Below are 70967 nucleotides of genomic sequence, written 5' to 3'. Positions count from 1 at the left end.
AAGATCTCGGGCAAGAAAGTAATTGTATCTAAATTTTTAGTTTTAAAAAAATTATTAATTGTGACATGTCTCAAATCACTATATTAATTTATATTTATTATAAGGGTATAATAGTAATTAAAAATTAAAAATAAATTTACTGTTAAAACAAATGGTGTTTATTAACGGAAATGGGGTTATAAGTTCTTTTTCAAACGTTGAGGGGTTTTTTGTCCTTTTTCCTAAACGTTGGGGGGTTGAATGTCATTTTCCCTTAATTATATGATCTTGCAGTGCCTTTGTTTATTATTTTTCCAAATAACTGTATACATGGCAGAACGTTTGTTCAACTATATATATCTATATATACACAGCACAGATATTGCGTATATACGTTGAAGTCCTCTTAAGTTCTTCTTCAGTATTAATGACACTTTTGTCTGTCATGAATAAAAACCAGCAAATAGCAAAATATTTTGAAGTTCTCTATCTCCAATTGATTGACTCAAAATAAATATATAATTTCGTTCATTCAAGAAACTGTTCAATGTTGATTTCTTATTAGTGTAAGCTAGCCAGCTAAGGAAAAAGAAAGAATCGTTTCAGTAAAGACTAAAGAGCTAAAGAGCAATTACAAAGCAATTTCTTAATTAATATCTTGAGGAAAAACGATATAATGCTCAATAGAAGTCAAATTCAATGATTGATGACTACTTTAATGTACATTAATTTCTGGAGTAATGCTGAACTTTTCAATTAATTCTGTTTGAATGCCACATTGCTTAGTTGGGATGAAAAAAGCTTGAGTTATTTGTTAAAAATGTTACTCTAATTGTAAAGAATGTGTACTTTTTCACTTCAAGAAGTTTATCTTCAATATCTAATTACAGAAAAATAGGATATATATCACTCCAAAAAAAAAAAAAAAGACCATCTATCTATTCATCTTAGATTTTAAAGAATCTTGAACCATTTGTATATTAAACCTCTTCAATTCACATCTATGTATTTACTAAGACAAAATTTAAGATCATGAGTAGAAGATCTTGGTCTTAGTCATTCTCCTCTTAAGAACTTACCGCCAAACAATTAATAAGTTCTTCCATGTCTTCGTTATTAAATTTAGAGTAGGCTCCTTAAAAAAAATAATCTAATTGGTTCAAATATTACATAGTTTTTCATGTCAACAAGTTAACTAATTATGTTTATTAGTTACATGTGTAGGGTCGAAGTTTTTGACAGAACTCATGAACTTATCATGATCCTTAAAACTAAGAATATATGGTGTTGCTTCTATAAACTACAAAACCTGGAAAATAATTCATCATTGCCTTACTTTTATCATAAAAAATTATGGGTTAAATCATGTTAATCGATCGAGTAAAGGGGTTAAATGATTTAGCAAGTACTAAACAAGCTAAACGCCCGATCGTGTTGTAACATATTTATTCACATACAGACTTCAATTTCATAATCTGAAAACATGTTGGCGGCTATTGCCGGACAAAAATATTTGATGAGGGGATTATTGCAGATTGATTGTGATGGCAATCAAACGGGCAACAACATCATTCTGGCAAATTCTTCATAATTAATTTGACCATCACCATCCAAATCAGCTTCTCTAACCATCTGCTCCAGCTCTTCATCCGTCACTTTCTCTCCAATATTCATCATTACGTGCCTCAACTGCAAATCCATGATTGACCACTAAGTAAACAAATGTTGGAAAATTGTTCAGACTTTCTTTCGCTTTATTAATTATGCTTCTTTATCCAAGCAAATGTATAGAAGTTTCCACGAAGAACAAAAATTGATGGACATGGGAATTAATATGGGATCAAAACTTAAATTCAACCTCATTAGGTGATATGTAACCATCTTGATCCTTATCAAATACTTTGAAAGCTTCTTTCAGCTCCTCTTGAGCTTCATTTTCCTGCAACAGAAACAATTACCATTAATCTTCCCTGATCAATCTTCATCAAAGCTTGTGATTTTCATTTTCTCTAAGGAAAAATGCAAAACGGGTATTTCAGTTCATGGCGTTTTATACCTTCATTTTTCTTGCCATGAGATTCAAAAACTCCCCAAATTCGATGGTTCCATTTCCATTGACATCGACTTCACTGATCATGTTTCGGAGCTCTTCTTCTGTAGGATTCTGATCTAAGGATTTGATAGCTACGGCTAACTCTTCAATAGTTATGCAGCCTATATAATCAAACACCGTTAGTAAATAAATTGAATAATGAAAAAAAAAAGTACATATACAAAATGACTGTGGTACTAAAGTTTTTTTTTTTTTTTGGGGCGGGTGGGGGGGGGGTTTGCAAAGGTAAGGAAGATAGAATAAAAAAGAAATTAAAAAAGAGTACGAATCATGGGGAAAACTGAACCAAGCATCACAAAGGGTACACACAGACACCACCGTAACTCCACGGCTTCTAAGGTTGTCATCAGTAGGAAGTCTATCATGCAAAATACGCCAAAGCAAGCAGAGAATTTCTTGGAATGATATGCGGGCCCCAAAGTCTTTAAGTACACAACATGTTATAAGCTGAAGAAACAGTGAACGAACCATTCAGCTGGTACAAGTCCAAATCAACTTGTCATCCGTAGGAGAGCGAGGTAAAATTGTATTCTCAATTTGGGGAATAACAGGTGGGCCATATTCTGACGTAAAATATCTGGAATATTGCCAACGAGAGTCCTTAATGATATCAGAAACTAAACCTGGTAGAGAAGATGCGAAAGCATGATCTTTAGAACAAAGTGGCTGCACTAGCCACCTATCTAACCAAAAATTAACTTTAGAACCGCTCCCAATCAACCAGCGGCTGTGAGAAGAAATTAAAGGCATGGCTTCTCTGATGCCATTCCAAATTATGGAAGTTATACAAAAAGCATAATAACTATTATAGAAGTTAAGCATGAAAATCTCATCGATAAACTGGACAAGAAATTAAACATTATCAGATTGGTACCAAGAAATCATAGATGTTAAATATAATTATAGAAGCAGACGCAGTTTAATTATAAAATATGAATAGAAGCAATACAACATTACTGTGCAGTAAAACATAGCAATACAAATAAAGTTGATTGAGAAACTGTACCGTCTCCATCCCTATCGAGCATACAAAAGGCTTCCTGAAACTCAGCAATCTGATCTTCAGGCAACACATCTCCCATACTGTTCGAGTTAATATTTCTTCTGTTGAAATCGCAGAAGAGTAAAGTTCTCAGTGAGAGGAGAAAGAGAAATATAACACTTGGGAATGCTTGGAATAGCTTGATTTTCTTTCACAGCTACTTATATATATATGTATGTATGCAGATGCTTGCTAATGCTGGTAAACTTGCGCATTCTTCACGTTTCAAGGAGAAAAAGGGGAAGAAAAGGGGAAAAAAGAAGAAGGAAAAGTTACACGCATGCATTATCTTAGTCAAATATGCTGACAAAGAAAAGTTTAGTATGCATGCGTAATTTCGGTGACAAAGAAAAGTTTAGTATGCATGCGTAATTTCGGGAACCCATTAATTTGTATCAAAAAAATTTTCCATGGAAAATCTTGGAGGGGCCAAGAAGATAATTCAAACTATTTGAAATTTTATGTAGTTTATAATTATGGTCCATGGACAATGAACTATTTATTATTCCGTTATTTATATTTAAATTACCTATTTTTTTATTAATAATTACGTAATATACTGAAATACGCTTTTGCTTAATAATTATGTAATATGTAATATAATTAACGTAAAAACATTGGAGTATTCTTTTTTTTTTTTATTAAAAGGGGCTCAACATAACGAGCTAAATCGGAACAAAATGCGGCTGAGTAACCCCGAACATGTTTTGTAATATAATTGAATAAATACCCACAGGCGGGCTAATAATTATGCAACAATGACAGATATAGTTAATTAAATATATTACAAAAGGATTAAATTAATTTGTCGCCTAAAAGTGTATCTCAATGTTTTACATTATAATTTCAGAGAGGTTTTGATGAGTTTTAAAACATTAAGGAAAATTTCTGGTTGAGAAATGGCTAATTCTGCCAAAGAAGAGAAGAATTTTTGTCAATTTTCAATTATTACATATTTAAGATATTCTCCTCAATAGTAAAATCGGTTATTCAATCTAATCCAATCCAGATGTTATAAATTAACGAATGAATTAGATTGTCGATGAAGTGTTAAATTGGTTCAATTTTCTTGTATTATACCCTACTCATCATGTGTAGCCAGCTAAAGAAAGCGCTTAAAATTTATTTACGCCAGAAGAAGTTATGCTTCTTAGCTGGTTGAAAAGGGAGAAAATAATCAAAACTCTAATTGTGTGTTGAATTTCATCATTTTCTCCTCATGTTTCAAAACTCATCAATATCTCTCAGCCTTACAAAAAAATTCTGTTAACAACTTTCATTTTCTTTTATCTTTTATTATTTTACCTAAAACCACACTTATGATTGATCAGTTTATTGAAACGATAAAGCGTTTTGATATCAGCCAATGCGGCAGCATTGAACTTCTTTCATTAATAAACCATATGAAAAGAAAAATATAATTACCAATTGCACATATGGTAATTAATCAATTTTATTAAAAAAAATTAATCTTAATTTTCTCCCAAGTAATAAACGGAAATTTTCGTTTCCTATGTCTTTATTTGTCATACAAAATCAGTATACTATATTAGGACAAATCATTCAGCACATGATTAATTGCACGTATATATTTTTGTATTAAGTTAAGATTATAAGTTAATTATGTATGTCATCTTTGCAGGCCGGCTCGCCGGCCTAATATATTTTATATTTCTATATGTAAGACTTTTCTCTTTTTTTATTTTTTTCCCTAAATTTTTATTAAGGATGGTGAAAATTAATCTTTGAAATATATAAACCAATTTCTTTGGTCTAAAGTTATCATCATTAAGCAAAGTCTCAATCAATTCATCAGCTTTAAACTCAACGAAAAAGACAATTACTAGAATGTGCGAACAACAATTAAAATAAGAATAATTACCAATAGCATTTTGTAATAATTTAAATGCTAATTACTCAACATTTGAATAGAGTCGTAAGAAATTTCTGGGCACTATATTTGAATTAATTAATATCACAAATTACTTTTATGAAACTTAATTGAACGAGTCTTCTCTGCAAGGACAAATCGTATTCTTTCGTACGGAATTATTATGTACATACGGATACAATCGTCATGTATCGCACCTAAACTAAATGGGAAAAAATATTGTGTCGACCGATTAAACAACCAACCTGACTCTGAAAATTCATGGAGATTAGGTACTTTGACGAAGATATTTTGAGGTCTTGATCCATTTTTCGTTTTACGTACGCAGTGAAGAATTTTCCACACGACGGTTGGATTTTGATAATACCGACAAACATGGCCGGCCGAGTCACATTCACAAATTATGTAGTTCATATTTATATAATTATATTTTATTTTATTTAAAAGTTAGCAAGTAATTAATATATATAGAGAGAGAGAGAGAAAAAGAGACACACACACGAGGTCAAATTTTTAGCGAATTCATGGAAATAATTACAAAAATCTTCACGCCACGCATTATTGGCACGTGTTTCAAATTAGAATGCCTCATTATAGGGTTACAAGAGTGATATTATTTGTATGATCTAATTTACGAACCTAAATTTCAAATCAAACATATGGTTTCGTACTTCCGTTCTGTATAATTCTTTCAAGTATAACTTTAAGTATAAAAATATTTTGATTATTTAATTGTAAGTCGGTAAGTTAAAAAATGTTTACCAAACATTTTAACAGCGTTGGTTTGAAAATATGGCTACCGATTAACAGTTTTTAACCGGAACCTAAGTTTTGAGAAATCAAACAGCTAACAACATCATTCTGGCAAATTCTTCATAATTAACTTGACCATCACCATCCGAATCAGCCTCTAGAATCATCTGCTCAGCTCTTCATCCGTCAATTTCTCTCCGAGATTCATCATTACGTGCCTCAACTGAAAATTAATGCATGAACCAACAATTAAGATGAATAGAATTATTCAAGTAGTTTGCCAATACGTCGAGATGAATAAAATTGATGCATATATGGGGATGGGAAAATTCAAACTTCATTTTGGTGATATGTAACCAATCTTGGTCCTTATCAAACACTTTAAAAGCTTCTTTCAGTTCTTCTTGGGCTTCATTTTCCTGTTAAACATACAGTAATAATTAATTTTCCATCAAGATATGTTCATCAAAGTATAAATACATGTGATTAATTAACAAAATTGACCATACTGCATATTAGTTCAAGAACATCTTACCTTCATTTTTGTAGCCATGAGTTTCAAGAACTCCAGGAACTCGATAGTCCCATTTCCATCAAGGTCTACTTCATTGATCATATTTCGGATCTCCTCCTCCGTAGGATTTTGATCCAGTGATTTGATTGCAGAGGCCAGTTCTTCAAAAGTTATGCACCCTGCCAAATTATAAAACCATTTGGTTAATAAAAAAGATGCATTTTATAAAATATATATTGATTTTAGCAATAAGAAATTGTTTTACAGGAATCTACATAACGTTGCATTATAACCAGTGATAAAACTAAGTAAGAAACTGTACCGTCTCCATCTTTGTCGAGCAAACTAAAAGCTTCCTGAAACTCAGCAATTTGATCTTCAGGCAAGACATCTTCCGCATAAATATTATTGGACATTTTTTGTGAACTTGCAAAAATTTTAGACTTTCCAGAGAAAGCTGAGAGAAAAAATAGAAAGAGAGACAAACACAAACACTTGTTATTGGCTTATTGCTTAATTTTCACAGCTACTTATGCTCGCAATGATTGCTAAAAGTTGCTCGTCCGAAGTTCCAAAGGCAAAGCATTATTTAGTCAAAGATGCTGAATAGTATAATTTTCTGGAACCTGTTTGTTTCAAGTTTTAATTTTTTTTTTCCGTAGAAAATCTTCCACGGGCCAAGCAGAATTTCAAACTATTTGAAATATTAAATCTGGGTTGTGGTTCTTTTAGACTAATAAATTCAACAATTTGCGCTTCACATTAACTCTTTGTTTTTTTTTCTAATTAGTATATAATGTGGTGGACTTTGTGTCCATTTTCACATGCATGTGAGTGATATTGATACCAATGACATTCATAGACAAAAATTTTAATAATTTATTTTAATTTAAAGGTTGTGACTATAAATTTCTGACACAGTTTTTAAAGTGGTTTGATTTTAATTAGCATGGGGATTTTTAAATGCTAATGTTAATTATTTATTTTAATAATAATTAATAAACTTCCCATATTTGTAACTTGTCCTTTCTGCTTTGACTTTCAAAGTAATTGACTGAACACGTTCTTGATGACTTGATGGTGTAATCTTTCTTGGACCAATGGAATTAACAAATAAACAAGTCATACAAAAAAAGATCTTTATATATAAATTGTATAAATTCTTCACTTAATACAAAATATATAATGTTCGAATAAAATGATCTACTAAATCTAATGCATGCATGACCTAAAAGGGGGAGAGAGAAAAAAAAAAGAGAGAGAGAAAACACCCATAATGGCTGCACAAAACGAAAATTTCCTTTTTTATTACACAGCTGAGAAAACTAGAATTTTAGATTAATTAGCTAAACAAATTGTCCCCATCAAAAAAAAAAAAAAAAAGCAAATTGTCAATTAAATTTTGTTTTTTTTCATTTTTCAGACGGTTTAAAAATTAATGAAGGAAATTCAATTACGCGGCAAAAGTTGGCTGACTTTTCCAACTTGAGGCAAGAATATATTATATCAAATCAAATATCAATATCGATATATCAAAATGGAGCCACGTAATTAATTCGCTTTTGCTAATTTTTGGAACCTTTTAATTGTTTCAAACTCTTTTGTAGCATCAGTTTGGTGCATAAGATAAGTTTCTTTCACTTTCTAATATCGAACAGGTTCAACTAACAAGTGATTTTTAGTAACTTAATTGATCTCCTTCAACATTAACTAAAAAATTTGAAATTCAGTAAACATCCTTATCATGTTAATTCATCCTACATTAACTAAAAATATGATTTCTAATACTAATTAACCCGTTACTAATCAAAATGACGTGATCTACTTCGTCATATAGAATATAAACTTTAACAAATACAAATTTATGACGGGTACATAAGAGAAACGAACATTATAAAAAGGAGATTTTGACCACAAATAAATTTATAATGTTTATCTATGCATCTAAAACATTTTTATGAAATTGAAAAATATGATCGAAAGATAATCTAATGTGTGAATATTGATGATATCCCATCAAGACAACGTGAGTCCAGACTCCAGACCCAGCTAGCTAATGTTCAAATCAACATTCAATGAAAGTAGGTAAAGCAAAATTTTCAGTCATATTTATTAAGATTATCATGAGTATATAACAAGTCAAAGATTATCGTTCGTTCAAATTAATTCTAGCATGTGGTTGCAGCCAAATTGCCTTTAGAAAGAGCTATCAAATATGTGACTCGGATTGGGAAAATTAATTACCTTCAATTCACACTCAAAGAAAAATTATCAAGAGTCTACCTAACTTATCTTTATGCATTTTCCTAAAATCTAATTTATATATGTTATAAAACCATTTAGATCTACAATAATTAAAATAAATTGGATGACATTGCTAGTTAAGAATAATCTTAACTAATAATGGAACTTTATTAAGTTTTCTAATCATCACCAAAATTTCAATTGCCAAAAAAAGTTTAAGAACTCATTATGAACATGATTTTTTTTTAAAAAAAAGTAACTATAAATTAATTGGAAACGTAATTGATAATTATGAACAACTGTATTCTTGATAAAAGATTTATATTTCTATTATTTTCATGCCCTATAAGGAAATTTTATCACTATTAATGTTTCCAAGGAAATGAAGAAACTGAATAGAAAATATAAAGAGTTTTTAGTACTCACAAGCCAATAACTTGAACAGTCGCTGTTGTGAGGAGCAAAGCTTATAATCTCTCAAGCTTTGATATATCTCTCCAGGAATCCGCACAGCCGATTAATTATTTTCCCAATTAATTGTTACAATTGATCAGAATGTTTTTTCGCATTACTAGTATATATAATGATGGCATAAATTAACTTAAAATTTACAAATGCATGGTTATGAATTAGCTTAATTAACTAACAGAAAAAACTAAAGCTGAAGGAAAAAAGTTTTTTCTAAAACAAATAATCTACTAAAATAGTGAATTATAAACTACTAAGCAGTGTTTCTTCTGTTGGTTTGTTTCTCTTACTAGGGTTTTTCCCCATATTGCTCGGAAATAAAGTCAATTTAGTAAATGATCACGCACTATAGGTCACTCTCCTCCAATAATATTATAATATAGTCGTAAAAACATACTGATCAAACAATTAATTCACATGTATGCAAAATATCTACCATCTACCTTATAACAGTTGTAAGTTACAAATTAACTGTAGGTTTTTGTTACACCCCCAAGGACTTAATAATTGAGTTGTTTTTTTGTACAGTTTTATTTGATCGATCTCTTATGTTCGAGTCCTAAGGAGGTACATAGAGGTACATTTAAAAAATTAATTTGTATTTTGTGACTTTATCTACCTCTACCTTTAAAAAATAAATAAATACATAATGTAAAATTTTTTTTCCCTACATTTTCTAACTTATTCGTTACATTTTGTAAATTTTTCATTACTGATCACTCTAATTCAAGGCATAAGTTGAGATGGCAAAATTTCTTATATTGAAAATAAGAGGTCTAAGATTTAAACATTTATTACATGGGTAAGATTGGATTCCCATTATGCTAAATAATTTTTCCTTAAAAAGATAAATTTGTACATTTAGCATTAAGCTTGAAACTAATAACACAGAATTAGTAATCTTTGACCCAAAAAAAAAAAAGATTGTAATTATTAGAACATGCAACTTATACAAGGCAGCTTCGCAACAATACATAAAGAGTTCGAATGTCTTGCCCATTACAAAACTTCTTGTCCGAATAGCAAATGGAAGATCTCACAAATCTAATTAAGAAACCTCATTTGGAAAGATCTTCGCAGGCTATTGTTAGCAAGCCGGCATTCGGAGAAATTTAAAATACATGTGACACTCTATTGACTCTTTGGGGGAAAAGAAATTATAGCAAGGCGAGAAGCCAGACTGAGTTCAATTGAAGTAGAAGCATTTAATTAAAAATGATTGAGAACATTCCCTGTACTTATTTTTTACAATTCTATATGGCTAAAGGCTTCTTGTTTATTGGGATTTTGCCAAGTTAAATTACATATTCAATTGGCTAATCGCCCTCAATATCAGTGACTAAAGAAAAATTCAAACTGGTTAGCTATCTAGCTAACAAGTCCATGGCCGGCCTTATTATACACCGAATAGAATTTATACACATACTTTTCCAAGCAAAAAACATACAAAAAATTATATACCTTTTTGTCCCATATTTAACTTCCATCAACCGCTTACTTATAACCCTAAAGTGCTTTTCTTACAGTATCATTTTTCATTTGTTCAAAACCCTAAATTTAAAAAATGGACCAACTGCCCAAAAACCTTTTACCAGATGAAACAAGTCCAGAGTGGATGAACAAAGGTGACAATGCATGGCAACTCACGGCAGCCACGCTCGTCGGCCTCCAGAGCATTCCAGGCCTAGTCATCCTCTACGGCAGCTTGGTGCACAAGAAATGGGCAATCAACTCAGCCTTCATGGCATTTTACGCCTTCGCCATGGTTTTTGTATGCTGGGTGGGATGGGCTTACCGCATGTCGTTTGGCGAAAGGCTAGTGAATTTCCTCGGAAAACCTAACGTTGCCTTGGACGAGAAGTTTCTTCTAGGGCAAGCTTTCTTAGGGTACATTCCAACGGCGACAATGGTGTTTTTCCAGGGCGTTTTTGCTTGTATAACGTTGATCTTGATAGCTGGTGCTCTTATAGGGAGAATGAATTTCAGGGCATGGATGTTGTTTGTGCCACTATGGCTTACCTGTTCATATACAGTTGCTGCATTTAGCATATGGTGCCCTAATGGGTGGCTTGCAAAACTTGGAATTATTGATTTTGCCGGTGGATATGTGATTCATGTTTCAGCTGGTGTTGCTGGTTTCACTGCCTCTTATTGGGTAAGCTTCATCAATATGTTCTTGACCACATTTGATATTGAAAGAATTAATAAATAAAAATATGGGAATATTAAGTGCTTGATATTGGCACAAATTAAGTTTAAACTTTTACATTAAATATACTAAAGTAGGGCGAGATATTCAAATTCTACTCGTAATAATGATGATAATCGAGTGTAGTATGCTTTGCGGATTTGCACAATGGACGCTATCATATATGATAAAATCTGCAGAATCGTGGAATTCACTGTAAATATAATTAGTAGATGTGAAGTAGTTTAATTAGTGAAATCTTTTATAATTATATAAAACTAAAATTCACTCACATGAGCATTCATTCTTTTAATTATGAATAATAATAATAATAATAATAATAATAATAATAATAACAACAACAAAAATACAATACATCTTAGTTAAAATATACAAACTAAATCATTTATTAAAAAAATTGCAAATTCTTCAGCAAAGGGTAAAATATCGCATGATGTTGTTGATTAAAAAATATGTCAATTTATGATTTGTATAGAATTCTTGGAGATAGTTTCAATTTTGGAGGAAAGGGAGAGTTCATAAAGCATACAATTTGTTGTTTTCTATCGTGAACGGGAATAGTCTCTTTAACGACGACGTTTAAACTGCTAACCCGTTAGGTTGGTCCCAGATCGGATAAAGACAGAGAGAAGTTCCCTCCAAACAACATAATTCTGATGCTTGCAGGCGCAGGACTGCTTTGGATGGGCTGGAGTGGTTTCAACGGCGGAGGACCCTTCGCGATAAGCACGGACGCATCTCTGGCCATTCTTAATACCCACGTGTGCACTTCCACCAGCCTGCTGACGTGGCTCCTCCTCGACACTTCCTTCTATGGAAAGCCCTCTGTGATTGGCGCCGTACAAGGCATGATCACTGGTCTCGTTTGCATCACTCCTGCGGCAGGTCAGTTGACTTAATTACCCTTGGAACCTATACGAATTCCTTTTTCTTTCATAATATGATTGGTTCAATTAATTTCCCAATTAATATTTCCATAGATTTCATAATTCACACCAGTAAGGACTTGTCGTTCATTTAATATATATGGTGAACTTCCATAATTTATAAAATTACGACTAAAAGTGTATGTAAAGTCACACATCTTAATATGAGTGGCGGATCGAAGTTAGGATTCCTAACTTAAATGTCGGTCCACTTTATATCTATTTTTCCTCTTCAATTTGTAGTTTTTTTTTTTCATTTTGGCCCCTCAATGAAACAAAATCCTGTACATTCTACCCCTGCTCTTGTGCTCTTGAAATAGAATTCTTAGAATACTGGTTAGGATGTGTCGCATTATACTAACGATTAATTATATGCTCGTATAATCTATATATCTCCCATGCTTAATTTAAAGGATGAGAGTCCTCTCATTATTTGAGCTCTTTTAGGTTGTTAAGAATCATATACCATACATGTATCTTTTAGTTATGACGTATATATAAGATTTAATTTCTTTAATTTTTTAATTTTTTACTCACTAATCACCACTAAAATTTTTGCTCAATATAAGATTAGGATGATCCTAACTTAAAAAAGTAGATGTTGATATTTCTTTAGAAAGCACTTCGCATGAAAATGCTTGATTGCCAATTTTATGACCCTGACACACAGGAGTAGTGCAAGGCTGGGCAGCCCTATTTATGGGACTAATCTCAGGAAGTGTTCCATGGTACACAATGATGGTGCTACACAACAAGATCGGGCTTCTCCGGCTCGTCGACTATCCGATGGCCGTCTTCCACACCCATGCCGTTGCCGGAACCCTGGGCGGCATCCTCACCGGTTTCTTCGCCGTGCCGAAATTATGTAGACTCTTTTACATGGTGCCTGATTGGGAAAAATATATCGGTCTAGCATACGGGCTACAAAATGGTAGGACTTCAGCCGGGTTACGGCAAATGGGAGTTCAATTGTTAGGCATTTCGTTTGTAATATGTTTGAACATTGCTACAACAAGCATTATTTGTTGGTTAATTGGGTTGATAGTTCCATTAAGATTGTCTAAGGATGAATTGAATATAGGTGATGAAGCTGTGCATGGAGAAAAAGCTTTTGCCTTAGTTGATGATAGAGAGAGATTTGAAGTTAGTCCCAAACACAACTCTGTTAATGATATTGAAGAATTTTCTTATGTAGGTTCAAGGTCTGTAGGTGAAGTTCAGATGGTATGATTGGCTTTGAGATGTGAAAATTTAGAGTAAAATTCTGTACTATAATGAAATGACACTTTTTTATTACTATCTTTGACTTGGTTTATCATATATGGGTGAAAATATGAAAAATACCCACAAAAGTTCTTCTACTTTATTTAATTTCTTTTTTTTTTGAAAAAAAAAAATTGCGTGCAAGTTCATTGTTTTTTAATGATTTATTTATCGATACTTTTTTATTAATATGATTACTATTCAATTAAACTAAAAAAATGTCTTTGTAATATTATATCCTATGAATTTATTGGATGGTCAAGTTTTTTTCCAATTAAACATGAGCAGTTGAAAATTACTGGATTTATTTAAAAATGTTAGATTTCATAGGTCATAAAACTAAACACTAAATTATTATTACAAAATAGCTTCTTTTAGGTTTTTTGATCAATTTTTATGTTATAAAAGTGAAATAGTTAAATTAAACTCATCTTAATGTAACTTTAATAAAAAAAAAATGATTAAAAAAATAACAAAAAATAAAATTAAATATTAAATATGATAAAAAAATAAAAAACAAAAATAAAATTATGAATAATTTAATTGATTGATTTTACAAGCCTCTTATTTATCTGAATACTTCCAAAATAAAAATATATGTTATGATTGTATCAACGGCCCAATTAATGTTGTGACATACGGGCCCAGATTAAGAATCCAATTGAACTAAAACGACTTCGTTTTAATTTGTCTTGGCAGCCAAGGTAATTTCGTCATTATATACTATTTCGCTCCATATAAGGGGCTCACCCTTCAAAATTCCCTCTCACTTGCTCAGAACTTGCAGAAACACTCAAGACCCATGAATGATAAACCTGAGAGTGTAAAAATTTGTTGCGACGCTGCAGATAAAAAAGCATTAAAATGTACAATCTCATTACAGTAGATAAAAGCAAAACGAATCAGCTTCCTAATTCCACGTAAAAGGAGTATACATAAACTAAGAACAGTACTATATATCTACTTGAAAAAAATAGATTAGGGCTTTGTAAAATTGAAAGCACCATGGAAAATAGGTTTCAGTATTCTCCAGCCGAGGTCGCCAAGGTCCGCTTGGTGAAGTTCGGCATTCTTAGCCCTGATGAAATTGTAAAAGTCTCTTCTTTCTTTATTTATTATTATTATTATTATTATTATTATTTTTATTTTCTCCAACAGTTGGTGGAATAAATTGCCGTTTGGTGTGTTTCAGAGGCAAATGTCGGTGGCGCAGATCAGGCACGGGGAAACCACAGAGAAGGGGAAGCCGAAGGCGGGGGGTTTGAGCGATCCTAGGCTTGGTACAATTAATAGAGAGATGAAGTGTGAGACTTGTACTGCAAACATGGCAGAGTGCCCGGGGCATTTTGGGCATTTCGAGCTTGCTAAGCCTATGTTTCATGCTGGGTTTATGAAGACTGTGCTCACTATTATGCGGTGTGTTTGCTTCAATTGCTCGAAAATTCTTGCTGATGAGGTAACATTACTCTCTTTATTTTGTGTGTTTTAGTTTGGTTTGATTTGGTTTGGTTTGGTGGTGTTTTCTATCGACCCTGATAGTGCCCCTGGACCTTATGGTTTCTATAGTAGATTTTATTAGTCATGTTGGGATATAGTTAAGGCTGACTTGCAGATTACTGTTTTGGATTATTTCAATGGATCTGTTATGTCTCGAGGATTTCAGAGTACTTTGTTGATTCTTTTACCCAAGAAAGACTTTCCTGCTACTTGGGCAGATTTTCGACCTATCAGTCTTTATAATGTCAGTAATAAGGTGCTGACTAAGTTGTTGGTCGTGCGACTATCATCTCTTCTTCCTCGTATTATATCTCCATCCTAGAGTAGCTTTGTTCCGGCTCGGGTATTACATGATAATGTATTGTTGGTCTAGGAGCTTCTTCATGATATTAATCATCGCACTCGAGGTGGTAATGTAGTTAATTATTAAATAGGATATGACAAAAGCTTATGATAAAATGTCCTCGTCTTTTATTCTTCAAATGCTCCGGTGCTTTGGGTTTAGGGTTGGCAGAAAAGCCCGAGCCGGCCCAGGCCCGCGGGCTTTAAGCCCGGCCCGCAGCTTGAAATTAGGGATAAAGGCTCATAATTGACAAAGCCCATAACATATGGGCGCAGTCAAGGGCCTGAATGAAAAGCCCGGGCTTTATAATAAATAATATATATATATTTTTTTAAAAAAAACTGTATAATACATTAATACTATAATATATTAATATATCATAAAATTGAAATTAAAAAAAAAAACTAAAACAAAACAATTAAAAATCCCTCATTCCCGTGACCGTGAGTCTGTATTCTGTAAGTGTAATAGCAAAACAATTTATAATATTGAACTATGAGACAAAATCCCTAAATCGGTAAATCCCTCATTCCCTCACTTCTCACTCATCTCTCACTCTCAGTTCTCACTCACTGTCACGGCGTAACCGTGCCGGCGTCTCACTGTTCTCGTCGTCGGCAGCCAGCAGCAGCGAGCATCTCCAGATTCCAGCAGCGTCCAGCCAGCATCAGCCATCAGCGACCCACCGTCCAGCAGCAGCAGCAACAGATTCCAGCAACAGCAGCATCAGCAACAGATTCCAGCAGCAGCAGCATCAGCCACCGCCCAGCCACCCACCGTCCAGCCACCTAGCAAGGCAGCAACAACATCTCCCGCGTGTCCAGCAGCACCTCCCACCCACCAGCACAGCCGCGCGATTATCTAATTTTTACATAAAGCTCTTAAGGTTTTTGTGTTCTTATTTCAAATTTTTACGTCTTCAGATCTTGCTATGTATGAAAGAAGTTGTTCAATGTGGTTAAACTTTGATTTGTGTTTAAATCAGATATGTTTAGCGAAGCAATAACATGTGCACTAGTTTTCGGGGAAACAAAATAAATGAGCCATTACTTAATTAACTTAGCATATTCCTTTCTCAAGTCACCAGTGGAGAGTGGAGACTGGAGGCTGTATTGAATATATTACCTAATTTATAGTTTTATTTAAAATTTTTTTGAAAATTCGTAAAAGCCCAGGCCCGGCCCTAGGCTCGGCCCAGGCCCGTCAAAGTCCGGCCCGCCCAAAGCCCGCCCAATTTGGATGGGCTTTAAGAGGGCCTGGACTTTTTAAACATTATATGGGCCTGGTCCTGGGCTTGGCAAAGCCCGACCCAGGCCCTTAAATTGCCAACCCTATTTGGGTTCTTTGATCGTTGGATATTTTTATCAAACGGGCAATACATGGGTCGTGGTTTTCAGTGTTGATTAATGGAGTCAATCATGGTTTCTTTCAGTCGTAGAGTGGTCTTCAACAAGATGATCATTTGTCACCTGCCTATTTATCATTGTTGTTGAATTTTTGTCTTGAGGCTTGGATCAATTATATTCTAAGTACTCTTCGCTGAGATACACTATAGCCACTCCTATATATGTTTCCCATTTGAGCTTCGCTGATGATAGTATTATCTTTGTGAATGGGTGCCGATCTAGTTTTCATCGTCTTATGGATTTTTTACATCATTATGAGATTGAGTCTGGCCAGCTGGTCAATTAGTCGAAGAGCAGTTTTTATGTCAGAGGACAGGCTACGATCTCACGTAAGGTTATAGTTCAATCTATTACTGATTTTCAACCATGACAGCTTATGTTTACTTATCTTGGTTGTTCCGTGTATGTGGGAGGTGTGAGGATTCATCACTTTGATGATATGATCCGTAAGATCGGGGGAAGAATTTCTTGGTGGGTAAATCGGCTGTTCTCTTTTGGAGGTAAACTAGTACTCATTCGGCATGTGCTTTCATCTATGTTGCTTCATCTCTTTCATGTCCTTTGGCCGCATGCTATAGTCATTCAGATCCTTGAGAGGTTATTCACTAGATTCTTATGGAGTGATATAGATTTTCGGCGGAGCATTCATTGGTATAGATGGTCATTTGTCTGTTTTCAAGTGGCAAAGGGTGGTCTTAGAGGTCGTTTCTTTTGTAATTTGGCTTATGCTTTCAAGATGAAACTGTGGTGGTGATTTCGAGACCAATACTCGCTTTGGGCTTCGTCCATGAAATCTATATATTCTATAACTGAGCATCAAAGTATAGTTCAATTTCGTTATCCTGCCTCTCCTCTGTGGAGAAGATTATGCTCTATTCGTTGTATTGTTGAACCTCATATTTGTTGGCTGGTTAGATATGATGGTAGTAGTTTCCAGTATGATTAATGGCTTGAATCTATGCCTCTTTCCTATTTTAATCCTTCAGCAGCTTCTATGGCCCTAATATCTTCTTTTTGGTGTGGTATGGATTGGGATAGGGGAAAAATTTTATCAGTATTACCATCTTCAGTTGTTGAACAGATCTTATTAGTACCTATTTCTGGTGTTGGGCTAGATATACTTCGTTGGGCCTTATCTAAGGATGGGAATATTTCTCTAAAGAATAGTTGGGAATTTATTCGTGGGTCTCGTAGTTAAAATGAGGTTTTTTCTTTAATTTGGCAACGACATATTCCTTCGTGGGTCTCTTTTTTCTTGTGGCGCTTGTTGCATGGTTTCTTGGCCACAAATGATGCTTTGTGCATAAGGGGTTTCCATATGGTTTCTTGATGTCTTTGTAATCGGGATGTTCAGACTATCAAACACTTATTTTTTGATTGCCCAGTGGTTCAACAGGTTTAGTGGCGGTTTTATCTAATGATTGGTCGTCTGTATTTCTCTTTTTTGTCTCCTCATGCTTTGCTTAGTCACTGGCAGTGGTGTTGCCTTTCTTTAAAACATATTCGAGCCATTCTCCCATGCTTCATTCTATGGCATGTTTGGAAGGCTCAAAACACTCTCAGGTGTGATTCTGTCGCCTTTAATGCAAAAGCTGTTATTTTTAGAGTATTTCTGGATATTAGGCTAGTCAATGACGCGTTTGGTTTCAAGCCATCTCAGTTGAGTGGTATTTTGAATACTCAGATTGAAGATGGATTGCGGATTATCATGCCTCCCCGTAGGCCACCTCGATTGGTTTCTTAGATGAAACCGCTGCTGGGGATGGTGAAGTTGAGTGTAGATGGTTGTTCTAGGGGAAACCCAGGTATGGCTACTATTGGTGGTGTTTTGCGAGATCATCAAGGCATGGTATTAGCTGCCTTTAGTTCCTTTTTGGGGCACCAGTCTATTCTTTTTACTGAATTGATGGCTTTATTAGAGGGTTTAGATCTTGCTTCTCAACTTGGTTTTTTTTTATCTTGAGGTGGAATCTGATTCAGCCACTGTGGTTTCATGGTCTATTTCAAGTGGATTCGTGCGGTGAGATTTTGCTTAGCTCCTTGAGCGTGTTCGGGTATTGGCCCCAAGGTATGCAAATTATTGCATATTATTGTCATTATTACTATTTGTAGCCTTGAAAATAGTAATTCTTTGATGCATTCACATACATAAAATATGGTACAAAATTTGTTTTTGGGAAAAAATTTTGGATGCTTTCGCTAGTGTCTACACACACATACACACACACTTTTATCCGTTAGATTCTTGCCATATGTATTTCTAAACCAACACGTGCGGAAAGAATCTAAGAGATTATATATATAGAAATGTTCTAATCTGAAATTTTAAATTGTGGAAAAGTCTGGAAAACGCATAGACCATGTGGTTTAAGCGCTTTAAGTTTTAAACATCTTAAATCACATGTTTATAACTTTCTCAGACTTTTCCCACACTTTAAGATTCTAAACCAGAGAATTATTATATATACACACACACACGCACACACAGAGCATCTAAGATTTTCTCATGTTTTCCAACTAAATGGCAAATAAAATGTGACACTATTATGGAGTCCAATTAGAAGATAGTAATTATTTTCCTTATCACTAATATTTACACTCATTAATAAAGTGACATCATCTGCCACATAATTTGCAGTAGTATATGTACAAGAATTATTCATTATGTGTGTGTGTGTGTGTGTATGTTTTCTAAAGAAAGATTAATTATGAGCAGTCATATTAAATTTAAACTTACCATAAGTTAAACTTGTAACATGAACAGCCAGTCCTTAAACTCATATAATACCACTTGCCCATATATGTAAATTAGAGCATGAAATAGTACTTTTAATCCTATAAAATTTCCTATTTTTACACTCTTTGCAACGCCTGTAGGATCAAGTAAGAAAGGAGGAGAAAAGGAAGGCAAACGAAGCAAAGACATCAATTAGTGATAAGGACTCCAACAATCAAACTGTTTAGAGGAATTATTGATTTTAGTCAATTTTGTACCAAAGTTATGTCCCATTTGTGAGATGGGATTGAAATTAGCTTTTATGCTTTGTATTAGAACTATTTGCTTTTCAGCTATTTTGTCATTTTTATTATGCTTCTGACAATTTATTTTTTCAAGTTATAAGTTGATTTCTTGTGCTTGCGACAATGCTCGTATCCTACCTGTTATAAAGCACATATGTTGGCTCATTGTTTGAATTAGGTAAGGCTAATATTATTAATAAGTTCAGCAGGGACACAAACAAAAAGTCAAAAGCCCTCTCCCTTGCCAAAAGCTAGATCCAAACAGTTAAGGCACTTAGGCTCACCAAAATCACCCAATTTACAATCCCTGTCAAGTTTAGAATAAAACTATTGAAGTGCTTTCAAATAACTCAATGCAAAGGGATGTCCTCATTGATCTTCATAAACTATCAAACGACATTAGTCAACTTTCATTCACTTTTTTCAAAATGTTCTTTTCCCATCCAGAATTGTTAATCACACAATCTTCTCAACCCCTAATCACACAAGTAAGAATTCACCAACTAATTTTATGGGTAACATGTGTAGACATTCAATCATGGGACAATCATAGATGATCTTCTATATATTCACACGAAACCTTTAAAACTCCTATGGTAATCATTCATCACTACACACAACTGTAAGAACTTCTCCACCATACAAAAACCATCGGCAACTTCTTTAAGCTCAAACTTTTGTTGGTTGCTGACCAATGGAAAGCATGGGAATCTTTGGGCTCCGAAGAGCATGATTATCTTTGGGCTCCGAAGAGCATGATTTTCGGTCTTGTACTCTACCAATCAATAGGTTCACTGTTACACCAATCCAATGTCAATGAAGAAAAGAAAACTACAAGCAACTACATAAAAAAACGTCTCCCAAAAACATAAACTGGCGCTTTCTCATTAGGGTGGTATAACTTTAAATAACAAGAAAGCTTTTTCGAGTTTTTTAATGTTTACTCAACTTGTAAAAGCAAAGTTCATAGGGATTAACCTCGAATCAAAATAATTTCTCCTTTCTTTTCGGAGCTACGAGATTTCTTCTCTTCTCTTATGAGATTTCTAGTTTGATCGAGGGTTGTACACTTCTCCCCAAATGATAGGTCCAAAATATTAGTCACTTTCTAAAATCTCCTACCATTGTTAGATACTTTTATGTAATTTATGAAATATTACGACCTCGATGTTTGGACCATAAAGATGTCTAGCAATGAGTTTCACATTATTCTCAAAATTCCCCTAATTTTTTTAGGATTTTCTTATCAGAAATTTCGTACGAATTATTTTCATGCCCGAAATCGGCTCTCATTTTTTTTTCCTATGCGCTAGTTTCACGAATATCTACCTGCATGCAAAAAATCAATTAGAATTCCAAAATCACTTTTCATAGGCCAAAATCATTAGGTTTACTTAGCAACTTTTGTGCCATAAATTATCTAAGTGTCGCACTAATTTACTATGCACAATACTCATCCTGTGACAATAAAGAGACTCCCAATGAGTTTTACATCATTTCAAAAAGTCTCTTAATTTCTTCAGAATTTTCTTTGATTTTTCAAAAAAATTGGTACAAATTATTTTGGGGTTCGAAACCATCTCCCTTTTCCCTATGCTCCGGTTTCTACTACTATTTATGTGTTAACAAAAATGCAAGCTTAAAATTCTAGATTCACTCTTTAGAGGCCCAAAACTATGTGTTTTAGCTTTCAAATTTGGGCTTAAACTGTGCTTAGAAGAAACTGGGGTTATTCTTAAAAGCCCAGTTCGTTTTTCCTTCCACCAAGACCTTTGAGCCATAAAGAGGCCTCCAAATGTTTTCAAATCATTCCAAAATGTTGTAGCAATTTTTTTATTTTCTTCATTTTTCAAAAAACAAAAGACCGAAAATTTTGTAGAAATTTTTTCAGGGCCTGAAACTGGCTGCCATTTTTTCCTACGTTCCGATTTTACTAATATCTACATGCATGCAAAAATCAGCTCAAATCGCACCTCAAAGTCACAAAACCGTGCCAAAGCCTTTAGTTTTGGGTCCAATTAATGCATTCGATAAGAAAATTTGGGTTTTTCTTCAAAAATCAATTCAGTTTACTTTTTACAAAACCCGGTTTGGGCCATAAAGAGGTCCACTCCATAAGTTTCACATCATTCCAAAAAGTCTCCTAATTTTCTGAGATTTTCTTTGGATTTTTGAAAAAAAAGATGAAAAGTTCCATAAAATTATTTCTGGACTTAAAACAGACTCCCTTTTTTTCTATGATCATAAAACATAAGTCTAAATTTTAAATCACCCGTTAAAGGCCCAAGCCGGGGGCTATAGCTTTCGGTTTTGGGCTGAAAATGGGTTTTAGAACAAAAGATTATGTTTTTCTTAAAAAAACCAATTTGGTTTTCCTAAGAGTTTCGCATCATTCTCCCAATTTTTTGTATTTGCTTTAATTTTTTTAAAAAGAAAAATCCATAGAAATTAATCTGGGACTTGAAACCAACTCTCGTGTTCCCTATGTTCTAGTTTTCAAAAAATGAACTCAAAATTCTGAAATTGTCCTTTAAAAGCCCAAAACTTGTGCTATAACTTTCAGTTTTGGGCCCAAAATTGACTTGAGAAAAAAGTTGATTTTTTTTTTCCCAAAACTAATTTGCTTTTCTTCTGTAACAGTCCTTCTTAGACCATACAGAGGACTTTCAAAGAATTTCGCATTATTCCAAAATATTTTTCCAATCCTTTTGGATTTTCTTTGATTTTTTTTTTTAAAAGACCAAAAATTTCGAGGAAATTATATCACAGCTCGAAACCAACTCTCATTTTTTTTTTCTTGTGCTCCAGTTTCAACAATATTTACATGATGGCAAAAATATGTTCTCAAAATTCTAATTTTAGAGGCCTAATTAGTTTCACATTATTTCAAAAAGTGTCATGTTTTTGGGATTTTCGTTTTTTTTTTGGAAAAAAAAAGATTAAAAATTGTGTAGAAACTATTTTGGGGCTTGAAACTAACTCCTGTCTTTTTAAATGCTTTATTTTCAATAATATTTATGCATGTACAAAAAATCAGCTAATCATTAGGAGTTTCTTATTTAAAAGCCCAAAATTGTGTTTTATCGCCTTTGATTTTGGACACAAAATGGGCTTGGAAAGAGAGTTCATTTTTTTTCTTCAAATCACCAAAAAGAGGATTCTAAGGTGGTGTTTGGTTCTAAGAAAAGGGAGGGGAGGAGAGGAAAAATGAGAGGAAGGGAGAGGTGATGAGAGGAAAAGAGTGCAAAAATTAATTGTTATTATTTGGTTTCACAAAAAAAATTGAAAGAAAAAGAAATTACATATTTTTTATTTGGACAAATATACCCACTATCTTTAATGTTAATATTGTTAATAAATTAAAACATAATAAAACTATAAATTAATTTAATCTAAAAATTACTTAATTAAATAAAAATATTTTAAAAAAAAATTACAGCATTTGGCCATGGACAGTTGCCACGTTGACTTCCGTTGACCGCCATTGACCGGCGCCATTGACCATCGTTGACCGTTATTTTTCATCGCGTAAAATGCATAATAATGATAAGAAATCGACGGTTTACTCATTGGAAATGTTAATTTTGAAGAAAATACACTATATGGTCAGAAATATGAAAGTTAAAAACTTCCCAAGCATTTAAACAAGATTTGAGGTAAATAACAATGTATATTAGCATTTCTAATCCCATAGAGTTGTAGATCGGCTCATGAGGATTCCATTGGTGCCGGTTTTGATGGTAAAACGTGTCTCCGACGAAACTCTAGCGAAACTGCGGTGACTTCCAGCGAGTCACTTTACTGTTTTTTTCTTTTATCAAATAAGTTTATCTTATTAATTTAATAAAATAAATATAAATTATTTGTACTTTCATTTATTTAAAATTGATTTTTTTAGAGGATAATATTAGAATTTTTGTGTTTAAATAGATAAGGAATACAAATTCTTCAAATTGATGGAAATTCAATTTCAATGGAAATTCAATTCCATTAAACTTACTCCAACCAGACAATGGAAAGTATAAAAGAAATTAAATTCTTTTCCTCTCCTCACTTCTCTACCCCCAAGCAAACATGGCATCACATAATTATGACAAGTCCTCCTAATTTTTTTGGAATTTTCTTTAATTTTTGAGAAAAGACCGAAAATTCCATGCAAATTATCTTGGGGCATGATATCGACTCCCATTTTTTTTTTTTCTATGCCCTAGTTTCAACATTATTTATATGCATTAAAAAAGTCAGCTCCAAGTTGGAAAATCACCCTTTAGAGGCGCAAGACCATTTGCTAGCCTTTGGTTTTTGCCCCAAACTGTGTATGGGAAGAAAAGTTATTTTTCTTCGAAAACGAATTTAGTTTTCTTCCAACAAAACCTTCTTTAGACCATAAAGGTGCCTCCCAATGAGTTTCACAGCATCTCGAGCAACTATTCTCATAGAATACATAAGGATTCTCTACAAAAAAAAAAAAAAAGGACTCTTGAATAAGTCATAATTGAATAACCTATCTCTGTTCTGTGAGAAAGACCTCCTTAAGAAGACGAAGTCAGACCACACAAGAAGAAATCATCGAATGAAAGTTTAGTTAATTTTTTGGGATTTCTTCAAATTTTCAGATAAAAAAATCTAAAATTGGGTAGAAATTATTCCGTGGCTCTCGCATTCTTTCAAAAATATTTACATTTAGGTAAAAAATCAACTTGGGAATTTGATTTCACCTTTGGAGACCCAAAACAGTGTGTATGGCTTTCAGTTTTAGGCCCAAAATGATTTCGGAAAAGAAAAATAGGGTATAGGGTTTTCTTTAAAAATCAGTTCGGTTTTCTTCCACCAAAACCCTCTTTAGGCCACAAAGAGGTCTCTCTAATAGTTTCATATCATTCCAAATAGGTTCTCATATTTTCTCAGGATTTTTTTTTTGATTTTTCAACAAAAAGACCTAAAATTCCTTAGAAATTATTTTGGGGTTTGAAGTTGACTCCCCTTTTTTGTATAATCTAGTTTCATAAGTAGTTACATTCGCGTAAAAAATTGGTTCAAAATTTTGAAATCACCCTTCAGAGGCCTATATGTATGTATATGTATGTATATGTATGTATATATATATATATATATGTTTTCCACATACTTTAACTCTTATGTGAAAAAAGTTGCCTATATTTGATACAAAATTTTTAATTAGTTCATAGCTGCTTTACCAATTATCATGATGTTTATTTTAATTTAACATCTAAAAATTGGTGATAATAACTAATTCTTTAATTTTTTATTCTGAAAAATGCTTTTCAAGCTTATACGCATTTGAGCTTTAGTCTGTGCGGTTTAAAACAGAAATGGTAACAACATAGTTACTATGTATTTGTTGCTTATGAAGTAAGTAGTTAATGAAAGTATTATGAGATGGTTGAGATAAAAATTATATTTTGAATGCTATTTAAAGCACTCTTTTGATAATTAACTACAATAAAATAATAACAGTAATAAAATTACTCTTTTGAACTATTTCAAAAATTATTCCAAATCATTTTCAAGCTCACTCGAGCTTGACCGTGTGACCGTTTCTAAAAGTAATTATAACAACATAGTTACCCTATATTTGCTCCTTTTTAAAGTATGTAGTTAATTCAAAAATATTATGATAAGGTTGTGGTAAAATGTTAAAAGATATTCAAAATCATTTGCTTTTAGCTAATAATCATAACAGTACAGTTGCCATACTTGCGTTGCTTTTATAGTAAGTAATTAATAAGAAGTATCATGATAAGGTTGCGCGGTTGCGGTTAATTTTTTAGACAGTAATATTTAATAAATGAGCTCTTTAAAATTTTAAAAAAGAAAAAACTCTAAAATTAAATAATTAAAAATACACTACATTATGCGAAATCATTTTTCTAACTTGTGTGAGCTCGAGCATTATGAGAGGGCTGCATCAAAATTTTAATAAACAAAATAAAAAAAAATTTTGAGCTGTTTTATAATTTAAAAAATCAAATTATCACAAAATAAAATTATTCAGGAAGTTTATTCGGAGCCATGATAGACTATATATGTATTTCATACACCAATAATTACGATCATCTTTTTCTATATTAGATATAATTTAAAATTTACAAGACATTAATATCAAACGTTCTTATACAATATGTGAACATACAAAAAATTGTCCTTGTATTTGATACTTTCTTTCTCGTTAATTTGTTTTCTATCAATTTGAATCGATTGGGAGATGATGCTCTGTGTTCAGTGTTGTTGATCATTTTTTTTCGCAGTTCATTGAATGTCCAAGTTTGATCAAGGGTTTATGATTTTTTTTTATTTTTTTTTTGTGGATGAACTTCGTAACACAATTAAATCTTTGTAAAAGAATTGGGTCCTATCGGATTCAAGACCAGTAGGTTAAGGGTTTAAATAAATGAAGTTTTTTGAAAAATTTCTGCTTGTCCGATTCGAACCAGCATGTATATATCCTTCCAAGTTTTTTTTTTTTAATTTATGTAAAATTTTCCTTTTAGATCTTTGATGAACAAAAGCTTAATAATGTTTACGTTGTTCATGTTTATATGATTAGATTGCTGGTCATTCATGTCCAAATTAATCAGATCTATAGTTAGATCATACATCTCAATGGAAATTGAACTTAGATAATTGATATATGAATTAAGAATATTATTATAATATCTGTCTAAATTTTCTCATCTAATGATGATTTTTGTAATCTTATCACATAACAAGTGCGTCCATTTGTAATATATAAATATTTTTGTAATCTCATTCCTAATTCAATTATCACAAAAGAAGAATCTTATATTGTGATTACGCAAAAGAAGAATCTAAAAGTGGCTGAGGCAAGTACAATTTAATCAATCATTTTATTATATTATAATTATTGTTGACTGATATAGTTTAATGGTACACGGTAACTACAGTATTGAGATTATAATTTTAATTACGACATCATAAAATTTTCTCAAAAATAATCAAATTACTATCATTAATTAATAATTCATGTTGACATCTCCATCTAAAATAAAATATATCCTCACCGGCGATAAAAAAGTGAGTAAAAAAAAAAAAAATCTCAAATCCTACGTAAAATTTGTTGAAGGACTACAGATTCTTCCGGAAATAATATATATCGAGTAATCGTTTGCAATATTTTCAAATGAGTCAATAATACATCTCTGGTAAAGAAGGATAATTTACAGTCCGCCAATATCATTGGTTAGATTTGTTGACGTTGATTTATTGACAGAAATCCAGGAGCATGTTAGGTTACAGATTCAGTAATTTACAGCCCAACCATCCTAACGAGTGCTGGCCGCTATTTACAAGGTTTTGGTCCCACTTATAATACATATACTTGCACAATCTATTCAGTTTGTGTTGGGACAGTAGCTTCTCTCGAACCCCAGAACATAATCTTCGCAAAGAACATCACACCATTTTGAAAAAAGACTCGCTGGGACGATGGGTTCGCAAGAAAAAGGGTCTAAGTCATGCCTACACTCTAATCCAGGGCATTCGATTTTGGCTGTGTTGTCGTCTTGGACCTTCACTTGTATGTATTTGGCTATGCAATCTTGACTGAAAGGGTGTGTGCAAAGATTCTTGTTCTTGAATTTCTTGCTTGCTGCCATTGGCTCTATGCAAATCTCACAAGTGAAGCTGCTTCCACTGCTTTCTTCTTCTTCTTCTTCTTCTTTCGCTAGGTTTTCTTTTGGTGTCTGCAGTGTATTTCCCATGACTTTTTTGCAGCTCTCAATTCTCTCATTCATTTTGTTTTAGAGTCCATTTTATAAGGTATTAATGGAAAAGCAAACGAAAACTCTCGGAAACATTTGTTAGATTTCTGGTTGTGGTAAGCACGTTGTGTTCTTAACCGAGCCATTTTGTCCCCCCCACCCCCCCTCTTCTTTTTTGACTGAGAATATAACAGGCAACAATTTCGCACCGTTTTCCTGGATAGGGGATAGTTCTTTCAACTTTCTGCTCTTGCGCTTGCTTGGGGGTTGGGCGTGAGGGGAGAGCTTACACGGAAATAACCATTTTTTACATTATAATTTAAAGTCCTTGTATTTCATTTTATTTAAAAATCATATTATTGTTATTAACTTTACGAAATAAAGTCTAAGGTCGTTCTTTTACCTTTTTTTTTTTTTTCTGAATAAGCCAACTAAATTTTAATGTAAAAAATTTTCATGCTTTATTTTTATTTTTCATATCTATTCCCGGAATCTACATAAGTATGTCCAATTAATAAAAACTCATCTTTCTTTTCCTACTCACATTCCTTTCCATTTTGCTGAGTTATTTCATTCATTAAGTTCTTGAATTTTCCATGCATATCATCATAATTATTATTCTTAAGCTTTTTATGTAGCTATTTATATAGTCTGTATTTATAGAATTTTTTTTTGTTACTGAATTGGATTTTAATTCTTACTTTAAGATATGAGTCGTATGACTTTGGGTCTAGACCTTTAGGGTTAGAAAGTGTTCTATTATTCTCCAATTTATATTGCCCATCCTTATAGATTTTAACATGTAAACTTAGAAAGGGTGCAATGTAAAAAATATCGATTTTTATTTTTTTAAAGATATAAAATAATAAACAAACTAATATTTATTAAAAGAGATTCAAATAAAAAAATAAATATATAATTTAAAATCAGACATTCAAATCTATTTATAATTCAAATTAATTTAATTATATTTAAATTTTAGATAAAAAAATATCACATAAATATATTTTCTCTGTTACAAAAAGGACCACCATCTGGTTCAATCCGATTTGAGACCAAACGGAACCCATCGATTTTTTCCCACCCCTATTTGTGAGTGATTGATTCACAATTATTTTAATTAATTAATTATTTTTTTGCCCTTCAATCATATTACTCAGAACCGATCACTCGCTTTTATATTTCAAACCATTGTTCCCGGTATGCCCACTAATTGCTGAAACATTGTTTGACCCATTTATAAGTTTCGTATGTTATTTCCCGTCCATTCGATTTCAGACCCTCAAATCTAACAATTCATATTGGCTGGCTGTAAGTTACGGATATTGCAACTCAGCCGTTGCCACATATACACGCACAATAGTCAGTTACTGTTGTTATTGTGGTAGTTGGGCCGATTAGTGTTCAGTCTTGACAGCCGAGCAACTCCAAAGGGTAATTTGGTCTTATTACGCTGTTTTGCCCTGCATTTCTAGCTGACACTTCAAGCTTGCCACTCTGCTGCTACTCAAAGCTTGGAGAGCTCGCCATGGAAAATAGCTTTACGTACTCTCCAGGCGAGGTCGCCAAGGTCCGGTTGGTCCAGTTCAGCATTCTCAGCCCTGACGAAATTGTAATTTTCCTTTGGCCTTAGCGTTTCTCTCTTGTAATTTATTGGTAGTCTGGTTGGTTGCTGATGAAGGAGGAAAAAAAAATGAAAAGAAATTTTGAAAGAGTACTAACCTGATACGGCTATAAGTTGTAAATTGTATTCTTTACTAGCATCAGGGAATCATTGGTTATTCGTGCATGTATTGTTAATGTCATGTATTTTATAAAGTATAGATGTAGTCAATTTTGTTTATCTCCATTTTCCCATTGAGAAATAGGATTTGGATACGAATTCTGCTTTCATGATAGATGCCTTGTAGGTTTTTTATATGCATTTTGAAGTAGGCTTTCCATGTTACTTGGTTATCTGAACTGTTTTTTTTTTATCCTCCCTTTCTTGTTCTATTTGGTTTCCAATAGGGTAGATGAGATGAAGTTGTTTCTTTTATAGTTTGATTGTTCGTCCATCCTTAAAATTTCTAGTAGATTATTGTCTGCTTCATGCGTTATTGCTTATTTTTCAAGCAGGAAGATGACAAGTTTAAGCTAGCTTTGAAAATAAGGAACCCCAAGAGCAGGCTTGAACAGATTTTGTGTGCATGTAAAACCAAAAACAAATGTGAAGGCGATGATGAGATTGATGTCCTCAGTCTCCTTGGTCATGATGGTGAAGAACCTCTTAGAAAGAGAAAGAGTGGCTGTGGTGCTCTGCAACCAACGCTGACAATTGACGGCATGAATATGATTGCAGAGTACAAGGCTCAAAGAAAATATAATGATGATCAGGGACAACTTCCTGAACCTGTTGAAAGAAAGCAGACACTTACTGCAGAAAGGGTAACTTATTCTGAAGGCAACACATTCGTGGTTTCATTTTCACCTGCTTGTTTCATGATGCTAACTTTGTTAACCATATTTCAGGTACTTGAAGTTCTGGCAAGAATAACTGATGAGGACTGCCAACTCCTGGGATTGAATCCTCAGTATACCTGTCCTTCGTACTCGTATCATGAATAATGAAGCTCCAATAGGAGGACTGAATGATGAATCAGCTGAAGATGATGTTTTCGTGGCAAAGATTGAGAATGACATGCTGCTGGAAATGGCTCTCCAAGGTATCCCCCATATCAACAAGGTGTTCATTAAAAAGGTTAAATCAACCAAGTACGATGATAATGAACGATTTAAGTCGGAAAAGGAATTTATGCTGGACGCTGAAGGTGTGAATCTTTTAGCTGTTATGTGTCATGAAGAAGTTGATGCGAGAAGGACAACAAGCAATCACTTGGTTGAAATTATTGAAGTGCTGGAGATTGAGGCAGTTCATAGGGTGCTGCTGCATGAATTGCGAGCAGTCATATCTTTTGATGGCTCTTATGTGAATTATCGGCATCTGGCTATCCTTTGTGATACCATGACCTATCTAGGCCACTTGATGGCCATCACTCGTCATGGCATCAGAAGGATTGATACTGGACCCTTGATGAGATGTTCATTTGAAGAAACTGTTGACATTCTTCTTGATGCTGCAGCTTATGCTGAAACAGATTATTTGCAGGGGTCACTGAGAATATTGTGTTAGTTCAGCTCGCACCTATTGGAACTGGATACTGTCCTTTGTATGTCAATGATGAGATGCCGAAGAATACCATCGAACTTCAGCTTCCAAGTTATATGGAAGTTCTGGATTTAGGGATGACACCCACTCGATCTCCACTCTCTGGTACTCCTTATCATGAGGGCATGATGTCTCCAAGTTGCTTATTAAGCCCAAATCTCTGTCAATCCCCCAACACAGATGCCCGGTTTTCCTTTTCTCCTTATGTTGGTGCATTGGCCTTCTCTCCTACTACACCTTGAGGATACAGCCCATCATCACCAGGCTACAATCCATCATCTCCTGGACAAAATCCCACGTCACCTGGATACAGTCCCACCTCCCCTGGTTATAGCTCTAACTCACCAATTCTTCGTTCTAGTCCAACCAGTCCTGCCTATTCTCCTACAAGTCCATCTTAATCGCCTTCTTCCCTAGGCTACGGCCATACCTCCCCGAACTACAACCCAAACTCTCCAAGTTACAGCACCCACCTGCATATACAATCCTGCTACACCATCTTACAGTCCAACCTCTCCTTTGTACAGCACAAGTCCAACCTCTCCTTTGTACAGCACAACATCGCCTTTGTACGGGCTTACCTCACCATCCTACAACCCTATATCGCCATCATTCAGCCACCACTTTGCCAGCCTATAGCCCCACTTCTCCTCGTTACAGCCGAACTTCACCAAGAACTGCACCAGCCTACAGCCCTACATCCCAAAGTTATAATCCTCAGTCAGCCACATACAGACGATCGCTGGCCTACTCACCAAGTAGTGCAAGAATGTCACCTGCCAGTCCATAAGTCCAACGTACAGGTAAGCCATAATGCAAATCTATAGGTCAAGTCTAATATTTGTGTTTAGGGTCATATCTGGTTTATTAGGCCTTGCTTTTGATAGAATTCTACTCACATGAAATATCTTTGTGGCTATGCTAGCTTTCTTGTTCCTGTAGGTTGGTATTGGACAGGTGGTTAAATTTTTTTTGTCCGATGAATTATGGTTATGTAATCCGAAATTATCTTTTTCTTTGTGTGCAGTCCGACATCAACTTCGTATTCACCACCATCTCCCTCATATTCTCGATCAAGTCCAACATACAGGCCTACATCATCCCATAACGAAGGATAAAATCCTATGTGAACTGTGAATGCTGAAATGACTTTGATAGTTATTGTCTGTTATGTTTTTTTCTTTTTTCCCTAAATGATAATTTTGCGCCTGTTTCAATTATATAAAGACAAATATAGGTTCCTACACAATTGCGTTGTTACCCGTTTAATGATGTCAAATATATAGATGGAAGTTGCGACGTTGCTATGTATATGATGAAAGAATGAAGAGGGATTAAACATATTTGTTGTCATGTGATAAAGGAAGTGATCAGAGAATTAAAATACCATTTCAAAGTCCAATTGAACAAAATGAATATGAAAACCAAATAACTCAAAGTCAAAGTACAATTGAACAAAATGAAAATGAAAACCCAATAACTCAAAGTAGTAGCTTAATTAAAAGCATCATATTAATTAACCTATATAAGACCTATAAAAGAGCCAACGATCATCAGCTTTTAATCTCTCATAGGGATCATCATCATCATCAACTGAGTCCGGAATCTTGGCTAAAACTCTCTCCCTAATCTCGCGAATCTCCTCTTGTACTTTATGGCTAGACATCTCTTCATCCGTCATGGTAGGAATGCTCTCAGGCTTCACTTCTCCAAGAAGAATCTTTCTTCTAAAGTCAGGATTTGTTGAATCCCTAACACTGAACAAGATGGTTCTATACTGGGGTCTGTTTGACCCACTGATAGGACCCAACGTTTTGAACAGCGCTGATTCTACTGATGCAGCAACTCCAACTAGGTCACAAACTCCTAATTGCTCCTTCATCATCTCTTCATTATTCTCTTCATAAACTTTAGACAATCCCTCTACAAGACGCTCACGAAATTGGTTACGTGTAGCATCGACATCAGAACACTTGAACTCTTCATTTTTAGAAACTGTAGCAGGAGGTTTCTTGGAACAAGTAAAAGCCGCATGCTCCTCTTCTTCAAATTTTCTCTTCTTTTTTATATCCGATGGCAACTTGGATTTCATGGATTCAGCATATTCCCTGCTCCAACTGTTTCTTGGCAAACCCATGATCATTGAACGCAAAAGGGATCGACGCTTAATGCTCTGATTTCTTAGAGTAATTTCAAAATCAATGTTTTTTGATAAACCCATGACAATTAGACTCAAAAGGGATCGATGCTTAATGCTCTGATTTCTTAGATTAATATTAAAATCAAAAGAGATCGATGAGAAAGAGAATTGGGTGAGATCAGATGAACGATTGAGGGTACTGAATGAATAAAAATCGCAGAGAGAAATTAGAGAACTGCTTATGAAAGAATTAAGAGAAGAAGGTCTCACAAACTCACTTGATTTATATATTCCTAGTTTCATTGCGACAAAGGGATTCCTATACTCAATAGGAAATCCTTGTGGGCGATGATTATCGGCAACCCTCGATTCTCCTCATAAAACTCCTTTTCAATTATTTTTATTTTATTTTAAAAAAATATCTTTTTTATTTTAAAATATTTCATCTAGTTTTTATTTTTTTAATTATTAAAATTCAAAGTACGATTTTGTTATTTTTCTTTTCTTTAATAATCTTGTCATCACCCTACACATAAATTTTGAAATTTTATAAATGATGAATTTTTGAATGTCAACCATTAACTTAAAGTGCACTTATTTTAAATTATAATTTTAAAAAATTTATGTATAAAAATATTTAATTAATTAAAAATAAAAAAATATATATATTATTTGAAATTTCTACAACTTATTTTAGTTTGATAAATTGAAGTGAGAGGTAAAAAAAAAAATTTAATAATAAATGTAAGTAATTTGTTCAAAAAAAATTAAATGTGTGTTATTGTTATTTTGTCTTTAAATGTAAATTTATCCGAAATGGAGTTTTATAAGAAAAATATACGGTGCGAAATTCTCAAACCCGGACATTTCCAGTCCCGGTTCCGGTCTCAGCCCCAAAAACCCAGAATCCGGACCCGGTATATTAAAAAAAAAAATTTAAATACAAAAATCAAAACCCAATTGCCCAAATCGCCCAAATCCAAATCCCTAATACAGTAAGCATAAGTAGCAGATTGCATTCCCTTCTGAAAAGCATAAGCAGCCGCGCTGCCACGGTGCCACCGCCACCGGCTGCCTTGAAATCCCTAATCGCCAAATCCCTTGAAAAGCATAAGCAACAACGCTGCGGCTGCCGCGCCTCCAACACTCGAAGCCAGCAGCAGCCACCACCCTCCGCCGGCATCATCTCGTCTCGGTTGCTGACTCGCTAGCCTTGGCACGCAGCTTTGCTCGGTTCGATTGCTCCATCTCTACTGCCACTGTCAGTCTGTCACAACCTATAGAGTTGTTCGTGCATCCCCCTCTGCCGCCGTCACCATCGAGTGCAAGAAAATACTAAATTTCTTAGTTTTGATTGAGAAAGAAGAGAGTAATATGTGTTGAATTTTGGAAAAGTGTAATGTTAGGGACCTTATCATTTGAGTCCCAAATAATGTGACCCTCATTAATTATTGTTTAAAAAAAAAAGTGAGTTTTGATTTACCAAAACATGAGTAGTTGAGGAAAATAAAAAAGGGATAGTTTCTAATCTTTTTCAAATCAATTCAAATTTGAAGATTTGAAAATAACCAAATAACTTAAATAAGGCAAAAATAATGTTTATAAAAAAATAAAAAACTAACTAATTCAAATCATTATAACGATTTACAGAATATGCGGGTGTAACATTACTTGAGATTTTACACGATCAATGGTAAATAGGATGAACTAACTTGGCAAATGGAAGATATGGGTGTTGTCAAACATGAAGATGAATTTGACAAAAAAGAATCATAATAGCAATTAGTAAATGATAAATGGGGAGCTCACAATCGGTTGTGGTTTCTCCTGAATTTAATTGTTTGAATTGAGGCGAGAATTCTTTCATATTGTAAGACTCGTATGCTCTTCTTTCAATTGCTATAATTTTTTTGTGGATCCAGCTATCTTGCGTCATAAGTTTGGTACCCCAGTCCTTTATCTCATAGCGAATGAGTCGTTAGATTGTGAAGAAATGTATCTAACAACTAAGATTTAACATTTGAAAAACGGATAACCGGCTGAAAGCGTAGCACTTGTAAATTAAAAAATAAAAAATAAAAAAACAAAAAAGTTTGTACGTGTAACATCATCTGCGATCTTTCCGACGGATGAAGTTTATAGGTGATGGTTCTCGACATTATTGTCTTGATACTGTTTTCTGAAAGGTATGATGAAGTATTGAATCTTCTTAATTTAGGTTTTGTTTGAGAAAAACAAGGTTTTCACTTACAAGGTTAGCGTGACAAGAACTTTTCACTCATAATCACCCATAACACCATACCATTGCCTATATTCAAGCGACAATACTAGTTGCAACCTTCTTAGATATTCATTCAAGTAAAATAATAGCAAAATTAAGGCTAAACAACAAATTGTATTCTTTGAGGCATTTTAGCAAACATTTGTATTGCCGTATTTAACAAACTTATTTCCATAAGTATTTTATCAATTTTCATTCCCAATTCAAGCCTAATGTTAAAAAACTAATCGCTCAACAAGATCTAACCTATAATCATCAACAATTAGTACTAAAACAATAAATTCATTATCCATTTAAGAATTCGGACATAAACTCAGCGAACTAACTCAAATTAAAGAGGCTGCTGTTGCCGGAAGTAGCCATTGTTGTTGTCGCATCGATTAGCCGCTGTTGTTGCTATTAATTTATTTGCTTGATAAAAAATTACAGGTTTCTTAGATTTTTGTCGGAAGTAGCCAATTTACAAATCCAATTATACATGGACAAATCAACATTTTCATAGCACAATGCATTTTTTTTTTTTTAAGTTCGAAGCTTTCCGATTATGGATGGTGATAAGGTAGAGAAGAGAGAAGAAAAACTACGACTAAAGATATAAATTAATGTTTGAAAGAGAAAACTAATTAAACCCATTTTTTAAATTAATTAATGCTTGCAATTTATTTATGGGTGGTGATATTTTCCTTCAATTTTTATAAATGCATTTTAAAAAATATATATTTATGAAAAAATCAAATTATTTTTCAAAGGTAACTAACAAAATAGATTTGAGATGAGTGTAATTAGGATAGCGTCACGTATAAGAGAGCGAGAAAAATGCTCATAGCCGTTCTTTGGCGAATGCAGTAATCTCTTTTAATTTTTGTAGTTTTTGAGTTTAAAATAAAAGAAACAATTTTAAATAAAATGGTAAATATAATAGATCCTCTATAAATTAGTACTTAATAAACTAATAATCACAACTAGATATAACTTTTATTCGTTTCGATTTAGTCTGGTGCATAATTTCTTTTTTTTTTTTAAATCACTAAAAGAGTGTGTTTTCGTGTGTATATCTCTATTGGTGGCATATGTATCAAGTCTTCTCTCTCTCAATGGTCAATAAGAGCTTCAGTTTCATATATGCAGTTTCATGCATGAACAGATTAATTGACTTCATTTCTCTCTCTTTCTCTCTATCTAGCTTGTTCATTTTGGGACTGTAACAAGTTGTTTTTGTTCTCGGAAAACAAAGAAATTGATCATTGATCATGGATTCTCAGTGGCTCAATCAAGAAGCAGCAACCAAAATGAATGGCTACGATCAGAACAATGATGATGGAAAGACGATTGATCTGACATTGAAGTTAGGGTTACCTAATAGTGATAATGACAGTCAGCATCTTAATTCTCATGAGGTAATTCTTTGTGTTAGACATTCCTTACTTATGTGCCTAAATAATGTGATCTATTATTAAATTGAATTTGAAAATGAAAATCTGAACATAATCTTCAGGAATGATATACAATTTAATATTAGTCTTCATTTTTTTAAAATTATGATTTCTTGATTAAATCAATCAAAAAACTAATAGAGAAATAATATTTTTCTTTTGCAATTTTGTTAAGAAATGAAGATTAATTAATGTTTGATCAATCAATATGCAGAAAAGAAGCTCCACTTCATATACTTGATAATTTATATCTCTTAGGTTGCACCATCTAATTATGATCTCTTTATTTATTTGATTTTTACGAAGTAGTAATTATCAAATCTGTTTAGATCCATTATTTTGGTAATCTTCTTGTAAAATCTTGGATATACATGGACTGATGGTATGTATAGAATTGTCATCTTTCTTGAATTTTTCTCCTTTTTTATTATCATTTTTTGGCTGCATAATTGGTGTTAACAGATTAGATTGACTGCTCCATATATATATATGCCTTGTTTTAAATCATGATTTTAAATTACAACAACTGGAATCCAATAATAGTTATTGGGAATAATTTGTAATTACGGAGACTTGAACCTATTAGCTAATAATGGTTCTATTAATAACATAAACACGGAGAAACAAAAATTTTGGTACAATGCGAGCTAGTTATAACAGAGAAATTATAAACGAGAGCAGGTTAATATTGTTTGTAATTTATAGCTTAAAAATTATAAATGTAGGAAATGTTCCAATTCTAAATTTTAAAATGTAAGAAAGTCCGACAAAATACATAACCATGCAACTTAAACGCTTTAAATTTTAAGCCCCTATGATTTTAAAGTTTTCGGGCACTTTAAAATTCCATATCAAAAAACCAATATATATATATATACACAGTGCTTATTAGATCTAAGATTAAAATTTACAATTAAGATCTACGACGAATTTATGGTGTCGTAAATCTGTCCTGAACTTTAATCCCAACTTTAATTTCAGATTGAAAATTTTTCTCATATATATTATTATTTAATGAGTCAATAGTTTCTCTAACATTTTGATTGTTTATATACAGGGAATAACCAACTATGAAATGGTGAATGAAGGAATGAACAATAACACTAACATTGGACAAAAGTTTAATCCCAACTAAATTGTGTGGCCACAATCAAACTTGAGGAACCAACATAGACAAGCACAATATATGCACCCAAATAATGGCTATGGCTTTAGCACATTTCCTGCAGGCTCTTTCTGTAATGGGATCACAACTTCCTAACTCTCCTCTTCACTACAACAACTTAAGCATTAACCCTAGTAATAATATTCAGCCTACTGCGGCAGCATCAGCGCAAGCATCGATGAAAAGTTACACACTCATCAACGTTCCAGCGTCGAGAAACCAGCAGATGGGCAGTCCTAACTCATCAACGGCAGCTTCACCTCGAAGGACAGCAGGCATTCCAAGGCCGCATAGGTATCCTTATAAAAGATGCAGTAATTATAATTGCAATACTAATGATACTCCTATGTGCCGTAGAGGTCATCTTGGCCCGAAGATATGTAAATTGTTGCATATTATTGTCATTATTACTATTTGTAGACTTGAAAACAGTAATTCTTTGATGCATCCACATGCATAAAAGAAGGTACAAATTTTGTTTTTGGGGAAAAATTTTGGATGCTTTCGCTAGTGTCTATACACACATACTTTTATCCGTTAGATTCTTGCCATGTGTATTTCTGAACCAACACTTGCGGAAAGAATCTAAGAGATTTTATATATATATATATATAGAGAGAGAGAGAGAGAGAGAGAGAGAGAGAGAGAAATTTCGAATCCAGATTTTTAAAGTGTGAAAAAGTCTGAAAAACGCATAGACAATGTGGTTTAAGTCTTTTAAGTTTTAAGCATCTTAAACTCCATAGTTTTTAAAATTTTATCGAACTTTTCTCACACTTTAAGATTCCAAACTAGAGAACTACTATATATATACATAGAGAGAGAGAGAGAGAGGGAGCATCTAAGATTTTCTCATGTTTTCCAACTATATGGCAAATAAAATGTGACACTATTATGGAGTCCAATTAGAATATAGTAATTATTTTCCTTATCACCAATATTTACACTCATTAATAAAGTGACGTCATTTGCCACATCATTTGTAATAGTATATGTACAAGAATTGTTCATTATGTGTGAGTATACACACACATATATGTTTTCTAAAGAAAGATTAATTATGAACAGTCGTATTAAATTTAAACTTGTAACATGAACAAATAGTCCTTAAACTCATATAATACCACTTGCCCACATATGTAAATTAAAGCTTGAAATAGTACTTTTAATCCTATAAATTTTTCTAGTTTTACACTCTCTGCAACGCCTATGGGATTAAGTACAGAAAGAAGGAGGAGAAAAGGAAAGCAAAAGAAACAGACATCAAATAGTGATCAGGACTCCAACAACCAAACTGCTTAGAGGAATTATTGATGTTAGTCAATTTTGTACCAAAGTTATGCCCCATCTGTGAGATGGGATCAAAATTAGCTTTTATGCTTTGTATTAGAACTATTTACTTTTCAGCTATTTTGTCGGTTTTATAAGCTTATGACAATTTATTTTTTCAAGTTATAAATTGATTTCTTGTGCTTGCGACAATGCTTGTATCCTACCTGTTGGGGGTGGGCACTATTTAATTTGGTTCGGTTCAGTTCGGTTTGGTTTGATTGTATCATATATATTCATTATTCAATAAAAAATATAATATAATAATACACTATTAATACAAAAATAATCTTGAATCTATAAATTAACAAACAATAAACAACATAATAAAATCTAACAATAGTAAATTAACATAATAAATTCCAAAAAAATAATCTAGAAATCCATAAATAATAAACAATATAATAAAATCTAACAATAATAAATTAAAATAATAAAGTTCAACAATAAAATAAAGTGTATGCTATGACATATATAATAGCATGTATTAACTAACAAATGCTATGACATATATAATAGCATGTATTAACTAACAAATAGAAATAAAAAAAAAAGATAAATTATGACCTTTTTAATTTTAATTTTAATTTTTTCTTGAACCATGTGGTTCGGTTCAAATAAAAAACTAAACCAAACCAAATTGCCATAATACGGTTCGGTTCAGACTGAACTGAACCAAATGCCCTCTGAACCGAACCAAATGCCCACCCCTACTACCTGTTATAAACCACATTTGTTGGCTCATTGTTTGAATTGGGTAAGGCTAATATTATTAATAATTTCAACAAGGACACAAACAAAAAGTCAAAAGCCCTCTCCCTTGCCAAAAGCTAAATCCAAACAATTAAGGCACTTATTAGGCTCACCAAAATCGTCCAATTTACAGTCCCTGTCAAGTTTAGAATAAAACTATTGAAGTGTGTTCAAATAACTCAATGCAAAGGGATGCCCTCATTGATATATATTCATAAAATATCCAACGACATTAGTCAACTTTCATTCACTTTTTTCAAAATGTTCTTTTCCCATCCAGAATTGTTATTCACACAATCTTCGCAACCCCTAATCACACAAGTAAGAATTCACCAACCGATTTTATGGGTAACATGTGTAGACATTCAATCATGGGACAATCACAGGTGATCTTCTATATATTCACTCGAAACCTTTAAAACTCATATGGTAATCATTCATCACTACACACACCTGTAAGAACTTCTCCACCATACGAAAACTATTAGCACCTTCGTCAAGCTCAAATTTTTGTTGGTTGCTAACCAACGGAAAGCATGGGAATCTCTGGGCTCCAAAGAGCATGATTTTCGGTCTTGTACTCTACCAATTGATAGGTTCACTATCACGCCAACCCAATTTTAATGAAGAAAAGAAAACTACAAACAACTACATAAAAAAAGGTCTCCCAAAAACGTGAACGGGCTCATTATACTGGTATAATCTTAAATAACAACAAAGCTTTTTTCAAAATTTTTAATATTTACTCAACTTGTAAAGGCAAAGTTGATCAGGATTCACCTCGAATCAAAACGATTTCTCCTTTCTTTTCGGAGGTACAAGATTTCTTCTATTATGAGATTTCTAGTTTGATCAAGAGTTATACACTTCTCCCCAAATGATAGGTCCAAAATATTAGTCACTTTCTAAAATCTCCTACCATTGTTAGATACTTTTATGTAGGGTTGGCAAATCGCGGGCTTAGACCAAGCTTTTTCAAGCCCAAGTCCAAGCTCGTGTAATTGGCAAGAAGCCCAAGCCCTCTAAAGCCTGTCCAAACTTGAGATGGTTGGGCCGGGGCCAGGCTTGCGCGGGCCTAGGCTGAGCCTGGACAGGGCTTGGACTTTTAATAATTTAATAAAATTTTATTTTTATTTCTTTTTGATTGATTGTTCCTACAGCGTATCAATTATCCACCAAATCTCATAGAAAAATAATAATGTATATATAAGTGAAAATTTTGCTTAATTTTGATGACAAATTAGAGAAAGTGTCGATCAAATAAAAATATGCAAATTACAAGAGATAAAATACGATAAACTAGGTAAATGTTAAATACCCTTTAATAATTTTTAAAAGAATTTGTGGTTGAAACTGAAATACAATGCTTCTTCTTCGTTATCCACTTGCTATGACAACAATGAAACATCCTTCTTCTTCTTCTTTACTCTCTCTCTCTCGATTCTTCCACAAATCTACTCTCCATTACAACATCAACAATGGCTTCAGTAATCTCAAAATTTCTAAAATAATTAAAAAAATCAAAGGTTACTTGGGATGGAGTTGGTGATGGTTTGCAGTTGGTTCGCGTGCGTTGCTGGTGCTGCTGGTTTTGGGTCGCGTTGGAGCTGAGATTGCTGCTGCCGCATCGCGTGCGTTCGATTGGCTGTAGCTACATCGCGCTGGTGGTGCTGGTGGGTGTGGGTCGCTGTTGCGTCGCCTGTTTGGTGCTGGACTGCTGCTGGGTTGCTGGATCTGCTGCGTCGCGCGTGGATGGTGTAAATGGGTTGAAGATGAAATAGTAATTTGGTGTGAAAAAAGTATATTTTTGGTGTTGGTGTTACACCAAAATGGTGTTATGCATTAGAGATGACCTAAAAGAATTTCACATAATTATGACAAGTTCTCCTAATTTTTTTTGAGATTTTCTTTAATTTTTGAAAAAAGACCGAAAACTCCGTGCAAATTATTTTGGGGCATGATATCGACTCCCTTTTTTTTTTTTTTTTTTTTTTTTCTATGCCCTAGTTTCAACAATATTTATATGCATTAAAAAAATCCGCTCCGAGTTCAAAAATCACCCTTTAGAGGCGCAAGACCATTTGCTATTGCCTTGGTTTTTGGCCCAAACTGGGGATGAGAAGAAAAGTTATTTTTCTTCGTAAACCAATTAGTTTTCTTCCAACAAAACCATCTTTAGACCATAAAGGTGCTTCCTAATGAGTTTCACAGCATCTCAAGCAACTATTCTCATAGAATATACAAGGATTCTCTACGAAAAAAAAAAAAGGACTCTTGAATAAGTCATAATTGCATAACTTATCTCTGTCCTATGAGAAAGACCTCCTTAAAAAGATGAGGTCATACCACATAAGAAGAAATAATAGAAGGAAAGTTTAGCCAATTTTTTGGGATTTCTTCAATTTTTCATATAAAAAATCTAAAATTGGGTAGAAATTATTTCGCGGCTCTCACATTCTTTCATATACTCTAATTTCAAAAATATTTACATTCAGGCAAAAAATCAACTTGGGATTTTGATTTCACCTTTGGAGACCCAAAATAGTGTGTATAACTTTCGATTTTAGGTACAAAATGATTTCGAAAAAAAATAAGGTTTTCTTTAAAAATCAGTTTGGTTTTCTTCCACCAAAACCCTCTTTCTCTAATACTTTCATATCATTCCGAAAAGTTTCTCATATTTTCTCAGGTTTTTTTTTTTTTTTTAAGAAAAAAGACCTAAAATTCCTTAGAAATTATTTTGGGGTTTGAAGTTGACTCTCTTTTTTGTATAATCTAGTTTCATAACTACTTACATTAGCGTAAAAATTTGGTTCAAAATTTTGAAATCACCCTTTAGAGGCCCAAATATATATATGTGTGTGTGTGTGTGTGTGTCTATATATCTATATATATATATGAATGTATGTATGTTTACCACATACTTTTAACTTTTATGTAAAATAAATTTGCCTATATTTGATACAAAATTTTTATTTAGTTCATAACTGCTTTTCCAATTACCATGATGTTTATTTTAATTTAACATCTAAAAATTGGTGGTAATAACTAATTCTTTTATTTTTTATTATTCTGAAAACCTTTTTTTTCAAGCTCATACTCATTTGAGCTTTAGTCCGTGTGGTTTAAAACAGAAATGGCAATGAAAGGATTATGAGATGGTTGAGATAAAAATTATATTTTGAATGTTATTTAAAGCACTCTTTTGATAATTAACTACAATCAAATAATAACGGTAATAAAATTACTCTTTTGAACTATTTCAAAAATTATTCCAAATCATTTTCAAGCTCACTCGAGCTTGACTGCGTGACTGTTTCTAAAAGTAATTATAACAACACAGTTACCCTATATTTGCTCCTTTTTAAAGTATATAGTTAATTCAAAAATATTATGATAAGGTTGTGGTAAAATGTTAAAAGATATTCAAAATCATTTTTTAACCTCACTTGAGCTTGAGCGAAAAATAATTGAATTGCGCGCACGGTGATAAAGTGAAGAGCTAAGGCCATATCAGATTATTGTTATGAAATAATCATAACAATACAGTTGCCATACTTGCGTTGCTTTTGTAGTAAGTAATTAATAAGAAGTATCATGATAAGGTTGCGCGGTTGCGGTTAATTTTTTAGACGGTAATATTTAATAAATGAGCTTTTTAAAATTTTAAAAAAGAAAAAAACTTTAAAATTAAATAATTAAAAATACACTACATTATGCGAAATCATTTTTCTAGCTTGTGTGAGCTCGAGCATTATGAGAGGGCTGCATCAAAATTTTAATAAACAAAAAAAAAAAAAAGCTGTTTTATAATTTAAAAAATCAAATTATCACAAAATAAAATTATTCAGGAAGTTTATTCGGAGCCATGATAGACTATATATGTATTTCTTACACCAATACTTGCGATCATCATTAAATCGTGGAGTAAATATATTTTCGATCCATTAATCTTAAAAATCTTATATAGATTTTATATATTTCTTAAGAACTAATGCGCCTGAAATATTAAGCTTCAATGTTCTTATATTATTGGACGATCACTCACTAAGGCCCTATTTATTATCGAGGTTGGGCAGCACTAAAATATTTAATAAATATTAATTGCTATAACTTGAAAGTTAAGTTGTTTTGATTTATCACTTGTAAGATGAAAAACCTGTAAGGTTTTTATTAATTTTTGTCAAAATTATTATTAAAAGCCATATTTAGTTACTATTAATGTTTATTTCATAAATACTGCTCTTTTTCTATAGTAGCTATAATTTAAAATTTACAAGACATTAATATCAAACGCTCTTATACAATATGTGAACATACGAAAAATTATCCTTGGATTTGATACTTTCTTTCTCGTTAATTTGTTTTCTATCCATTTGAATCGATTGGGAGATGATGCTCTGTGTTCAGTGTTGTTGATCATTTTTTTTTTTCGCAGTTCATTGAATGTCCAAGTTTGGTCAAGGGTTTATGATTTTTTTTTTTTTTTGTGGATGAACTTCGTAACACAATTAAACCTTTGTAAAAGAATTGGGTCCTATCGGATTCAAGACCAGTAGGTTAAGGGTTTAAATAAATAAAGTTTTTTGAAAAATTTCAGCTTGTCCTATTCGAACCAGCATGTATATATCCTTCCAAGTTTTTTTTTTTAATTTATGTAAAATTTTCCTTTTAGATCTTTGATGAACAAAAGCTTAATAATGTTTACGTTGTTCATGTTTATATGATTAGATTGCTGGTCATTCATGTCCAAATTAATCAGATCTATAGTTAGATCATACATCTCAATGGAAATTGAACTTAGATAATTGATATATGAATTAAGAATATTATTATAATATCTGTCTAAATTTTCTCATCTAATGATGATTTTTGTAATCTTATCACATAACAAGTGCGTCCATTTGTAATATATATTTCAGTCTTATAGGTCGTTTTGTTTTATCTATTGAGTGCTTGACCAGTTTCCTACATTTCATGCATGACCAAATCATTAATTAACTTCATTTCTCTCTCATTCTCTTCCGTTTGCTAGCTATTAACCTATCGATCTTCTTCTCTCAATATTTAAACTGATTTTCCAAGTTGTTTTTGGTTGACGGTAGACATAGAAATTGATCATTTCGCCTACCATGGATTCTCGGTGGTTCAATCAAGCAGCAGCAACAAACATGAACGGCTATGATCTCCAAGATGCTGATAACAAAATTGATCTGAACCTGAAGTTAGGGTTACCTGATAGTAGTGATCGTGACAATCGACGTCTTCGTCATTTTGATGAAATTAACTGACCCCCGTTCACGACAACTTGAACATCGATGCTCTTAATTCTCGTGAGGCACTTCTTTGTCCTACTATTTCAAATTAAACTTGTTTAGAATAATGAGATTTCTTAGAAAAATTAAAAAGAAAAACAAAATAATAGGTAATTAATTTCTTGATTAGATTAATCTCGATATAGTGCTGTCATAATTTTTAATTACATGCATAAATTTAGTTTGCATAGGCATTAGTGGAAAATTGAACATAAGCCGAATATTTCATGTTGATTCCTCGTAGTTAATCGATAAACCAATGAACAATCTTATTGTTGCCATTTAGCTGAGAAATGAAGTTTTATTAATTGTTATTCTTTGATCCTGTCATGCATAGTTATCTAAATATTCATCTTGTTCAGCAACCTAATGAGGTGCTGTAGCGGATGAAACTCAAATGAAGAACAGAGGAATTAAAGAAAATGAATAGCAAGACAAACAATTATAAATGACTGAGTTTGAACTTTGAATTTTACCGAAATTATGTCATTAAATTAATTTAGCAAATCAATAATATCCCCTCTAATTTTTTCATCTAAGCAAATTTTATGATATTAAATATTTCATTAAACAAAGACTGGCTCATTTTACAGTCTATTGCAAACTTCCAAATGATGATGACTTACTTTGCCTAAACTAATTTAAAGGAGAGGGAACCTGCTGTGAGCAATCATCTGTTTATCAGATAACAATTTGATTAAATCATCTACATGCAAAAACTCGCTCGCAATAATTCGATGACCAATCTGGTACTTCGATAACCAATACAATTAGCCAGGTTACTTGTGCTAAAACTGAAAGTTTTCATCTTTCACCCTCAATTTTCTCGGAACAAAACAAATCACAACCAAAAGAGACGCACATGATCTAAAACTTACAAAAACCAAAAAGAAAAGCTAAAAAAAGTCTTACATGCAAAACCTCAAGCTGGTTTTCTAAATTATCAAAAGCGGTCCGAATAGCATTCAAAACTCTTACCCTCTCCAATCGCCGACGCCGAATTGCATCTTGTATCTAGAAAGAAGATTCTTGCCATCGTGCTCAGTTACTCAATAAGGTCATATTGTGATTACGCAAAAGAAGAATCTAAAAGTGGCAGAGGCAAGTACAATTCAAACTCAGCCTCTTGAATCGCCCACCCAAATCGCACTCCAGCTAGTCTCTATTACTTTTTGTTTTCTTTTTATAATTTTTTCTTTTATTAAAAGACAAATCTTTTTTTTTTTAAATATATTTAGAACCGGTTAAATTTCACTTCTAAAAAAATTTAATTAGCTTGTAATCGGTTAAATATAATTTAATCAATCATTTTATTATATTATAGTTATTGTTTTATTCCCACCCCTATTTGTGAGTGATTGATTCACAATTATTTTAATTAATTAATTATTTTTTTGCCCTTCAATCATATTACTCAGAACCGATCACTCGCTTTTATATTTCAAACCATTGTTCCCGGTATGCCCACTAATTGCTGAAAAATTCTTTGACCCATTTATAAGTTTCGTATGTTATTTCCCGTCCATTCGATTTCAGACCCTCAAATCTAACGATTCATATTGGCTGGCTGTAAGTTACGGATATTGCAACTCAGCCGTTGCCACATATACACGCACAATAGTCAGTTACTGTTGTTATTGCGGTAGTTGGGCCGATTAGTGTTCAGTCTTGACAGCCGAGCAACTCCAAAGGGTAATTTGGTCTTATTACGCTGTTTTGCCCTGCATTTCTAGCTGACACTTCAAGCTTGCCACTCTGCTGCTACTCAAAGCTTGGAGAGCTCGCCATGGAAAATAGCTTTACGTACTCTCCAGGCGAGGTCGCCAAGGTCCGGTTGGTCCAGTTCAGCATTCTCAGCCCTGACGAAATTGTAATTTTCCTTTGGCCTTAGCGTTTCTCTCTTGTAATTTATTGGTAGTCTGGTTGGTTGCTGATGAAGGAGGAAAAAAAAATGAAAAGAAATTTTGAAAGAGTACTAACCTGATACGGCTATAAGTTGTAAATTGTATTCTTTACTAGCATCAGGGAATCATTGGTTATTCGTGCATGTATTGTTAATGTCATGTATTTTATAAAGTATAGATGTAGTCAATTTTGTTTATCTCCATTTTCCCATTGAGAAATAGGATTTGGATACGAATTCTGCTTTCATGATAGATGCCTTGTAGGTTTTTTATATGCATTTTGAAGTAGGCTTTCCATGGTACTTGGTTATCTGAACTGTTTTTTTTTTATCCTCCCTTTCTTGTTCTATTTGGTTCCCAATAGTGTAGATGAGATGAAGTTGTTTCTTTCATAGTTTGATTGTTCGTCCATCCTTAAAATTTCTAGTAGATTATTGTCTGCTTCATGCGTGATTGCTTATTTTTCAAGCAGGAAGATGACAAGTTTAAGCTAGCTTTGAAAATAAGGAACCCCAAGAGCAGGCTTGAACAGATTTTGTGTGCATGTAAAACCAAAAACAAATGGGAAGGCGATGATGAGATTGATGTCCTCAGTCTCCTTGGTCATGATGGTGAAGAACCTCTTAGAAAGAGAAAGAGTGGCTGTGGTGCTCTGCAACCAACGCTGACAATTGACGGCATGAATATGATTGCAGAGTACAAGGCTCAAAGAAAAAAGAATGATGATCAAGGACAACTTCCTGAACCTGTTGAAAGAAAGCAGACACTTACTGCAGAAAGGGTAACTTATTCTGAAGGCAACACATTCGTGGTTTCATTTTCACCTGCTTGTTTCATGATGCTAACTTTGTTAACCATATTTCAGGTACTTGAAGTTCTGGCAAGAATAACTGATGAGGACTGCCAACTCCTGGGATTGAATCCTCAGTATACCCGTCCTTCGTACTCGTATCATGAATAATGAAGCTCCAATAGGAGGACTGAATGATGAATCAGCTGAAGATGATGTTTTCTTGGAAAAGATTGAGAATAACATGCTGCTGGAAATGGCTCTCCAAGGTATCCCCCATATCAACAAGGTGTTCATTAAAAAGGTTAAATCAACCAAGTACGATGATAATGAACGATTTAAGTCGGAAAAGGAATTTATGCTGGACGCTGAAGGTGTGAATCTTTTAGCTGTTATGTGTCATGAAGAAGTTGATGCGAGAAGGACAACAAGCAATCACTTGGTTGAAATGATTGAAGTGCTGGAGATTGAGGCAGTTCGTAGGGTGCTGCTGCATGAATTGCGAGCAGTCATATCTTTTGATGGCTCTTATGTGAATTATCGGCATCTGGCTATCCTTTGTGATACCATGACCTATCTAGGCCACTTGATGGCCATCACTCGTCATGGCATCAACAGGATTGATACTGGACCCTTGATGAGATGTTCATTTGAAGAAACTGTTGACATTCTTCTTGATGCTGCAGCTTATGCTGAAACAGATTATTTGCGGGGGTCACTGAGAATATTGTGTTAGGTCAGCTCGCACCTATTGGAACTGGATACTGTCCTTTGTATGTCAATGATGAGATGCCAAAGAATACCATCGAACTTCAGCTTCCAAGTTATATGGAAGTTCTGGATTTAGGGATGACACCCACTCGATCTCCACTCTCTGGTACTGCTTATCATGATGGCATGATCAAGTCCAACATACAGGCCTGCATCACCCCATAACGAAGGATAAAAGATATCCTATTTGAACTGTGAATGCTGAAATGACTTTGATAGTTATTGTCTGTTATTTTTTTTTTTCTTTTTTTCCATAAATGACAATTTTGCGCCTGTTTCAATTATATAAAGACAAATATAGGTTCCTACACGATTGCGTTGTTACCCGTTTAATGATGTCAAATATATAGATGGAAGTTGCGACGTTGCCATGTATATGATGAAAGAATGAAGAGAGATTAAGGCAGCGTTTACTTTTTGGAGTGAGAGTGTGGAGTGTGGATTTCTCCCACTCCAGTGTTTATTTACCTTAAAAAAAAGGGGAGTGGGAGTGGGAATCCGTGGGTCTCACCTAATTTTGGAGTGGGGAGTAGGATTCTCACTCCCATGGGGGGAGGTGGGAGTGAGAATCCACTCCCTCCTCTTCCCATTTTATCCTTATAATTAAAATTAAAATAAATAAATAATATTTAATAAAATAAATAATATCATATTTATTAAAAATAATAATTATATCATATTTATTTTATTAAATTTAATAAAATAAAAATAAATAAATATTATATTTAAATTAATAATATTAAACATTAATTTTAATAAATATTAATTATTTATTTAATTAATAATAATAAATATTTTATTCTAAAAAAATTTTAATTTTGTACTATATTATCAATAATAATATTTCATTTGTGTTGCTATTATTAATAATTTTTATTCACATAATTTAAATTTAAATTAATAAAAAAATTATGATTTACATAATTAAGAATATTAGTAATTATTATTAATTTATAAATATAATAAAATATTTATTTTATTTTCTAAATATATTTTTTAATTAATTTTTTAATTACAAATTATAATTCTGTACATAAGGATAAAATTATAATTTAAAATAATTTACTCACAATCTAAGATAAAATAAATAAATAATTAGGATTTTGATTGACAATCCATACTTTCATTTAATTTAAGTAAACACCCTACTCACACTCCCACTTCACACTCCTAATCCAAAGATTCCCACTCCTCAAGATTCTCACTTCAATCCAAAAAATAAACGCAGCATAAACATATTTGTTGTCATGTGATAAAGGAAGTGATCAGAGAATTAAAATACCATGTCAAAGTCCAATTGAACAAAATGAATATGAAAACCAAATAACTCAAAGTCAAAGTACAATTGAACAAAATGAATATGAAAACCCAATAACTCAAAAGTAGTAGCTTAATTAAAAGCATCATATTAATTAACCTATATACGACCTATAAAAGAGCCAATGATCATCAGCTTTTAATCTCTCATAGGGATCATCATCATCATCAACTGAGTCCGGAATCTTGGCTAAAACTCTCTCCCTAATCTCGCGAATCTTCTCTTGTAATTTATCGCTAGCCATCTCTTCATCGGTCATGGTAGGAAGGCTCTCAGGCTTCACTTCTCCAAGAAGAATCTTTCTTCTAAAGTCAGGATTTCTTGAATTCCTAACACTGAACAAGATGGTTCTATACTGGGGTTTGTTTGACCCACTGATAGGACCCAACGTTTTAAACAGCGCTGATTCTACTGATGCAGCAACTCCAACTGGGTCACAAGCTCTTAATTGCTCCTTCATCATCTCTTCATTATTCTCTTCATAAACTTTAGACAATCCCTCTACAAGACGCTCACGAAATTGGTTACGTGTAGCATCAACATCAGAACACTTGAATTCTTCATTTTTAGAAACTGTAGCAGGAGGTTTCTTGGAACAAGTAAAAGCCGCATGCTCCTCTTCTTCAAGTTTTCTCTTCTTTTTGATATCCGATGGCAACTTGGATTTCATGGATTCAGCATATTCCCTGCTCCTCCTGTTTCTTGACAAACCCATGACCATTGAACGCAAAAGGGATCGACGCTTCATGCTCTGATTTCTAAGATTAATTTTAAAATCAACGTTTCTTGACAAACCCATGACAATTAAACTCAAAAGGGATCGACGCTTAATGCTCTGATTTCGTAGATTAATATTAAAATCAAAAGAGATCGATGAGAAAGGGAATTGAGTGAGATCAGATGAACGATCGAGGGGACTGAATGAACAAAAATCGCAGAGAGAAATTAGAGAACTGCTTATGAAAGAATTAACAGAAGAAGATTTCACAAACTCACTTGATATATATATTCACGGTTTCATTGCGACGAAGGGATTCCTATACTCAATAGGAAATCCTCGTGGGCGGTATTCCTATTCTCCTCATAAAACTCCTTTTCAAATTATTTTTATTTTATTCCAAAAAATATCTTTTTTATTTTAAAATATTTCATCTAGCTTTTATTGTTTTTTTAATTATTAAACCTCAACTAGTATTTTGTTTTTGTTTTTGTAATCTTGTTGTCGCCCCTACGCATAAATTAAGAAATTTTATAGATGACGAATTTTTTAATGTCAACCATTGATTTAAATTACACTTATTTTAAATTATAATTTAAAAAAAAATTTAAGTATAAAATATTTAATTAATTAAAAATAAGAAAAGAATAATATATTATTTGAAATTTGTATAGCTTATTTTAGTTTGATAGATTGAAGTGAGAGATTAAAAAAAAATTAATAATGAATGCAAGTAATTTATTGAAAAAAATTTAAGTGTGTAATTATTATTTTGTCTTTAAATTTAAATTTATCCGAAATGGAGTTGTATAAGAAAAATGGAACGGTGCGAATAGCTTCAGTTTTTCGATATCAGCATTGATGATGATGCAGTACTGGCGGCTGAGTGGTGATTCGCGGGACTTCTGATGATGTGGTGCAATCTTTGTTGTTGCTGGCTTGGTAATGACGCGTCATTTAAAAAGCAGGTGCCACAAGTAGGGCCCATACGCTTGCACACTACAGAATTGGATCCATCAATTCCCATCCTAAGAGAAAATCAACTCCGTATTTGTTGTAAACGTGATAAATCTATTTAACGGGTCCCCCTAGACTTAACCCCATTGGCCCCGCCAAATCCCCCGTCTCCACGTCCAAATCTATTGGAAAATGCTAGTAACTTGAGTCAAGCCCCGGATCAAATCTCGAAAGCAATACACAACATCGTTTCAATCCTTTTTTTTCCCTAACCAAGCCCGAAAACGACGTTGTTTTGACAAAATTGTTACAGCCGAAATTAGTTTTTCTGTATTCGTCTCACAACCCCTTTCTCCTTCTATTTCTCTGTTTCTCTTCCCCTTCGTTTCAGCTTCGTCAAGGCAAAATCAACAACATCCCTAAATTGCTCTCTTTCTCCTAACTGAAATCAACAGCTTCGTGCCATTTGTTCTTGACTGAAATATGTAATTTATTACCCGACTGAAATGTGATAACTTGTGTTATAACAACACATTTGAGCTTTGCGAAATGCAGTTATTTTGGGCATATTTTTAGTTGTGGAAATGATTGTATAAGTTTGCGAATTGGAGTTATTTTGGGCAGATTTTTGGTTCATTATTAACTGTTGTGGAAGTGATTGTATAGCTTTGCGAATTGCAGTTTTTGGGCATATTTTTGGTTCATTATTAACTGCTGTGGAAGTGATTGTATAGTTTTGCGAATTGGGGTTATTTTGGGGCTGTTGTGAGACAAATAGAAAACGAAGAGAAAGAGAGTTGGGACTGATATTGATTTTGTCTCAACCAAGATGAAACGAAGGGGAAATGGGTTGTGAGACAGACCGGGAAACCAATTTCGGCTGTAACAATTTTTCCAAAACGACGTTGTTTAGCTTAAATGAGAGGAAAAAAAAAAAGAGATTGAAATGGCGTCGTTTGTTTATTGATTTCGGGGTTAACCCGGGGTAAATAGCAGAATTCAAATCTTTTTAGCTCACTTTTACTTTTTGCCCTTGTATATTATAATTTAATAAAATATAATTTTTTTTTCGGTCTTAATGGTTCCTTATCGACTCTAATCATTTTTCTATGTCTACAAAAATTATTCTATATTTCAAGCGTTGAATCGATTATTTAATCTTCAACTCTCAAAATACCCATTGCATAGATATCTAATGTAAAGATTTATCATCAATTTTTGTATAGTGCATGCTTGGGTGATTTAGCCGGGAAAAGATTTGAAGATTGTATCCGTAAAAAATTAATAATAAAAATGAATTGGCAGGAAAAATAAAAAAAAATAGATGCTATAAACATGAGTCACTGACTCACTGGAAACTATTTGTTGTCTAATGAATTTGTCTTGTACTCTGACCACCAAGCCTTCAAGTACCTTTAGTCTCAAAAAAGGCTAACTGATATATGGGTCGAGTTTCTTCAGACCTTTACATTCGTACTTAGGCATTGCCCAGGTGAGGATAACAAAGTTGCTGATGCTCTTAGCCACGTGGCTAACCTTTTGCATACTTTTGAGCATCCCAGTATTAGGCTTTGATAGGACCAAATCTGTCTACTTCTCTTGTCCGGAGTTTGGGATAATTTATTAGGATATTTTATTCACAATGGATATTTTTAGAGGAGTTCACCTATGCATTCCCCATGCCTCATTTCAAGACTTGCTTGTTTGGGAAATGCATGCCGGAGGATCTACTGGTCACTTAGGTAGAGATAAGACAATAGATTTAGTTGAAGATAGATTCTATTGGCCTTCATTAAGAAAAGATGTCGCCAAGATTGTGTCTCAGTGTAGAACTCGTCAACTAGCTAAAGCTAAGAAACGTAGTTGAGGGTTGTACACCCCACTTCCTGTACCTTACACTCCTTGGCGTGGCTTAAGCATGGATTTTGTCTTAGGATTGCCAAAAACTGCTCGTAGTCATGATTCTGGTTTTTTTGTGGTAGATCAATATTCTTAGATGGCCTGGCCCATTTTATTCATTGTGCTAGGACTGCTGATGCTTCGCATGTTGGGAAGTTATTCTCTAAGGAGATTGTTAAATTGCATGGTCTGCTTGTTACCATAGTGTCTGATAGGGATGTTAAATTTGTTAGCTATTTTTGGAAAACACTTTGGAACATCGTAAAATTTTCATATGCTTTTCACCTACAAACTGATGGTCAAACTGGGGTTGTTAACCATAGTTTGGGATACTTTTACGTTCTTTAGTAGGTGGTAACTGGTAAGCCTGGTAATTGGGATCTTGTTCTTCCTATGCCTGAATTTGCATATAATAATGCTGTCCACAGGATCACTGGAAAAAGCCCTTTTATGACTGTTCATGGCATGCCACCATGTCAGCCTGTTGACCTTGTCTCTATACCACATGATTCTCGCCCTTCTGAATTTGCTTCTGATTTTGCTACACACATGCGAGAATTACATACTGAAGTTAGACAAAATATTGCCCTTTGTAATGAAAATTATAAACTGGCATATGTCCTGAACATTTTACCAAACACTTCTCAAAGAAATTACATGCACGAACCACTGGACCTTTTGGCATTCTTAAAAAGCTTGGAAGTAATGCTTACTTATTAGACTTGCCTCCGCACTTGACTATTAGCCCAGCATTGATGCAGCAGACTCGTTTCCTTACCAGGCCACTTTCGAGCCTCCAGTTCTTTTTTTTTTTTTTTTCCCTGACCTGTGTACAGATTCATCATCTGCTCCGGCACCTCATTTACCTCCATTTTTACCTGGATCTTCTGATGATATAGCAGATATCTTAATGATCAATTTGTGACTTCACCTAATGGAAGTTATTGCCGATTCTTGGTCCGATGGAAGAATCGCCTTGACATAGATGATGCAGGGCTTACTAAGGACAAGCTTTACCGTCTTGATCCCATGTTACTGGACTCTAATTTGCAGCGCTATTCCTCGGAGTCGAGTTCTTTCCAACAGGGGGGATTGATGTAGGACATCCTAAAGATATACCTGTGTATTCAAAACGTAGGCGGGGAACTTAGTATTTAGTTAGATTTCTTTGCTGGTCATATTAGAATCTATTGGAACAGTATTATTGTAATAATATATCATTATGAGATATTTTTATTACTATAAATATCACTTATGGTTTAATAGTATAATAATCCATTTCCTTTTAGGTTAAGGATTTTTGTAATAACATTACTTTTGATTTTATATCTTTTCCCTATAAAGAGGGCACAGGGCTTATTCTAATGGATGATATGAATGAATTAATATTGGGAAACTTTCGTTCTTATGAATTTTCTCGCTTTCCTCTGATTTATTCTCTTCTACTTTCAGCTATGTTCATCCCATTTCTTTATAAAGTTATTTTATTTCTGATATGTTGATAAATCTAACATTATCTACAGCCTTTTGTTTTGCAATTCTTTTCATGACCTTCTTGTATATGCACTGATTTCGGTATGTTTCTGATTTCAGGTATCAAAGATGCTTTCAACCAAGATGAAAGCTCAACTGCAGTGCAGAGAGCAGCTGTTTAAGATGAGGATATCTGGGATATGGTCTATCTGCTGACCAAATCAGACTATGATATTATGTCCGAGGTTCAGACTATTGGACGTGACCTTTTACTATCAGTGGAAGAAGAGGCGTACCAGCCCTCGGAACCTGCGGCATTTGATCACTGGACCACCTCCAAAGAGAAAGAGCTTCTTTAGAAGGATTGTTTTGTGTGGTAGTTTCATTTTTACTTGGGATCGTTTTGGCTGTACTACCTAATATCACATTTCCATCTTGTCATTCACTTACTGTTTCTCATATTAATGACTTCCTCCTCAAGTTCTTTTTTCTGTTTAATCTTGAATATAGTTCAACTATCTTGCTTTTGCTCCTTGTTTAGTAATCTCTACACTATACCCTGCAAAAATAAAGATATTATGCAAATGATACATTTCACCAGTTAAATAGAGACATTATAACAAAAACCAATGCGTTGTACAAATATAATCCTTTTTCTCATTTTCAAGTGTGACAAGATGGTTTTGGACATAGAGTGGATGAATTTTTTCTACGGTATATTTCCAACAGCGTTTCAAGAAAAGTGCTAAGCTAGTTTTCGGAAGCATATTTATGCTTTGACACAACATATTTCTGAAAGCGACGTATTTGTGCTTTAATACAAAAATTTCTGAAAGAAATAGGATCAAAACACAATAGAAATCAACCACTAGAAGTCTCGACCATAAGTCACCAGAGGATGGTAATGCTTTGAGGCATGCAATTCACACAGAAAGATAAGTCGATGCATTTATGGATAGGATTACATCACTAAAGTTCACTGAATTTTTTTTTAGAAGAAAATGTTGAGGTATCAAAATAACTAGAACACTTACCAAGCTGCAATGCAATGGGGTATAAATTCCATAACGCATACATATGTTGAGAGAAATAGTGAATCGAAATAGAGCAACATACCATTAGGGTGTTGTGTGTGTGAGATTTTTAGATCATATTGAGTAATGAATTGTAACTGTTTTTATTCAAAGCATCAATCTACAGATCAGCTGGTATTTATATCTCAGTAGCTTTGAGTCCAGCTCACTTATTTCATTATACAAAAATGACAAACACAAGTAAGACATGTAAACAAAAGATTCAATCACAACCGTTAATTCATAACTAATTTTCTACATCACATAACAGCTGTGGAATCTCTGTATAGCTGTTCTGCCACCTGGAATATTCTTCCACTGCACGTGTGGACTGCATCACTTCATTTGTGTGAACACCTTCCTTGGTTAACAAGTAAATTCCAGCTGGTATTCCCACGTGAGTTGATCCAGGTTTAGCTTCATTCTCCAACTTAACATCCCTTCTCAAACTTAAGTCTCTAGAAGAGACTTTAAGTTTGTTTCGGAAGAAGCTGAACTTGGAGTAAATGAGTGGCTTGGTCAGTACATCTGTTGTTTGATCACTACTGGATACAAAAGTAATTTCAATTTCTTTCTTTTCAACCTTATCTCTGACAAAATGAATGTCTATCTCAATGTGCTTAGTTTTAGAGTGAAGAACTGGGTTTGTAGCAATTGCAGCTGCACTTGTACTGTCAGTTAACAGCAGAGGAGTGCAGTTTGGTCTTACACCCAACTCTTTGAGTAGAGAACATATCCATGTTATTTCTGCACTAGCTAATGCCATAGCTCTGTATTCTGATTCAGCTGAGGATTTTGATACTACAGTTTGCTTCTTTGAACTCCAGCTAATCAAATTGTCACCCAAGTATATACAATAACCACTAGTAGATTTTCTGTCATCAGGATCACTTCCCCAATTAGCATCTGAGTAAGCTATTAGATCAAGGCAATCAAACTTCTTGAAAATCAGACCATAGTTGATTGTTTCCTTTAGATATTTGAGTACCTTTTTACAAGTTGTCCAATGTGGCTGCAGAGGATTAGCCATAAACTGACTTAACTTATTCACTGCATATGCAATCTTAAGTCTGGTTAACACAAAATATTGCAACCCTCCAATAGCTCTTCTGTACTGGGTTGAGTCAGCACATTTTTCTCCCACATATTTGCTCAACTTTTCAGTAGTTGCTAATGGTGTATCTAAACCATTACAGTTCTTCAAATCAAATTTGATGAGCAGTTCCTTTAAGTATTTGGTCTGAGACAATACCAGTGTTTCTTCATTTCTTGTAACTTCAATGCTAAGGAAGAAGTTAAGTTGTGCCAAATCTTTAAGAGCAAAATTATTTCCTATATTGCAAATAAGTTGCTCTATTTCACCATGATTACTTCCAGTGACTATAATATCATCAACATAAACTAACAAAATGATTAGACCATTTTCATTTTGTTTGAAAAACAGAGATGTATCTGATTTTGCTCAACAGAACTGCCATGATTCAAGAACTGATCTTAATTTATCAAACCAGACTCTTGGTGCATGCTTCAAACCATAGAGTGCTTTCTTCAATTTACAAACATACCTTGGGTGGTTTGCATCCACAAATCCTTCAGGCTAAGGCATATAAACTGTTTCTGTTAACTTTCCATTCAGAAATGCATTGTTAATATCAACATGTCTCAGCTTCCAGTTATTCATCCCAGCCATGCTTAGAACAATTCTAATAGTAGCTGCTTTTACTACAGGGCTGAAAGTCTCCTGATAATCTACTCCTTCAGTTTATAAGAAACCCTTTGCCACTAACTTGGCTTTATATCTATTTAATGTTCCATCTGAGTTTTGTTTAACTCGAAAGATCCACTTATTTCCCACAAGTTTCGTATTTTGCTCTGGTGGAACCAAACACCAGGTTTGATTCTTAATTAGAGCATCAAATTCATCTTGCATAGCTAGCTTCCAATTTCTATCACTCAATGCTTCAGCAACACTTGATGGTGTTTCTAGAGACAAGGCTTTTTCAGTATTAAAAGCTTTAGGCTTAAAAATTTCAGCTTTGGCTTTAGTTATCATGGGGTGTGAAGAATTGAGTTTAGGAGTGGTTTGAGATGTTTCAGAGTTTTGATTCTGAACTGGTGTGTTTTCAGGTGCAATAGAATGTCTGAAGTATTTTGAGTTTCTGAGTGTATGTTTGAAACATTGTAAGGCACTTGGTTAGTTTGATTTTGACTGTTGTCAGAGTTTTGATAATCAGAGGGAGCAAAATCTAGAATTGGATGCTCAAAAAAGTTTGAACTAGCTGTTATTGCCTCATGACTATGATTTTCAGAAGGAAAGGATATTATGATGAATTTACTGAAGGAGTTTACAGACTCAGGTAATTGATTTTGTTTTGAACTCATGAATTTTGAATCTGTTTTGAAATGAAATGAACTTTTATTGAAGTTAACATGTGCTGCTATGTATATCCTTCCATTTGAGTTTAGACACATGTAACCTTTGTGAAAGTAACTGAAATCTAGATTGACACATGTAGAGGTATGCAAATCGAATTTGTGTCTGTTGTAAGGTCTTAAGAAAGGATAGCACTCACAATTAAATATTTTGATAAGAGAATAATCTGGTTTCTTTTAGTAGAGAGACTCAAAAGGTGTTTTTTCATTTAAAGTAGGTGTGCTAGTTCTGTTTATAAGATAAGTGGCATTAGAAAAGGCTTCCCACCAAAATTTCAAAGGTAATCCAGATTGAGCAAGAAGTGTCAATCCAGCTTTTATAAGGTGTCTGTGTTTTCTTTCAACTTTCCCATTTTGGTGGTGGGTATCTGGGCAGGAATATCTCAAAGAAATCCCTTCATGCTTTAGATATGGTTCAAATGCTTTATATTCTCCTCCCAAGTCACATTGTAAAGCTTTAATCTTCAGTTCAAGGCTTTTCTCAATTTGGTTTTTGAAAGAAATGAAGGTTGTGAGTGCCTGAGATTTTTGTGTCAATCCATAAATCCATGTATAACTGGTTTTGTCATCATAAAGGCTATATAGTATCTAAAACCTTGATTTGATTCAGTGGGAGCAGGACCCCAAAGATCACTATGAATAATTTCAAGAGCTTTTGAGGTCTTTGTTTCACTGTATTTGAAACATAGTATGTGTTGTTTTCCAAACTAAAGCTTTGCAGAAAGATAAACCAAATGTTTTATTTCCAAAAGAAATATTACAAGCTGACAAGGTTTTCACAAGAGCATTGATATTAGGATGACCTAATCTCATATTCCATAGATCAAGCACATTATTGCTTGTACAAGTTTCATTACAACTAACAGACAACATGGACTCAGGTCCAAGGTATTTTGTTTACTGTAAGTAAACTAGGAGTAACAGCAGAAGATAACATAATGGACTTGAATTGACTGGAATCATGAGGCAAACTTAGTAGCTTGTACAATCCATCATTAGCTATTCCTTTCAAAAGAACACTCCCCCGTCTCTTGTCCTTAACAACACAAGGAGTTTTATTGAATTCAATGGAAACATCATTATCATGTAATAGTTTCGAAATACTGATCAAATTTTTGGTTATTTCTGGAACATAAAGTATATGATTAAGTTTGATATGAGATAATGTGTGTGAATCAAGTGTGCTTAGTAGTGAGTAACCAACTGAAACTATTTTGAGTTTAGCTCCATTACCTACTGCCAGCTGATCACTTCCTTTGCATTCAGAACTGATGTTGAGATTGTTGAAGTCATTTAAAATGTGATTTGTTGCACCAATGTCAAGATACCAACCTCCATCTTCGTGTCCTCCATTCTTAGTTATGTAAGCACTCCTCCTATGAGGCACTTGATTTGGCACATAGTTCTTCTTGAACTTGTACCAGCAGTGAGCAGCAGTATGATTTTTCCTAAAACAGATCTGGCATGGTCCTTTAGGTTCTTCTTCATCAGTAGGATTTTTGCCTTTGAATTTTTCTGATGGATTTATGACCTGATTGAAATTGTTTCCACCAGGTTGTTTTCCATTTGAGCTTCCAGCTGGTCTTCCATCATAATTGTTATTATTTCCACCAAAATTGAAGTTTGACTGCCAGTTCCTCCTTTGATTTCCTCTGTGATAAGCTAAATTAGCTTGATAATCCATGTGACTGACAGAGTGTTGATATTCAATTCTGTTTTCATGACTCAGCAGCATTCCATACACATTAGAGAGAATTGTGCCTTCAGGTTGTGCATTGATTGTGGTAACAATTGAATCATATTCATATCCAAGGCTAGCAAGCAAGCATAACACAAAATCTTCATCACTCATATTACTTCCAGCAGATCTCAGTGCATCAATAGTGGTTTTCATCTTAGTGTAGTACTCATGAACAATAGTTGATCCTTTCCTGGTAGTCTGAATTTGAGTCCTCAGATGCAAAACTCTAGCTCTAGATCTGGCTCCAAATTGAGTTGCAAGAATTTGCCACACATCCAGAGAAGATCTAGCTCCAACTATAGCACTAAGAACTTCTTCACTTAAGGTTGAAAGCAACTAGCTCATCAGCTGCTGATCATTTCTCCTCCAGATCTGGAACTGTGGATTTGGAGTTGTGATAACTATTTGATCGTTGTCAATATTAACCGTAACTCAATTAGGTGGGCTCTTTGAGTTATCAATCAAACTTCCAGATCGTTTGCATTGATTGTTGCTATCACTTGAGATCGCCATAGTAGATAGTTGTTATTAGTAAGCTTGATAGGCATGTTGAAGATAAGTGAGCTGAGAACAGAGGTGCTGACATTTGAGATTTGGTTTGTGTTTACAGTTGAGCTTGAAGCTGCATTGCTGTTTGTTTGATTTTCATTACTTGCCATTGTTGCTTTTCAGAGCTCTAATACCATGTGAGATTTTTAGATCATATTGAGTAATGAATTGTAACTGTTTTTATTCCAAGCATCAATTTACAGATCAGCTGATATTTAAATCTCAGTAGCTTTGAGTCCAGCTCACTTATTTCGTTATACAAAAAAGACAAACACAAGTAAGGCATGTAAACAAAAGATTCAATCACAACTGTTAATTCATAACTAATTTTCTACATCACATAACAGCTGTGGAATCTCTGTATAGTTGTTCTGCCACTTGGAATATTCTTCCTCTGCACGTGTGGATTGCATCACTTCACTTGTGTGAACACCTTCCTTGGTTAACAAGTAAATTCCAGCTGGTATTCCCACGTGAGTTGATCCAGGTTCAGCTTCATTCTCCAACTTAACAGTGTGTCGCGAGCAAAGTATCTTCCGGAGGCCATAACTTAGGCTATAAGTGTCCATTTTTTGTGTAAAATATATTGTTTCGAAGTTTGGGATGAGATAAACAAAACTCATAACTACCTTAGTTGTTCTGCCCTGTGGTCAAGTCGAAAGTTCTCTTCTTTCCTTTTTTTTTTTTAGTTTTAAGTTTTTTTTCTTATTTTTCCTAACTCTTCTAGGATTTTTATCTTTTTTTTTTCTAGGACTCGGATATGAGTGCCGTTTGTTTTCCTTTTCTTATTTTGATTAGGAGAATTTAATTATCCTACTAAATTTTAGATTTGCCAATTTTGGTAAATTTTTCATATTTAGACTTGTTATAAAAGGGCTCAAAACCCTAATTTTTATTCATTCATATTTTTAATAAAATTTATCATTATTAAAAAACCTAATTTCTTCTATTAATAAACTCAATAACGCTCCTGTTTCGTCAACATGTGTCAGGAGTTTCACCATAGGTGGTGTTAACTATTCAAACGAAAATTTGTGTTGAGGCAACTACTAAATTGCATTATATGTAACTTACAGTAGACTCAAAAGTAGTTTTCCATAAACATATTTGTTTGACAAGTAACAAATGAGTCATAAAAAAAAATTAATTTTATGTTAATGCAACTTACATGATATAACCTAGTAAGTTGCATTACATAAATGCATCGTGTATTTAGGCACGGAATTTTTTTCTGGGTAATCGATGTTTGTTGATGCTGGATATACATTGTCCGTGCACCATAAATGCAACACTGAAGATATTAATAAGTTTTAGGTACGTAAATTTCACTCCAACCCATGTAAATTGATAATTTTTAAATAAGCTGAAAATTGCAAAAAGAAGTTGGAGAATACTCATTCTTTAGTTTTTTTTTTTTGGTCATTTATTTGAATGGCGACCACAGTGATGAACTTGTAAATTTACTTCTGATGACATCTAATTTCACTTAAAAATGATAAAAATATGTGTCAAAAAGAAATTTTTATGATTCTTATATTAGAGAGAAAATTGCTCTAACTTTAGGGAGAAATTACAAGACTCAAATTTATGTGACAAGAACGATAGGAATCAAATGACATTAATGAAAATAAAATAATCATTCAAATGATTGATTGTCTCCATCTTCAATTATTGATTATAAAAGATTGTTTGTTAATGGACATAAAGATTGACTAACTCAACCTTTTGCTAATTAATTATTTTTTACAAATTATGTTAATTGTATCATTTATATTTTTTCCATATTTCAAATAGTCATATAAATTAAACCTTTGTACTATGAATTAATAAGAATTAAATTTATCTTCTTTATGTTATTTCTAAAAAGTTTTCAATCAGAATACTAAATGTATATGCAACTTGATGAGATTCTTTGATTAACTCCCGATTAAAAAAAAAAAGGCCAAACTAAATACTACATCAACTGGGGTTGGAATTTGGTTCGAGAAAGAATTCTTTTTCATCTTAATTTGACATTTATGTTTACGACCAGGGCTTAATGGGACAAGCCAAATCATTACTCTTATTAGGTTCTGCCTCTGCTACTCTTATGAGTAGAACGTAATTTTTCTATTCTTAAATGAAATGTCAAGAGTATTAAAAGAAAAAACAAATTACACTTTACATGAACAACGGAGAGTCCCCATAAAAAATAGCAAGAAGGCCGATTTCTATCTCCAAATCACATACAGTAACTCATTAATCCTAATGGTAAACAGAAATCACATTTTGAAAATCTCCAGACCAGAATGTACAGGCTTCGTTAATCGGCTTTGAGGTTTCCTAATGTGTATGTATGTGAATCCTTTCATCACAAGGAAACAGTACATCAAGTGAGTTTCCTAGTGACTAATGAGTATATGAATCCTTTCATCACAAGGAAATTGTGCGTATATATAGAGTGAGTTTGGTTCTTCTTCTATTAATTCTTTCATAATCGGCTTTCTAGAATCTCTATGCGATTTTGTTCAGCCAGTCCCCTCGAAGAAATTGATTGTCCGCCTGCTTCTAACCCATTCCATTCCGTTTCTTCATTCCTTCAATCCCCCACCAACAACATATTAATCCGGGAAATCAAAGCGTTAGGTGTCGATCCCTTTTGAATTTAATTTTTATGGGTTTGTTAAGAAACCAAATGAACAAAAAAAATTGCAGTGGATATGATGAATCCACGAATGCCAAGGTGCCGTCCGGGATTAAAAAGAAGAGAAAATTTGAAGAAGAGGAGCACGCGGCTTTTGCTTCCAAGAAACCACGGAGAAAAAGAAAACTTGCTAAACTTTCTAAAGATAAAGGGCAAAAGACGATGGTATCGTCCTCCAAGTGTCCTGATGCAGACGTTAAACGTAAAAAAGTACGTGAGAATCTTGTAGAGGCGTTGTCTAAAGTTTATGGAGAGAACAATGACGAGACGATGAAGGAGCAACTAAGAGCTTGTGACCCCGTTGGAGTTGCTGCATCAGTCGAATCAGTGTTGTTCGAGGCGCTGGGTCCTATCACTGGGCCAAACAAACCCAAGTACATATCCATCTTGTTCTGTGTTAATCATTCAGAAAACCCTGACTTCCGAAGAAAGATTCTTCTTGGAGAAGTGAAGCCTGAGAGAATTCTTACTATGACCGATGAAGAGATGGGTAGCCACAAATTTCAAGAGAAGATTCGCCGGATCAGGGAGAGGTTCGCCGGATGAGGGAGAGAGCTTTAGCCAAGATTCTGGACTCAGTTGATGATGATGATGATGGTCTTTACGAGAAATTAAAAGCTCAGGCTCACCTAAATTTTTAATAGGCTAATATGGTGTTTTAATTTAAGCTAGCATTTGCATTAAGTTGGGTTTTCATATTCGATTTATTCATTTGTACTTTGAAATGATATTTTAGTTCTTTGATTACTTCCTTTGTCATATATATTACATATAGTCTCACCTCATGATGCAAAAACGAATTACAGTGAATCGTGTTCGGGTCGAATTGCAAATATGCTTCCTTTTTTTAGGCTTGCTTCATTGAATATTTATAAGAATGTTTGTATTGGTATAGGAGTGAAGAGTAGAGATTTTTTTTTAATACTAATTACATATCATACTACTACTAAATTACATCAAATATTTATAATTGTTGTTACAGTACTGCTATTACATCAGATATTTATAATTGCTATTACAGCAGACACTATATTGATATTCACAGTCAGACATATAACTGAGACTTACAATATGAAGTAATTACCCACAATATTATATTAAATGCTATGAAGTATCAAAAACAAAGGATATCTCTACTCCACTCGCATTTCGTAAAGGAGAAAAACTTACAAATAATGTTTAATTGAGGGAGTTTGAGTTCATGAAAACCCGAATTCTTATCCTCACAATCATATTTAACTGTGAAAGTAAATGTTCACTGTTGGGCTAAAGGCCCATTGGTAAGAGTTGAGATGTTAAAAGTCTCAAAGTTTGGATCTCTTGCTTCCTAATATATACATATAGTGTAAATTAGTGAGCAAATTTGACTAGGAAATTTGAGTCCAAAGATGTAACCGTATTATATAAATAATAAAATGATGCTGTTTCTTAGCAGCCAATGCATCGAAATTAGAATTTATATTCTTTTTAAAAAGAAAGTAGAGGAAAGTGATAACAACAAGATAATGGCATTTTGCAACTTGAGAAGGGCATGATTACAAATAAAAAATGATTGGTATGCAGCTGTAAATAAACAATTCGTTACAGTTGCAACTTCCAATTAGCGAAGAAAAAAATAAATAAGATAATTAAAAGCCATCAATTTTTTGTTACAAAGATTAACTCCTTCAATTTTCTGTTTTTCTTCTCAGCTCCACATGAATGTTCGTAAATTGGAGATAATCAAATCATTTTGGAATGACTCAAATTTCGAAGATATTTGCTGTAAATGGACTTGAACAATGTATGAATCTCTAATGGAGTGGTGATATTTGGCCCCTCATTATACCTTACTAATCCCCACCAATCACTTTTATGTTAATACCTATTTGATTCTATTATGAAATGACTTAGAAAATTTAAGGTATCAAAATACTAGAATATTTATCAAACTGCAATGCGATGGGTATAAATTCCATAATACATACATATATTGAGAGAAACTGTGAATCGAAATAGAGCAACAAACCATTAATCTTTTACAGCAACAGCTTAGTAATACTAGAGCTAGCAAAATTTGACACGAATTGATTACTTGACACGAACACAATACGAATAAATGAATATGGGTTGTTAAATTTGACACGATTATTAAATGGGCAGGCTCTGTATCGACGATTTTTTTCTGTGTCGGGCTAGGGTTAAAGTTCTTGACATATTTACCCGATTAATGACACGATTATATTTTTCATTCTAAATTAATTTATAGGTTTTTATCATCAAAACTCAAATATTGGACATGATTCTTTTTTTTTTGGAAGGATAAACAAATGCACAATGGTTTATTTATAAAATTTTATATAAATTTAGAGCTTCGATAGTGTAAATATATAAAATATTAGTAGATATGTATATTTTAAAATATCAATATATAATATTAGTTACATATATACAATTAAAACTTCAATAGTGTAAATGTGTAATATTTTGGTAGATTTGTATATTTTATAATATTGAATATATATAAATTTTTTTAAGTATATAGATATCAAGTATGTTATTAGGTAATTTATTTATTTTCTGTGTCGGATTAGGATCACAATATTTTGATATAATTATTAAATGAGTCGTATTTGAATCGACCTAAATTTGACATGACATGAAGCTAACATAAAACAACACAACTTGGTGGCCCGTTTTACCATTTCTAAGTATTAAATCACCAAGAAGAAAGTTAAGAATGATAATATTTAAAAAAAAAAAATAGACACATGAGAAGGAGCTATTGAACCTGGGGATATTGCTTCAGCTTCAACAAAAACGCATAAATAGACAAGCCGGGATACAAAATAAGGAGCCTCTGTGAACTCCTATATAAACAGTAGAGTTTGAATACAAACTAAGAAATCGAAAATTTGTAGGTTAAGACCTATGAAAATTGCACTAGTCGGACAGGCCCCAAACAATCTAAGCGTGCGTTCTTAGTGTGCTATCACTTGGCTGCGTTTCCGAATTCCAATGCAATATGCGTTATAGATTATGATTATGTGTCGTAATCTCCGTAAATCTCTCCCGCACTTGAAATTGATTCATAAATCCAAACTTTGTCAAAACAAACAAGTCCGGACCAAATATAAATAGCTACTTGTGCAAGTGTGAAACACATCGGTTATATTTTTTTTGAAGAAAGGAAGAAATTTATTAAACAGACAAATGAGAAAATAACCAGGGTGGTGGAACATGTCTCCATTCACCCGGACCTGACAAAGAACACCCCACCTTAGCCACAACATGGGCAGCGGTATTCGCAGATCTCCTTACAAAAGAGAAAGTCACCTCTTTTAAGCAATGAGCCAAGGCTCTACAATCCGAAATAATAAGACCAAAACCATTCTGATAGTCCTTGGAATCAATCAAAGCATTAAACACTTGTAAACAATCAGTCTCAATAATAATAGGAAAAAACTGGGTGTTCTTAAGCCAACTCAAGACCTCCCGCACACCCAAAGCCTCTGCCTCACGAGCTTCAAAATTGCCAACCAAAGATCCACATTTTGCAGCAAGAAATTGACCCTCAGAAGACCGGATAACTGTGCCGTAGCTAATCCTAGTAGTAGCACGGGAAGTGGCAGCGTCCACATTGCATTTAAACCATCCAACGCGAGGGCGTTTCCAACAAAAAGATCCAAGAGTTAAATCTGCTGGCATCTGAGTAATGTGACTCAGTTGACGAGCCCTTTGCCACTGGAACAAGTCTTGACCAGCTTTATTGAGCACTTGAGGCACTCTGCCTACTACATGCCTCCAAACTTTAGTATTCCGATTTTGCCAAAGACCCCAACAAACCATTGCAGCAAGACAACTATCCTCAATACTACACCGAGTAAATAAAGCATCCAACCAAGCTCCAAAAGTAACAAAATTTCCAGCAAAACCAACCAAAGAAACCATCCAGCATTGTTTGGCAAAAGGACAATCAACTAAGACATGATAAATTGTCTCAAGAGATGCATTACAGATAGAACAATAAGGGTGTACCTCAACTCGACGACTGAGAAGGTTATCAGCAGTGGGAACCACATTTGCCACAGCTCTCCAAAGAAAATTCTTGATTTTGGCGGGTACAGCCAGCTTCCAAATCTTATTCCAAACTCCACTGTCAGGCGGTTCTGATATAATATCCATCCACTTATAACAACTCCGAACAGTGTAAACTCCTTTTGCGTCGGGGAACCAATACCAAGTATCACAATCCCTCCGAGAGCTAAGAGGAATTTGGAGAATGCAGTCTCGATCTCTTCTGTTAAACACATCCTTTACAAGGTCATAATCCCACCTTCGGTGATCAGGAATCATAAGACTACTCACAGGAGCTGATGCTAACGTCGCTGGAAGATTAGTTGTAATAAAGCCACTCTCCTGATCAGGCAACCAAGGAACCGAGCCAATAGTAATGCTCTGTCCACTTCCAACTTGGATACGACTCCCTTGGATTAAAATCTTCTGAGCAGCCAAAATCGATCTCCATACAAAACTCGGATTACTTCCCATCTTTGCTTGAGTGAAGTCTGTATTAGGATAATACCGTGCTTTAAACAATCTGCCCACCAGCGAAGATGGATTTGTAATTAACCTCCAGCCTTGTCTCCCTAGCATAGCAACATTAAAGTTGTGGATGTGTTTAAACCCAATACCACCATAAGATTTGGGCTTACAAAGTCTGCCGCACTGCATCCACTTAATTCCACCACTACCATATCTTTTACTGCCCCACCAAAAAGAATTCAGCATCCTTTCAAGTTCCCGGCATAGGTCGAGAGGGAGGAGGTAAACTTGTATAGCATAATTAGGTATGGCATGTGCCACAGTTTTAATTAAGATTTCCTTTCCAGCTCTAGAGAGGAGTTTCTGATGCCACCCTTGAATTCTCTGCCAAACTTTATCCTTTATATATCGGAAAATGTCTATCTTCTTGCGCCTAACATAAGATGGTAATCCAAGATAGGTACCATGGTCTGTAGTAGCTACAACTCCAAGCTGTCGACATATATTATGAACAGTATCCTCCGCCACATTCCTACTGAAAGAAATTGAGGATTTATTGTAGTTCACTTGCTGCCCCGAAGCTGCTTCATAAGTTGCCAAAACCTTTTTTACCTGATGAGCCTCCTGGACAGTAGCTTTAAAGAAAAGAAAACAGTCATCAGCAAAAAAGAGGTGAGAAACCAAAGGAGCACCTCTAGCAACTCGAGCCCCATGGATCATCCCAGCTCTCTCATAGTGATTTATCAGTAAACTCAGCCCCTCTGCACAGATGATAAACAGATATGGCGATAGCGGATCTCCTTGTCTAAGACCTCGACTTGGCACGATAGGGCCTAGCTCCAACTCTTCCCGGGTAATCTTATAGGTAACTGTAGTGACACAGAGCATAATAAGATTCACCCAAACAACATCAAAGCCCAACTTCAGTAAAATCGATTTAAGAAACCCCCACTCAATCCGATCATAAGCCTTGGACATGTCAATCTTTAATGCAGCAATCCCCTCTTTTCCTTGACGTTTCCGTTTGAGAAATTGCATTATCTCAGCCGAGATTAAAACATTATCAGCAATAGCTCTGCCTGGAACAAAAGCACTCTGAGAATCGAAAATTATCGATCCTAAAACCATCTTCATACGGTTAGCAAGCATCTTGGCTACAATTTTATAGAGGACATTGCATAAGGAAATTGGTCGAACATCAGTTAAAAATTCTATCTGTTTCTTCTTAGGAATAAGGACAATGGAAGTCTCATTAAGACCCTCAGGGAAAGAACAATCCCGAATGAACCTAAGACACGCCTCAGTAATATCAGTACCTACAACATTCCAAAACTTTTGGTAAAATGCTGGGTTCATTCCATCAGGACCAGGGGATTTATCAGGGTGCATATTAAACACGGCAGATTGAACATCTTCAGCAGTAAAAGGTTCCAAAAGAGATTGATTTTGTGCATCAGTAATTTTAGATTCCACACAATTAAGCACATCATCATAGGAACAAATCCCAGCAGTAAAGAAAGTTGTGAAATACTCACAAATTAAATTATTTACATCCGCAGGATTAGTACACCATTGCCCCTCTTGATTGCGAAGCTTGATTAAGGTATTCTTACGCTTCCTTGACGAGGCCATGGCATGGAAATACTTTGAGTTTGAATCCCCATCCCGAAGCCAAAACGTCTTCGAACGCTGCTTCCAATAAACTTCGTGGCTATGCAAGAGCTCATTGTATCTATCTCGAGCTTCAATAAAATCAGCCAAGCTAACTGCATCACGCTTGCCCCTAAGCTGATGCATTTTATCCTTACACTCCTTAATTTGAGCTTTGAAATCCCGAGTACGATGATAGCCCCACCGAACTAAATCTAAGCTGCAAGCCGAGATTTTACTGAGAATAGGAAGCCCACCCGCCATAGACCAACTCTTCTCAACAATATTAGCACAATCCGGTTCTCTCAGCCATGAGTTCTCAAAACGAAAGTTCATAGACCGTCGTCTCAAAACCACAGGAGACACATCCAAAAAGATAGGGAGGTGATCTGAACTCGAAGCTTCAAGACACAGAACTTTCGCTAGCGGGAAAAGATTCACCCAAGCGGAATTTGCAAGGGCTCGATCTAATCGTTCTTCAACCCAAGCTTCAGTGCCCCGTGACCTTTCCCACGTGAACTGGTAACCATCCATACCCAAATCAATGAGGCCCGAATCAGAAAGTGCAGCCCTGAAACCATTTATCTTCCACTGCGGGTGAGCATGAGAGCCGCGCTTCTCTGAGAAATTGAGAAGGTTGTTGAAGTCCCCTAGACAGACCCATGGTAACGACGAAGTAGAAGCTAAATACCGGAGAAGATTCCAAGAATCATGTCTGTGAAATGACTCGGGAAACCCGTAGAAACCAGTAAGTCTCCAGTTGCCCCTTTCACTATCCTCAACTGCAAAGTCTATAAAATTACGCCCAAACTTCAATAAATTAACTTTAAAACTATTTTTCCAAAACATAGCAAGCCCACCACTACGGCCCTTTCTATCCACCACAAACAGACCCTCAAAACCTAATCTAATTTTGATGCTTTCTAACTTATCTCTGTAATACAATGTCTCAATCAAGAAAATAAAATCCGGTCTTTTATTCTGGACCAACTCAACAAGAGTTTGAACTGACCGTGGTTGGCCCAACCCACGGCAGTTCCAACTTAAACAACTCATTGGTGTCAGTGGGCCTGGAATACAGGGCCCACCGCTGGTCCATTTTTTGAGTACTCACTCATCTCCATTATCTCAGTATCAGCATGCTCTTTTAAATTCAAGTTGATAGGAGGCCCACCTCCTGATCTTCTCTGTTTTGCATCAACTAAAATTAATGCAGAATTATACTCCACATCAGTTTCCTTCACAAGCATCGAATGATTAGCTATTAGTTCCTCGTCAATTCCATTTACACACATTGACTTACAGCCTGTTACAAGAATATTAGAATTCATTGTGACTTGAACACTTTCCTTCCCAAGGTCTCCGTGACCAGCTGTCCCATGATTCACGCCATTTTCCAAGTCAACCGCCATTTCAACAGCGGAAGTTGTGGGATTACCAAATTTCACA

The 70967-nt window shown here is 33.9% G+C and overlaps 6 protein-coding genes and 2 pseudogenes across 6 annotated transcripts; 4 read left to right on the top strand and 4 right to left on the bottom strand.

Moving 5' to 3' along the window:
- Positions 1-1408: 1408 nt before the first annotated feature.
- On the bottom strand, positions 1409-3241 carry LOC18040655 (calmodulin-like protein 8). Its single transcript, XM_006432882.2, has 4 exons — positions 3099-3241; positions 2036-2193; positions 1838-1918; positions 1409-1668 (listed from the first exon to the last, which is right to left on the bottom strand). Exons 1-4 carry the CDS (start codon positions 3172-3174, stop codon positions 1531-1533), a joined length of 453 nt encoding a protein of 150 aa, XP_006432945.1. The 5' UTR covers positions 3175-3241; the 3' UTR covers positions 1409-1530.
- A 2623-nt stretch (positions 3242-5864) lies between these two features.
- On the bottom strand, positions 5865-6708 carry LOC18040654 (annotated as a pseudogene).
- A 3860-nt stretch (positions 6709-10568) lies between these two features.
- LOC18040653 (ammonium transporter 3 member 2) lies at positions 10569-13369 on the top strand. The gene is made up of 3 exons (XM_006432880.1): positions 10569-11159; positions 11813-12098; positions 12810-13369. The coding sequence occupies exons 1-3, from the start codon at positions 10569-10571 to the stop codon at positions 13367-13369; spliced, it is 1437 nt and encodes a 478-aa protein (XP_006432943.1).
- A 1038-nt stretch (positions 13370-14407) lies between these two features.
- On the top strand, positions 14408-31802 carry LOC18040268 (annotated as a pseudogene).
- A 333-nt stretch (positions 31803-32135) lies between these two features.
- Positions 32136-32840, bottom strand: LOC18040267 (transcription elongation factor TFIIS). The gene has a single exon (XM_006432877.2). The coding sequence runs from the start codon at positions 32838-32840 to the stop codon at positions 32136-32138; it is 705 nt and encodes a 234-aa protein (XP_006432940.2).
- A 13923-nt stretch (positions 32841-46763) lies between these two features.
- LOC18040621 (DNA-directed RNA polymerase II subunit 1) lies at positions 46764-48649 on the top strand. The gene is made up of 3 exons (XM_024184624.1): positions 46764-46905; positions 47412-47720; positions 47805-48649. Exons 1-3 carry the CDS (start codon positions 46822-46824, stop codon positions 47898-47900), a joined length of 489 nt encoding a protein of 162 aa, XP_024040392.1. The 5' UTR covers positions 46764-46821; the 3' UTR covers positions 47901-48649.
- A 1263-nt stretch (positions 48650-49912) lies between these two features.
- Positions 49913-50539, bottom strand: LOC18040620 (transcription elongation factor TFIIS). The gene has a single exon (XM_006432874.2). It carries the CDS (start codon positions 50537-50539, stop codon positions 49913-49915), a length of 627 nt encoding a protein of 208 aa, XP_006432937.2.
- A 12796-nt stretch (positions 50540-63335) lies between these two features.
- LOC18040381 (transcription elongation factor TFIIS) lies at positions 63336-63890 on the top strand. The gene has a single exon (XM_006432873.1). It carries the CDS (start codon positions 63336-63338, stop codon positions 63888-63890), a length of 555 nt encoding a protein of 184 aa, XP_006432936.1.
- The last annotated feature ends 7077 nt before the right edge of the window (positions 63891-70967 follow it).

The sequence above is a fragment of the Citrus clementina genome, unplaced genomic scaffold, assembly GCF_000493195.1.
Source record: "Citrus clementina cultivar Clemenules unplaced genomic scaffold, Citrus_clementina_v1.0 scaffold_5, whole genome shotgun sequence".
NCBI classification, from domain to species: domain Eukaryota; kingdom Viridiplantae; phylum Streptophyta; class Magnoliopsida; order Sapindales; family Rutaceae; genus Citrus; species Citrus x clementina.
This window is presented reverse-complemented; position numbering and strand designations above follow the sequence as displayed.

Bases quoted from the DNA above. Each gene is read 5' to 3' on its own strand.
- LOC18040655 (XM_006432882.2), bottom strand. From the start codon at position 3,174: ATGGGAGATGTGTTGCCTGAAGATCAGATTGCTGAGTTTCAGGAAGCC. The intron at 2,194-3,098 runs GTACAGTTTCTC...TTGATTATATAG, and splicing joins GCTCGATAGGGATGGAGACG to GCTGCATAACTATTGAAGAG. The intron at 1,669-1,837 runs GTTGAATTTAAG...ATGGATTTGCAG, and splicing joins GTTACATATCACCTAATGAG to TTGAGGCACGTAATGATGAA.
- LOC18040653 (XM_006432880.1), top strand. From the start codon at position 10,569: ATGGACCAACTGCCCAAAAACCTTTTACCAGATGAAACAAGTCCAGAG. The intron at 11,160-11,812 runs GTAAGCTTCATC...CTAACCCGTTAG, and splicing joins GTTTCACTGCCTCTTATTGG to GTTGGTCCCAGATCGGATAA. The intron at 12,099-12,809 runs GTCAGTTGACTT...CCTGACACACAG, and splicing joins TTGCATCACTCCTGCGGCAG to GAGTAGTGCAAGGCTGGGCA.
- LOC18040267 (XM_006432877.2), bottom strand. From the start codon at position 32,840: ATGGGTTTATCAAAAAACATTGATTTTGAAATTACTCTAAGAAATCAG.
- LOC18040621 (XM_024184624.1), top strand. From the start codon at position 46,822: ATGGAAAATAGCTTTACGTACTCTCCAGGCGAGGTCGCCAAGGTCCGG. The intron at 46,906-47,411 runs GTAATTTTCCTT...TTTTTCAAGCAG, and splicing joins TTCTCAGCCCTGACGAAATT to GAAGATGACAAGTTTAAGCT. The intron at 47,721-47,804 runs GTAACTTATTCT...ACCATATTTCAG, and splicing joins AGACACTTACTGCAGAAAGG to GTACTTGAAGTTCTGGCAAG.
- LOC18040620 (XM_006432874.2), bottom strand. From the start codon at position 50,539: ATGGTCATGGGTTTGTCAAGAAACAGGAGGAGCAGGGAATATGCTGAA.
- LOC18040381 (XM_006432873.1), top strand. From the start codon at position 63,336: ATGAACAAAAAAAATTGCAGTGGATATGATGAATCCACGAATGCCAAG.